Here is a 71,135-nt window from a genome sequence, read left to right on the forward strand (position 1 = left end):
GGATTGAAGGTATTTCTAGAATGAAAAAAATAGAAATAAGGTGGTGTTTGGTTGGAGTGAATGTTATTCGTGTGTTTGGTTTGGTTTTTATACTTTTGTAAGAACACTCACATTAGCACTCTCAATAGTTTATCTATTTTATCTTTTAAAATACAGTAATGTGCGATATAAATACCTAAATTTAACTCTTGATTGCAAATAAATACCTAAGTTTAATTTTTTTATGGTAATAATACCTAATTATATATCTAAAACTCTGTAAGTACCTGGCCATTAAATGTTAAGTCATTATTTACATGTCATTTTCTTATTGATATATTTAAACTAATTTTTTTAAAAGAAAATAAAAATTTAATGACTTTGACTAATCAAAATTTGTCACGTGGCAATTTACTTAACACTCAACATCTAGGTACTTATGAGAGTTTCAGAATTATAACTTAGGTATTATTACTACCAAAAATTAAACTTAGGTATTTATTTGCAACTGGGAGTTTAACTTATGTATTTATGCCACAAATTACTCTTTAAAATATATCATTCAAATTCTATTTTCTTTATTTTATGGGTAAATGGTGGCAAAACCCCCCAAAACTTTTATTTTGGTTTCACTTAACTCCCAAAACCCAAATTTGGGCAGTAAAACCCCCAATACTCGTGTTCTGTTAGCAATTTAACACTTCCGTCCATTTTAGGTGTTAAGTGACATATTGGACTGGACAGAGTGTACATGTGGCACAATTTTATTGGTCCAGGTAAAAAATTATTTTTCTTCTTTTTTTCTTTTTTTCCTTTCTTTCTTTTTTTTTTTCCTTTCTTTCTTTTTCTTTTTCTTTGTCACGATGAAGGTTCCCAGCCACCACCCACCATGAGAACCCTAAACCTAAATCATTCCCAGCCACCACCCACCACCATTCCCTTCCATCCCAGCCATCGCCACCATCTTCCTGTTGGAAGTTATTTTACCAGGAACTTAGATCTACTCACAAGTATGTTGATTTAACAACCTAAATATGAACTTCTAAAACGATATGAAATTAAACACATAAGAGTATCAGAAATCTTACAGTGATTGCAGCGGAATATATATGTCTCCTCCCACTCAGATCTCTAACCCTTGATTCCTTTACGTAGCAGAGTATAATCAAGATCTGAGCCCGAAAGTCCTTCTTTGTTGTTTCTGAATTCTACACAGCCTTCCTCACTATGATTGAGGTATTACTTGATGTGTGTGGGCACTACTCTAGCACTCATACATTTCGAAACAGTGAAGGAATAGAGAGAGAGAGGGTGGCGGCTCAGAGAGAATTTTTTGAGAGAAAATTCTTTCAGAATAATGCTGTGAAAAACTTTTTCAGTTGTCTTGTGTTTCTGAAGCCTTTGCCTTCTATTTATAGAAGACCACCAAGGGCTATGATTGACATTTTGAATTAAAAAAAAATCAAAGGGAAAAGGAAGCTAAGTGGCCGGCCTAGCCAATGTGGAAACAAGGCTTGCCACTTTTCCAACTTTCCTTTTCCTACACTTGATAGTTTCCTTTTTGTGAAAAATTGCCAATTCCATTGTTCAACCATATTAATGATAAATCTAATTATTTAATAATTAAAAATAATTATCAAAGAATATATTATCATTTATTTTATTAATAATGAAACTAATTAAAGTTTCCTAATTAATAAATATGCCCTTCAAAATCTCTATTTACTGTTTTGCCCTTAATAAGTGCTAAATTCTCAAACTGACAAGTCCATCTTGAGAATTTTTAATTGATTAATTAAAATCAATTAAATGAGTCTTACAAGTAATATCATCTCAACTAGTGAGGGGACCATGGGTCTATATATCCGAGCTTCCAATAAGCAGATCTAGAATTTACCACTTAAATTCACTGACTTATTAATTCTTCGTTGAATCCACACATAGAACTCAGAATTGCACTCTCAGTATATAGAATGCTCTATATGTTCCACCATATAGACACATTATTAGTTATCCATTGTTATAATCCTAATGTGATCAATGATCCTCTATATGGATGATCTACACTGTAAAGGGACTTAAATTACCGTAACACCCTACAATGTATTTTATCCTTAAAACACTTAACCATGTATAAATGATATTTCAACTAAGTGAAATGAGTACTCAATCATTTATCTCGTTTGGTTAAGCTCGAAGGAAATCACCCTTTGCTTACTATTCGCCAGATAGAAGCTATAGATTCCATATTTATGTTAGCGCTCCCACTCAATCGCACTACCGTGTTCCCAAAATGTATGTATTGCCCAGACTAAAGATTTAGGCTTAACTAACAAATCAAAGAACACGAATAATACTCTTGAAATTAAGCCTAACCATATCAGGATTTAGATCATGTGATCTAGGATCAACTTATGATATTGAATTGAATAGATATTTACGGTAAGTTTCAAAATCTAATTCAAAGTTCAATATCGGTCCATTCCAATGCATACTCCATGCATCCAACCTGAGCTTTACTTTAACCTATGTTCTGGAAAGAACATAACATTTCTCCAAATGTAAGTAAACTCTGTTGTAGATTGTCATATCAGTGAAACCCAGTGTTCTGATAAATCTAGGAATACTTTATTCACATAGTCATGTTTATTTTCCACTGTGTTGACAACACAATAAACATGTTCAAATATGTGAAAGGGGTTTGGATGAATTTATAAATCAAATAGACAAGCAATTGATTAAGTGAACCAAAACATACACAAGTGAATGAAAAATTACTTATGTTACTTTATTGATATAGAATAATTTGGATTACATTGAAACAGAGTTTTATTTAGGGCATAAAACCCAACACTTCCTTCCTTCGTAGCCATCGCCATCGCCACCATCTTCCTTCCTTCCTTCCCAGCCATCGCCATCGCCACCATCCCCAAACCAGAAATGTCCACGGCGAGAAGGAGAGAAGGAGGTGCGATTCCTTCGCCCAGCCTGATTCCCCGACCACCCCCATCATCGTCCTCGTCCAACTTGCACAAAAAAATACAGAGAGAGAGAGAGCGAGAAACAGAGAGAGGGAAAACAAAAGAGACGAGAGGGGGACGTAGATCTGAGTTTTGGGTTTGTGGATGTCTCCCTCTCTTCCCGTCTTTCTATGTCGAACTACCTCTCTAGCCATAGCCACTAGCAAACTGCCTCTCTAGCCATCTCCCAATCTCTCCCTGTCTTCCTCTCTTCCCGTCTTTCTCTATCCCACCAGCACGGCCAGCCACACCATCCATACTCCGGCCACCGAAAACCCCAACCCCGTCTTTGTTTGTTGCACCACCATGGCCAGGCCATTAATAGAAAGTTTGAAGCTTTTTTTTTGGAGTTGCAGAGGGGCGTGCGTAGCTGTGCTGAAGAAGAAAAAGAAAGAAAAGAAAAAAAAAAAAAAAAGAGAGAGAGAAAAAGAAAAAGAAAGGAAAAAAAAAAGAAAAAAAATTATTTTTTTATATGTATTTTTTTTTTAATTTTAAATTAATTTTATTTTTATTTTTCATTTTTTTTAAATAATTTTTTACGTGGACCAATAAAATTGTGCCACGTGTACACTATGTCCAGTCCAACATGGCACTTAACACCTAAAATGGACGGAAGTGTTAAATTGCTAACAGAACACGAGTATTGGGGGTTTTACCGCTCAAATTTGGGTTTTGAGGGTTAAGTGAAACCAAAATGAAAGTTTTAGAGAACAAAGTCGTATCCAGTGATACGTTGGCTGTCTCTCTGGTTTGGAGAGTTTTTTGTTGTTAATTTTTGTCTTGGTTAATCTTGTTCCCATGGCGTCGAGTAGCAGTATTGGCAGAGGCATGGAAGTTCAAGGTAATGTTGTTGTGTTAGAGGATGAGGAAGCAGAAGTGCTCAGGGTGACGGAACACAGGATTGAAGATGTGGCGATTGATACAAGGTGGTGTTTGGTAGGAAAACTACTGACAGGCCGAGTCTCTGATTTCAATGTATTTCAAAACATGATGGCCTTTCTTTGGCAGCCGGGGATGGGTATGTATGTCAAAGAACTTAATCCTAATTTGTTCCTTTTCCAATTTTATCATGAAATCGACATACAGAGGGTCATCGATGGAAGTCCATGGACGTACGATAGGAAGCCGTTCATCTTCACTAGGCTGAAGGAGGGAGAGAATCCTAGGTCGGTTGAGATCAAGCATGTTGATATGTGGGTTCAACTCCACGATCTACGATCTGGAAATATGACTCTCAGTGTTGTTAAGGCCTTAGGAAACTACATCGGCTCTTTCATTGAGTCGGATCCGAACAATTTTGTGGGCGTTTGGAGGGATTACTTGCGAGTTCGAGTTACGATAAATGTTGAGAAACCGATTAAAAGAAGAATGAAAATCAACAACGACGACTCCTCTTGGTACTGGGTTAATTTCAAGTATGAACGATTACCAACATTCTGTTTCATTTGCGAAATCATCGGGCATGCGGAAAGGTTCTGTCCCAGACTTTTCTTGAAACCTTTACACCTGCAAGAAAAGCCTTACGGTTTGGAACTGAAGGCGACAACACAACGACGGCAATCAACCTTTGGGGCACAATGGCTTCGGTCAGGGGCGGTGACAAGGGAGGAAGCTGATCAGAATCTCCATGCAATCAATTCGAACCATAATGCAATACGGATCCCTGGAAATCAGGAGTTAATGGGGGAATTAGTTGGCAGACTTCATGTTTCGGATACACCAAATAAAAAGGCACAGAATGAGGATATCAATATGGTCAATGAGAATAATTCCAAAAATGATCAGATTCTCAATGTTACTAAAAAAGGAAGTTTCTTTAATTCTACTTTGACTACTGTATTTGATTCCAAAAGAAGGAGACCTGGCATTGAAGTGGGCTTTACGGACTCACTAGAAAACGAGTACAGTGATATCATGGAGGTAATGGATCAAGACAATGTTGGGACCCCAAAAAATGGGTCTTTGGTGGGCTCTGGTACCCAGGCCCGCCAAGAGCCATGAGTTGCTTAAGTTGGAATTGCCGTGGGCTTGGGAACCCGCGGGCCAAACAATTCTTAGCGGACCTTGTGTTCCAAAAGAAGCCCAATTTGTTATTTCTTTGTGAAACTTTGTGTAATAAAAATAGTATGGAATTTATTAGAGTCCAATTGGGCTTTGATAATTGTTTTATGGTTGAGGCTCGTGGGCATAGTGGTGGCCTGGCTTTACTTTGGAGGGACACGTTTGATGTGGCTATACAGGGGTACTCTTTTAATCATATTGATGCAACTATTCAAGCTCAACATAGTGTTCAATGGCGTTTCACGGGGGTTTACGGTGAGCCAAACCGCGAGCTCCGTTTCAGAACTTGGGATCTCCTTCGTTCCATTAAAAACGACAGTACCTTGCCGTGGTGTCTTATGGGGGATTGGAATAACTTGGGCTCCCAAACTGAAAAACGAGGAGGAAGGAAATATCCGGATCGTCTTATTGAAGGCTTCCTTGAAGCTATGGCTGATTGCAACTTGATCGACTTACCTCTTGTGGGGTATCCTTTTACTTGGGAGAAAGGTCGGAATAGTGCTAATTGGATTGAAGAACGTCTTGATAAAGCCTTGGTGTCTCACGAATGGATATCAACGTTCCCTCAAGCGACTCTACACAACTTAGAGATCTCCACCTCCGACCATTGCCCTATTCTCTTAATTCTCAAAGGTGTGTCCCCTGCTTATTCTTTTGTTTCCTTTCGCTTTGAAAATGCATGGCTCCGTGAGCCTCTATGTAAACAACTGGTGGAAGGGTGCTGGGAGGGATCGGGTTTGGTCAGTATGCAAGAAAAAATTCTCAGGTGTGGGGAGGTGTTGGGAAAGTGGGGTAGAGAGATTACTGGTAACTTTCGGAAGAGAATTGATCAATGTAAGAGGCAGATTAGCAATTCAAAGTGGGGCAAAGATCCGATGTCACTAAAACAACACCAAGAAGGGAAAGACAATCTCACCGAAGCTTTAGCTCAAAGGGAAGCTTTTTTGGAAACAACGGTCTAAGCAATACTGGCTCAACTCGGGAGACAAAAATACTAAATATTTCCATTCTGTGGCAAGTTCAAGGAAGCGGAATAATAGTATTTCTCAACTCAAAGACAATGGAGGCCGTTGGGTTGCCTGGGATTCGGGGTTGGACACTGTCATCATAGATTATTTCCGAGATTTGTTCCAAACGTCTAATATAGACCTTGGTTCAATTCTGAATAGAGTTCGTCCCGTTGTCACTCAAGAACAAAATGAAGAATTGTTGGTGCCTATTTCTGAAGAGGAAGTTAGACATGCATTGTTTCAAATGCATCCCGACAAATCTCCAGGCCCAGATGGAATGACACCGGGTTTTTACCAGAAACATTGGGATATTGTGGGCCACGACGTGATTGAATTTGTTCGAGTTTTCTTTGATACTGGGGTGATATCGGATGGCCTTAATGATACTCATATAGTCTTGATTCCGAAGAAGAAGAATCCCACCCAGATGAGTGATATGCGGCCAATCTCCCTATGTAATGTGCTTTATAAGATAGCTTCCAAGGTTGTGGCTAACCGTATGAAGGGAATACTTGACATTGCAATCTCTGAAACTCAGAGCGCCTTTGTATCAGGTAGGTTGATTTCTGATAATTTTATGGTGGCTTTCGAAGTTATGCACTACTTAAAAAGGAAAACAAATGGAAGACAAGGTTATATGGCTTTAAAATTGGATATGAGTAAAGCCTATGATCGAGTTGAGTGGGGATTTTCGGAAGCGGTTCTTCGCGCTATGGGTTTTAGCGATCGTTGGATTGGTTTAACTCTTGGATGTGTCAAGTCTGTCCGTTATCATGTAATTAACAGTGGTCAGAAGCTGGGGCCTATCTTTCCCACGAGAGGTATTCGTCAAGGCTGTCCTTTGTCTCCCTACTTATTTATTGTGTGCGCTGAGGGACTTTCATCACTCATCAAACATGCTGAAGCTACAAAACTCATCACGGGATGCAAGGTTGCCCGTAGTGCACCTCCTATATCTCATCTGCTTTTTGCCGACGATAGCTATGTGTACTGCAAAGCTTCTGAGGAGGAAGCAAATCGTGTTCTTACTCTCTTGCGCACCTTTGAAGAAGCTTCGGGGCAGAAGGTTAATCTCCATAAATCGTCTGCTTTCTTTAGTTCAAATACAAGGGTGGACATAAGGAGACGAGTTTGTAGTTTGATGCAAGTTCAAGAAGCTGGGGCAGACAGTCTTTACTTGGGTCTCCCGAGTATTGTTGGTAGGAATAAAAATGATGTTTTGGGGTTCCTTAAAGAAAGGATGAGAAAGCGAATCACCAGTTGGGAAGGCAAATTTCTTTCTCGGGCGGGTAAGGAGGTCTTCATTAAATCTGTGGTTCAATATCTCCCTTCATATGCAATGAATGTTTTCCTTTTCCCGATCGGCACTTGTAAAGAACTTGAGAGACTAGTGGCTAGCTTCTGGTGGAAATCAAACAAATCCAACAGCAATGGAAGTGGGATTGTTTGGATGAACTGGGATAGAATGACAAGGAATAAAGCTGAGGGTGGCATGGGATTTAGAAATTTGAGAGATTTTAATCTTGCCATGCTAGGAAAGCAAGGTTGGAGACTCATGTTTAGACAAGACTCTTTGGTCAGCAAGGTGTTTAAAGCAAGATACTATTCTCAGAGTGACTTCTTATCTGCTGAATTGGGATCCAACCCAAGCTTTATTTGGAGTAGCATTTATGCTGCTAAAGACACAGTTAAGCTGGGGTTGAGGAAAGGTATCGGATCTGGTCTCTCTGTGGGAATCACCTCTGACCCGTGGCTACCAACACTTGATAGAGCCTCCCCTATACCGGTTGTCCCTGGCCTTGAAAACTTTACTGTTAACAGCTTGTTGCAAATGCATAGCCGCAACTGGGATGTCGAAGTGGTTAGAGATTTATTCTCTCCTGTTGATGCTGCGATCATTTTGGGGATTCAAATCAACCAATCGTCCGAGAATGATTATTGGTACTGGTTTGGTGAAAAAGATGGGACTTATTCTGTCAGTAGTGCTTATAAAATGATCCAAGACAATAAAGCTCCTTCTCTGAACTTAATCGAAAGCATCTTTTGGAAGAAATTGTGGTCTCTCAAGGTGCCTCCCAAGGCCAAAGATTTGATTTGGAGGGCAGTCTCTAATTGTCTAGCTACAAGGGTAAATTTATGCATTAAGAAGGTGTTGACAGATAGTGCTTGCCCTTTGTGTGGTATCTATGCTGAAACTGAAATACACCTATTTGTGACATGTCAATTTGCAAGCTCTTGCTGGGAAGAAGCTGCTGTTGCAGATGCCAGCCGAAACAATAATTCTCTTCTGTAATGGATGTCCTTCAATGCACACAGTAAGGACAATGACAAGCTTAGCCGAATAGTCATGCTTTGTTGGGCTCTATGGTCGGCTAGAAATGATCTAATTTGGAAGGACCGTGTTCGAAATGTTAGTGATGTAGTTGCTTTTGCTTTCTCAAGTCTTGATCAATATGTTAAAGCTTAAGGTAAAGGAAACATTCCTTTACAGTCACCCCTTAAAGATGGTGATGGTTCGGAGCTATGGAAAAAACCGTTAACAGGCATCAAGCTTAACGTAGATGCAGCTATATTCGATCGTGATTCAAAACATGGATTTGGTTGCGTGGTGAGGGACTCGGGTGGAGATCTGCTCTCGGCTTTTGCTGGTGTGAACTTCGGCAAAGTCTCCCCTGAGTTGGCTGAAATCATTGGTATAAGAGAGGTCCTTAGCTGGCTCAAGGACCACGGGTACACGGACGCTGCAGTAGAGACGGACAGTTTGGTTTGCGTTGAAGCCATTCGTCATACTGCAAGCTTCCATTCTGGTTTCGGTCTGGTTGTGGAGGATTGTAAAACTTTGCTAAAAAGTTTGTCAAATGTTTCTTTATTTTTCGTTAAGCGTTCTGCGAACCGTGCCGCGCACTTTGTTGCCCGCCACTCTATTACTTTCGCTGAATGTATGTTCTCAATTAATAGTGTTCCCCTAGAGTTGTTATCCATTCTCATGAGCGATAGCTCCTCTTAATAAAGAACACTTCTTCTTCAAAAAAAAAAATGAAAGTTTTAGGGATTTTACCGCCATTTACCCTTATTTTATAGCACATCAAATCAATATTTTTACGCTATTAAAATAATAATTTTTGAACATATATACAATGTACATAAATAATGAATTTATTAGCTCTCGGCCCTCTTTAGTGATTTGCTCTTGGGTAGTATTTCCTGAAGCTATTTTCTCAAAAAAAAAATATATTATTATTTATATATTATTAAAATAAATTTAGAGAATACACGATTCATTCTCTACATGTAGAGCAAGTTGCATTAGTTTTAGTACATCTCTATTAATGAGTCTTTTTTTTTATTACATTTAGTTAAAAAAAATTTAAAGAATCTCTATCATAAAAAAAAAAAAAAAAATTGTGAGTGCTTTTAGGATATTAGGTGATCTATAATGCTCTTTTCTTCAAAATAAAGAAGAGATTTGTGAAAAAAATGTCAAAAAATGACTCCATTCAATGAGTTATTTTAGTTCAAATTTTAAAAAATATTATAATGCTCTATGTATGTAAAATCACTATTTATTCTTCAAATAATATTTATTCATACTTAATTATTGTGTATTTTATATGTATTAAAAAAGTAATATTTAAATGACGGTAGAGAAAAAATAAAAAAGTTGATGTATGATGTAATGTAAAAGTTTGAGGTAAAATAAAATTTTAGTGAAATATTTTAAAATATATAGTAGAGAAACTCATGTGAATGCTCTAGTGTAATATTCATTAAATGATCTATTAATTTCATCACTAAAAACACTTTTTGTCTCAATTGTGCTGCATATTCTCTAATGTATCCTATTCTTGTTTCAATTTTTGGTTAGTTAGATGGAAGATGAATGAACCTAACCTTCACAAAACAGTAATCATGATATCTACTTAGGATTTACAAGATTTATTTGATGTTGAACACTCTGATATGCCCTCAAGTATTGGCTCTTTTCGAGCACTTATGATAAAATAGACCTCTAACGGTTCCTATTGTTTGAGCTACTGAAAACTAATTAACAATCAATGGTGTAATCCATGGTCTTACAACAACAAGTGTTTTTCAGTAAAACATTGAGTCAGAAAACTCAAAAATGTGATTTAGAAACAAGTAATCAAGTACTCATTATTGAAATCACAATGCTAACATAAAATTAAAGCAAAAATATTTTATGGGAAGAAGAAGAAAACATGTTAGCAAACAATGGGAATTCAAAGTATTTCTACCATTTATAAATCTATGCATAAATTATCATATAACCTTTTCGTACATTGCCACTAAACCATCCCAAAGGGCCATCTCCTGCAAAGGAGCATAATTTGCATTTGACCAGTGGAGCTGCCCTATTCCAATTTTCTCAACTTGAATACGTTCTAGTGAGCCCCTGAAAAACCATGCTATATCAAAATTATATCATACACAGGGAAGATTTTCAAAGCTGTCTCTAGACGAATTCGACAACAGATAAGCCTGAAAAAGGGGTTATTACCTGCAAGCATTTACAAACTGCCCTGGTGTCAGTCGCCATGGATATGCAGCAAACTTGTTGGCTATCACAATGTCATCCGGAAGCCCTTTTCCCCCGGCATATGAAGTTGCCCAAGAACTTGGATTAAATGAAAGTTGACCACATTATATAACAAATGTATGTTTTTCTCCAATCTCTTATTGCATAAACATCAACTTTCATTTTCTGCCACAACAGAAAGACCCCATGTTTCATTACATTGAAACCATTTTCTGCAAGCGGTTTAGAGATAATAGTATGATGAATATTCGAAACCTCAATCAACTAGATTGTAATTCAGTCAATAAAATGTTCTATAAGAGTAGGCAATAGGTTTCTGTAGTGAAAAGTGACAAAATTAACTAAATAAGACATTTTCCAAGCATTACACTTAAAATCTCAATGTCATATCAATGTTCTGCACGAACAATTACTGACTAAAATAATTTTAACATGTAAGTACTGAGTACACATAAGGTCTTTCATTTTTGTTTTGGGGAAAGAAAAAAAAAAACTCTGAAGAACAAACTTATCAGAATTGGGAACAAACATTTTTACCTCATAATCATTCACTAGAACACATAGTGAGCAAAACAACAAATACAATACAGTCCAAGCAAACTAAGAAGATACCTTGAAATTCCCTGATGAACTTTCCAAGTAATTTTTCACTTTGACCATTCAATCTTCCAGTCCCATAAGAATCAGCAATATCAAAGAGGTTCATTCCATTGTCCACAGCAAGATTAAAAGTCCTCTGAAGTTCATCATCCATGGCTTCCTGATAACCCCAAAGAAGCTGGTTTCCCCAAGCCCATGTACCAAATCCTATTGGAGACACACTTAGTGGCCCCACTTTCACCTGGTTTCACATTCATTATTCACACACCATTATCAATTTCAAAACACCTCAAATTAAAAGAAAGAAAGAAAAGAAAAGATACCTTCTGCCATGGCCAGAAGAGAGGGAGCTTAAGAGGGTTGTAGGATGAAGAAGGAAGAGAAAGCCCAGATGAAGGAGTGAATGAATTGATGAAGTATGGTGTGGTGGGAGTTAATGAGCTTGAAAAGAAAGCCCTAACCGGAAAAGAAGAAAGCTTTCTGGCAATGGCAAGTGAAGTTGGCTCATCAAGGAGAAGCATATGGGGTTGCCTAAAAGCCAACCAAGCAAAGATAACACGGATCCGTTGGCCATCTGACAGATTCTTCATAGCCATAACCTTACCTGTTAGGCCAAACTTTCCAATTGAACCCCTCATCTTTTCCTCCTCATTTCCAGGATACTCTTTGATCATATAATGCAAGGCCGGCATCTGCATGTCAAGCTTCTCAGTCAAGTGCTGATGGAACTGAGCAATTCTAAGGTGATTGTGTCGTCAGACCATGCCATCTAGAGGAAATAATTCCCCCGTCATCAGCTTCAGAAGTGTACTCTTCCCAGCTCCATTGGTTGATTAATAGGCAATTCGTGAGTCCAGATCAACTCCAAAATCAATGCATGCATGCATTCTAATCAAAAAACATATTTGAATTGAATCTACACTTGTATAAAGAAAAATATTCCCATTTCACCACAGATGCCCAAAAACACATAATTCAAAAAATTTGGTATTAACTAACTGAAAAGAAAGCTGCCAAACTTTATTACATTCCCTCACCTCACCTCATCTCACCTCAAGGTTCCATCTCAATGCATTTGCAAAATATAAAACATTTTAAGGTTAACTAACAATGAAAGAAAGCATATCAGTTCAATGACAAACAAAAGCCAGAGACTGATTGATAATCATGCCAATTGTAAAATAACAATAATAAAAATATTAACTAAACATGTATGTAATCTAGTAGAGTGCATAGTTCTCTGAACCAGGCCCGGGGCAGATGAGCTTGTAGATACTCCTGACAACTGGAAGAATGGCAAATAGTGCAAGTTGGAGCTGTTCCGAACTGCTTGTTCGAATTGATATCTGACCGCTAAGCTTGTTGTTCAACCCTGCACGAACGGCTACCTTGTAGTTCCTTCCAAGAGAAAACTGAGACTGCAAATTAGCCCCCAATGCCAGGTCCCCTCTCCACTTCACCAAAGACAGTCCAAGAGAGGATTGATCTTGGCCAATGGGAAAATCTGCCTCCCTCAGACGCACTTCTAAATTCGCTCCATATGCTGAGTCACTTTGTGATTTGACAACTCCAGTGCTGCCCACCAACACAACCCGCTTCCCAAGCGCAGTCTGGTTCTCAATTTTGAATCCAGTGGAAACATTTTCACCTAAGAATGTCACAGATGTTCCAGCAGTTGTCTTGTTCTTTTTGAAACTTTTGAACTTTGTCTCCCCACGGACGATGTATGCAAGTTGTTTTCCAATGTTTTGAATGTCAAAGCCAGCCATACTTGATCCATTGTCCCCATGCTTAGCAGCAACTGAGGAATCCAGATGGATATTGAATTCTTTTTTATCCTTGGTTACTTGAACAGCAACAACCCCTGGAAAACGGTTGACAATGGCAAGGGTTTGCTCAAGGTTAACACCGTCATAACCGCAATCATGATCCCAGCCATGGGTGTCCAATACCGGCCTTGCCAGCAATTGAGAAGTGGGCTCCAAGAATCGGTACCTGTAAGCCGGATTATCACCATCAAAAGAAGGAGGCAAAGCCATATCAGGTAACGCAACTGGAACAGCAGCAGGAGTTCCATTTTCAGGGTCATCTTCACCAGCAAAAGCCAACTCTTCAGCACTAACCTTACCACCCCTCTTCTTCATTTCTTTCATCCGTTTCAACTCCTCTCTCCATTGCTTCTTTTGAAGGAGTTTCACCCTGTAATCATACTCCTCCATATATGCCTTCTTTTGCTCTTTGCTCAGCTTAGCAATCTGGAAATTCCTAAGAGGTTTGAATGGTGGAAGCTGATCATACTCATCTTCTTCTTCACCATCAGAATCAGACAAGTCATCCAAATCAATATCAGAATCACCAATCTCTCCACCTTGATCACCTGAAAGTTTTGGATGAGCACGAGACTGCAAAAGCCACGACAACAAGTATGGAAGGGGAGGCGAACGAGAACGAAAGCCAAAGAGCTTCTTGTGATCCACTGACTCCTGTGGTTTTGAGAGGTTGCTTGCCTCAGATAATATCTTCATAGAATAACTCAAGAGCAACAGCTGAGATCGCCAAGCTTGACCATTCGGGAGCACTTTCTCACCATCCCTATTCTTTCTACAAGAGGAATGGTTCTCAGCCAGTGATATAGGATTCATCAAACTTGGACTCATAGTTCTAAGATCACCAACAGCTTGTCCAATGGTCTGCTGAACAATTTGAGACCGCTGAGCAACAAACAATTCATAGTTCAGGGGCGTACCCGATGGTCCATCGGGTGGAGAGGATGCAGCATGAGTCAAAGTAACAATGACACTTCTCCAGATCGAAGGGCCAAGAGCAGAAGTGATTGATCTTAACATAGGCATGTCATTAAGATCTCTGCTATGAGTTTCCAGCCTATCGACATAGAGAACAATATCAGGTGGGCATTTCTTTGTGACATTCTTCACTGAAGACAAAATATTTCGATTAGCACTCTGTTCCATTGCAGCTGATTTGAGACCCGGAGTATCAAAAACCCTGATCTTGACTCCATCCACTGTTCCAACAATTTCCTTCACACTGGTTGTGGAGGGTCCAAATGCATGAATTGGGATCTTCTCTTCTCCGAAAATAGAGTTTATGGTGGCACTCTTGCCAACACCTGTTTTCCCAATAACAAGTATGTTCAAGGAAAAGTCCAAATCATCATTCCCCTCTGATTCAAGCTGGAGAGCCTTGGCCTTTGCACTTTCCAGGCTGAATGCTTGGCTAGCTTGCCTTCCCGAAACAAGTGCCAACCGGTATAGAACCTGTCTTGCTATTGAATCCTCAATTGAGCCACCTACTCTCTTAACAAGTCTTAAGTACTTCACCCTTAGCTGTTGAAACTTCTCCAATCTCTGTTTCTCTTCCTCACTCAAGCTTTTCTCTGAGTCTCCACCAGCAGCCAAATTCGATGGCGAGAAAAGGCTCGAATGAGTAGGAGTAGGACGGGAGGTCGGCCTCACTGATGGAAGTGAGGACCCTAAACCAGCAGGACGCTCAACAGAGAAAAGTCTGGATCCATCTGAACTAGTTATAGTGATATTGCCACCATCCGAGGAAGCACCTGTAGCTGCTTTCAAAAGAGCTGCCAATGCTGCAGAATCAAACATCTCTTTCCCACCTCCCTCATCATCATCAGTGTCTACTTCTTCATCCGAGTCTGTCACAATTTGACCGTCAATTCTCTGCGAATGATCATGAGAACTATCAGCCCCGGAATGAGAACCTGCTCCTGATGCTCGTTCTAACTCTTCCAAGAACTGCTTGGCTGAGCTTCCAAAGACAATATCTTCATTTTCATCATCTGTACCAGAACTATCAATCTCACCATACTCCTCAGGAGGATGTTTGTCCTCATTTTCACCTTCTACCATCATCTCACGGTTTATAATTGAGGTTGGCTCTTCAATACTACTTCCAGTATTATTAGTTAACTTTTCATCCAGTTGCAAAGGTTCATCTTTTGGTAAATCAGAGACAACACCGTTTTCAATCACGAGGTTGTTCTGCTGAACTTCAGAATCAGCTTCTTCTCTTCCTGATACGTTCTTGGTGTCAACTTCATCAACAACAACAGGTTCCCCTGAAACATTTCGATTGAATTCAGAATCTGTAAGCATCGACTTGGGGCCAACTGTGTCAGTTGACTGAACTTCTTCATCATTATCACCTTTCTCAACCACAAGGCTTTTGTTCTGAACATCAGAATCAGCTTCTAACGGTTCTTTTTTCCCTGATGTGTTCTTGGTATCTTCATCAACACCACCAACAACAGGTTCCATCAATTCAGAATCTTTAGGCATCGACTTCGGAGCAACAGTGTCAGCTGACTGGACTTCTTCATCATCATCACCACCACCTTTCTCAACCACAAGGCTGTTTTTCTGAACACCAGCTTCTGACGCCCCTTCTTCTTCTATTCCTGATATGTTCTTGGTATCAACTTCCTCAACACTACCAACAATATCAGGCTCCACCACAACATTTACATTGGAATCAGAATCTAAAGGCATACCAGAGAAAACTTCTTCATCATTTGCACCTTTATCTACCTCAAAATCAGCTTCTATCCCTCCATCTTTTCCTCCTTTGGTATCAACTTCATCATCAACACCACCAATAACAGACCCCACAACAATATTCTCATCAGATTGAGAATCTGGGACAACTTGTTCTACCAACTTCTCTTCTAAACTCACATAGCTATCTTTAACATCATTTTCACTATCCCCAATTTTACCTTGTTCAACTTCTACATCTCCACCGACCCTAAACCCGGACTCCCCACCATATTCTTTAACCAACTTCTCAGCTTCTAATTGTACCTCCTCACCATCAAAATGGTCACTTTTCTCCACCACCAAAACCTTATCCCCTTCTTTATCATCATTACTAACACCATTGTCAGCCACCAAATCCTCCTCCTCCTCCTGTTTCTGAGGAGTAACACCTCCACCCTCTAATAAACTCTCAACCCCAAGTACTACAGCCGACTCTTCCTTAACCTCCAAAACCCCAACTTTCGAACCATACAAAACTCCATCGTCATCACTTTCATCATCAACAACAACATCATCGTCATCAATGGAAACCTTGGCAATTGGTCTCACACCACCACTAAGCATATTAACAACTCCAGCACCCTTCTCACCATTATCATCAAAATTGGAAGGAGAAGAAGTATCAACAAGGTCGGAATATTGAAAAGGAGAAAACGAACCTGTTGAGAATGAAGAAGGCGGCGTCATGGTGGTTGTTGTTGGTGTTGTGGCATCAGGCGAAGAGGGAGACTTTAAGGGCTCCATAGGAGAAAGTGAAAAGGGGTATGGAGGAAAGAGATAAGGGATTTGAGGAGTGTGGGAGAGAGTGAGTAGCTTCGATAGCTCTGTTTGGTTTAGTTTGGTTGGGAGGGAGAAGAAGAAGAGAGATAAGGCTTACTTTGGTTTGGCCGAGACCTTTCTCTCTCTGCCTTTTGTCTCTACTTACCACCACCCTATATACATTACATACGGCTTTTAAAACTTTTTTCGACTTTTATTTTTTATTTTCATTTATATATATATATATATATATAGTTTCTCTTTTTTATTTTTTTGCTTTAAATTTAATTTGTCTTGCCATTTTTTCACCAAACTTCTCCCTATTCATCTTAGTCTTTCGTCTTCTAATTGTTATAGCAAACAATTTTTAAAATGGAATTATAAAAGATTGCAGATGAATTAGAATATCAATAATTTGATTACCCATATTATGTGTGCCATTGTTTGCTATTATTATAGACCACCAGGTGTTTGGTGTTGTCTTAGTGTGTTTGAGTTTTTATCATTATCCCTATGTTTAATTATTTTTTTTTAAATGTGCTTTACAGGTAGTATAATATGTGATGGTAGCTTGGAGAGAAGACTAAAACTTGCAGAGTGGCATATTGAAGTGGTGAGGCTTCTATCATTCTATCAGCTCTGTATTCCTTTTGTACAAAATGCTTTTAGTTTGTTATTTATGCCGTCATAGATGAGGGATCTTTAGAAAGAAATAAAGATTTTTATTTGAATATTTTGGCTGATACTTTCCTTAGCTTGTGATCTGGTATCAATCCATGAAAAAGAATAAGATTGTGATTGCATATATTGCTTTTAGTTTGTAGAGGACTGCTTAAAGCCAGCAAGTTTTCTCTTGCTGGAAACTATTTAAGGGGTACAAACAAGTTCTGTTGCCTTGGCATGAGAGTCTTGTCATTCAAGCTGCAAGGTAATATTTTTTCTCTGCTTCGACTCTTGCTTGCCCTGAAGTAAGTATCAAATTGGAGTAAATAGTTTCTCTCTGCTTCAAGTTTAACTTGTTTTTCTTTTCCTTTTTATGATGATGTGTCAATATCCTTAAAGTTAATTGCATCTGCATGTTATTTAATAAGCATGTTTCATAGTCAACTTGGCTTTTCTATTTCATTGTTATTCCTTTAGACTATCTTGGTAATAGCCTCGTATTAACGTGGTTTGCTACATTAGGCAATAAATATGTTGTTTGTATGTATGTTTCCTCATTTGTTTAGTCAAGTTCATGTTCTTTCTTTCTCAAAGAAGTAGGATTGCATACATATGTGCTGTGCAGGAAGCTATTGCTAGAGAAGCTGCATGCAGTTGCTGGTGATCTGCAACTGGCACTTGATCTCTGCCTTATTTTGGCCAAGAAAGGACATGGTCAAGCTTGGGACTTATGTGCTGCAATAGCAACTTGAAAATATGGATGTTAATTCTCCAAAACAATTACTTGGTTTTGCTTTGAGCCACTGTGATGAAGAATCTATAAGCAAGCGAGTTGCTTTCTGCATGGAAAGATCTAGTAATGCAAGGCCAGTGTGAGTGAGACTTTAATGACGTTGACTCAGGGCCGGCCCAAGCATTGGGCAGCTTGGGCCATTGCACAAGGCCCCCAATTTTTTAAGGCCCAATTTTTTTATTTTAATTTTTTTTTTTTTTTAAAAAAAAAGGCCTATTTTTTTCTTTTTATTTTTTTTTTTCATATTATGTATACATAAATAAAAAAATCTATAATTAAAAATTTATGAACCAATCTTAAAAAAAAAAACTACTAATAAAATTGTAGTTATAATGTACATGTTTTTTTTTTTTTTATTTTTTAAATGGCCCAATTTTAAAATTTTGCACAAGGCCCCTAAAATGCTTGGGCCGGCCCTGCGTTGACTGGGTCAAACTCTCCAAGTTTCTCAGTTCAAGGTTCTTCAAATATGTTAGATTCAGACGGCATAGTTCACCTAAAAGGTGGTTTTTAAGCAGTTGAGGATCGAAATGTACATATCAGTAACATAAAAGATATTCTTTCTTCTATTTCTAAAAACTTACCTGGTTAGCAATATGTGAGTGTGAGAACACAGGCTGTGATTACTGTTATTTCTTGGTTAGCAAGAAACGATTTTGCTCCTAAAGATGATTTGATTGCCTATCTATTACTGAAGAGAAAGACATTATTTGCTGTTCCTTTCTGTTAATTCTTGTGGATGCTTTTAGTGGTGTAGAAGTAATAGAAGAGCAGCTGAGAAGACGAAAAGATTACCAAGAAATTAGTAGCATCATGAATGTGGGAATGATATATTGCTTGTTAGTACACAACTACGGGGTCGAGTGTGAAGGTCCTCTCTCTAATTGAGTCTGTACAGTTGAGCCGGACAAAGGTATTATGAATATGTGCAAGTTTTAAATGGGGAAGGTACATACATAAACCATTTTGATCCATTGAAGTCATCAATTTTCTCAATTTCCTTTGCTTGTTTTTGAGTTTTGGACCAATGACGATATTATGCGTGAAATTTCAGAGTGTAAAGTTGTGACAGTCAGTAGTCCCGTGATCCGTAAGGGGAAACATCAGGTAAGCTGTGCAATCTCACACCGCCTGGGCAAGGTCAAGTGGGATGATTTTGAGACTGTGTAGGTATGGGACTACACAGTTGAAGAGAGCTTAAATGGATTGATTGGTACTACCTATGTCAACAAGGTGCATCTTGTTTTTCGATAGCCAATCTCGAAAGAACTCCATAGTTAAGCGTGCTTGGCCTGGAGTAATTTCAAGGATGGGTGACCTCCTGGGAAGTTTTCCCAGGATGTGTGTGAGTGAGGACAAAGCACACTGAAAATACTCGTGTTGGTCTGTAGGGTCAGTCATTAGTCCATGAAGCAGCCAGAGTGATGAACTCGTGTATAAGAGCCATTAGTCCGTGGGTGTAAGGGCCCAATGCAGGCTTGAAGCGGGGACGTTACAAATGGTATCAGAGCCTTGACCCAGCCGGAAGTGTGGTCGACGAGGACGTCGGACCCCGTAAGGGGGGTGATTGTGACAGTCAGTAGTCCCGTGATCCGTAAGGGGAAACACCGGGTAAGCTGTGCAATCTCACACCGCCTGGGCAAGGTCAAGTGGGATGATTCTGAGACTGTGTAGGTATGGGACTACACAGTTGAAGAGAGCTTAAATGGATTGATTGGTGCTACCTATGTCAACAAGGTGCATCTTGTTTTTTGGTAGCCCATCTCGAAAGAACTCCATAGTTAAGCGTGCTTGGCCTGGAGTAATTTCAAGGATGGGTGACCTCCTAAGAAGTTTTCCGTGAGTGAGGACAAAGCACACTGAAAACACTCGTGGTTGTCTGTAGGGTCAGTCATTAGTCCATGAACCAGCCAGAGTGATGAACTTGTGTATAAGAGCCATTAGTCCGTGGGTGTAAGGGCCTAATGGAGGCTTGAAGCGGGGACGTTACAAAAGAAGAAACAATTGGCAATGCTATCGAGACCATCCAAACAATTTCCTCTGTTGTATACCCTGCAATTGATGGATGTGACAAGTTGCCACTTGCTTACATATTTCACTATTTGCAGCTGGAAGAAACCAAAAATTCGTTACCAATGATACACCCAGACCAAGCTAATTTATCTGGTTTTGGATTTGCTCCTTATTACTCGATGCTTGAGCAAGATTGCAGTAGAGTTTCATTTATTTCAAACATCAACTTCAAAAATATCGCTGGACTGGGAGGTTTTAACTTTGAGTGCTTCAACCTTGAAATCTATGAACACATTGATGAGAGCTATGCTTTTTTCGGGCTGTGGATTCAGAGCTGTTGCAGAAGTTTATTCTGATGCAATAAATGCTCCAAATGGTGATGCTGAACTTCAGGATCTTCCCCATTTCTACTTAAATGTTTTGGAGCCCATTCTGCAAGAATTGGCTGTTGGTGAATCTCAGGAACGCCAGCACTTCTATCATATTTTGTCTTCTGTGATTAAATTGAAAGGTGATCTGGATGATTTGAAGCAAGTCAGACATGTAATTTGGAAGAGACTTGTAAAGTTCTCTGATGATCTACAGATACCGGGATCTGTTAGAGTTTACATGCTAGAGATTATGCAATTTCTCATCCGAGTTACAATCCAATATTGTACCATGGGAAGTGTGGGATGAGTCACTCAATACAATCGAGTTTCTTATTCTCATATCCTCGTCTGGAGTCATGTCTAATATCATCTCCAATTCTACTCTTTAGGAGGATCATCATGCCATATTTTGTTTTGGAGCTCGTTAAGGCGCATCAGCAACTTTTGACAAGAATTATTGTGACAAAATATATGCACACAAATGCAGCTCTAAGTCTTGTTAATATTGCAGAGTCCAGCCTTAATAGGTTTTTGAAGAAGCAGTAAAGCTCAAATGAGTTGTTACAGGAAGAAACGTATAACAATAATAACAATAATGTAAAGATACAGTATTTCTTGTAGGTAGTTAATGAATTAATTATGATGATATATCACAGATAATTTTAATATCTAGCTCAATCTTACTCGTTCCCAGAACTAAGACGGTCATCATAAGAAAAAAAAAATTATTGTTTTACAGCTTGAGAAAAAGATTAGTCAAGTGAATTAGTACTTATAATCAAATTAATTATAAGTGTCAAGGCTAACATCTCAGCGTTTGTAGTCCAACGGTTAGGATAATTGCCTTCCAAGCAATAGACCCGGGTTCGACTCCCGGCAGACGCAAATTTCTTTCTTTTAGTTTTTTGTTTTGTAAAAGTGAATTGGGGGCAATTGTCGTAGTGGTCTGTTGTATTTTTTAATAAAGCTTGAATGAAAATATTTAAATTTCATTGATAAACAAAAGGGTCTTACACAACAGAAGGAAATTTACAGAGGAGAGCTCATATAGCTAAATTATGCATAGTAACAAAAATTACAACTAATAAAAAAGAAGAAGCTTGATGGTAGAGTTCGGACATGGAGGGAAACAGATTGTTTGGGTGTTGTTCAAGTTTACGTAGTTCCATTGTTATTGATGGTTTGAGAATAAATTTGTATTGATTTAGATTTGAATAGGTGACTATGAGGAATAAGTGTTTAATGATTGGTATGGTAATTGAAGTAGTGATGTTGATGAGTAGTTGTTGATTTAGTATATGAGAATGGTTCAGACTTAAAAGAGAGGGTTGTATGAGAAGGTAGTAAGCTTTATTGGTAGTTTGGATGTTGATCGTTGAGTGTTGGTTACAATTTGTAACCCTTGAAGGAGTATTTATAGTTACTCACCCCTTACACTTTATCGTTAGAATTATTTCTTATAGATCCTTCTTTTACTAGTTTTTAGGGTTCAACATAACTAGTATATTCTAGACTTAATCTAATCTAAAAATCTTTATAGTTCTTAGATAATTTTTCTACAAGTGTATAGAAATTTATAGACTAAATTGTGTAGCAAATTCTAATAGTTATGATTTCTTCATTTAGTCATGTAATTCAAGACTGTAAAGTTTTGATTTCTATTTTGAAAAGTGTTTTTAATGTCTTTGTCAAACGATCAGTAAATAGGGTAGTTCATAATTTTGCTAAAATTTTTATTTTATATTTTGGTCGTCGTTTTAGTATGGAGTCTGTTCCAACTAAGTTTTTTACCTATATTGGTAACCGAAGTTAATAGTTAATAAAATGTGATTTTTCATTTTTTAAAAAAAAATGTCATGTATAACTTTTTGTGTCATTATTCATTTTTTAGTGAAGTGGTATTTTTAAAATTCACTGGTTGAATGATAAATTACAACAAATCGAAAGCCAAAATATATGCTTATTTAAAACCTTACAATTTCATTTCATTATTATATTATAAGATACAATATTATTTTCTTGACACAGATTCACGTATAAATTATAATATTTGACAATATAATGTTATCTCTCTTAGCACACATGTACATTGCTTAACAAAGTAGCTAGTGCAGAATATGAATAAAGTAATATAAAAATTGTAAATGATGTAATGCATGATAATAAGGACCAGCCTTTTTTATTTAACTTTGAATTTAATTTGTAAATAAAAAATATAAAATGCTAATGCATTACCTCAATTGTTTCCCTTTCCCAATAGTCTTTAATATTATCAAAATTATTGGTAAATAAGTTAATAAACAATATATACATATATACATGCTTAATATTCAACAAGGGATCCGTGGCGCAATGGTAGCGCGTCTGACTCCAGATCAGAAGGTTGCGTGTTCGATTCACGTCGGGTTCAATACCCCAAAGCTTTAATCCCAATTTTTTTTGTCCCTTTTTTAAACAAATCTTATATTATTCAATTAATCGTGTATATTAATATTCCACTTCATTAGAAGATTGTCCTTTACGGATTTTACCAAACTATCATCTCACTAACTAACAATCTTTTTCAACGTATTCAACATGTAATCTTATCTGATCTTTTTAGACTAAACTATAATAAAAAAGAAGACAAAAATCTAAGAGCAAAAGTGAGTTTATAACATAAGAAACCCCATAATAATATCGGTTTTGAAGACTCTATAGCTTTTACACATGTTTGATGCATAGTAAGTAGCAATAATAATCATTTATATAACTGTACAATCTCACAAGTCACAACCAACCCTCTCTTCCTCCTGACTCCCAAATTCAAGTTTTTATGGGTAAATCAAACTCAAAATTACATACACAAAAAAAAAAAACTATAAAGTTCATGATGATGATCATCATCATATTGTTTGACCTCCCTTTAAACAGATTCAAGGTAATCACCACTGACATCAATTTCGGACTCATCATCAGGGTCTGATGTCGATGCTGTGGCGCCTAGACCAGTTGTAGCTTTGGACCCTTCTCCTGGCGTCTTTGCCTCTTGTATGATTCGCATTATCTCTTCAACGCTCTGTGTGTTTTGGTCTGTTTCCGATTTCGCCTGATTGGTCTTTTCCACTTCAACTAGTTCCTTTGGCAAGTTTTTCAGGAACCAAGGGTGTTGTTTGATTTCCGGGATTGTAATCCTCTACACAATATATAAACACAGCATTGTAATTTGTAAGAGACCATATTTCTATTGCACTAAATATGAGATGTTGTTGTTACCTTGGCGGGATTCGCAACGAATATACGAGAAAGAAGGTGTTTGCATTCTGCAGATACTCTAACATAATCTGGTATTGAGTATTGGACACTCATGATTCTCTGTTTTTAAGAATTTGAACATGTCAGTTACAACAGCCGAAAAAATATAAAGCTTTAGTTTTCAATTCATAAGCTCAACTAACCCCGATTGTCTTTCGAAAATTTCTTGGATCTTCGGGATCTTCAAAGGGATAAGCTCCAACCAACATCACATATAACGTCACACCGCAGGACCAAACATCTGCAATCTATAATATGCGGTATTGTATGATAAGTACTACGAGGTTTCTCGTCTTAAAACTAATTGGTTATGAGTAGTGTACTCTTAACAAAGGAATTAAGTTTGACACAGCAATGTTGGGAATTGGAATTGTGGGATTTGTATATTGAAAATAATGTTGCATCAAAAAACACATGTACCTTTCCATCATATTCTTTTCGAGACAAAACTTCAGGCGCGATGTAAGCAGGTGTTCCGACAGTGGATTTAGGTTGAGAGTGCAACAAGGCAGACTGCAGAGAATACAATTTTGTTGTAAGTTCGATGAAATCCATAATCGTATCATTTTCAATTGCGAATTTCTAACCTTGGAGTAACCAAAATCGCATATTTTAAGACGAGGTGTTGGACTTCCATCCAGCAGCGTGTTTTCGAGCTTCAGATCCCTATGGCAAATTTGCTGCAATGAAGATTTTGATCAGTTTTTCATTTGGAAAAGAGAGTCTAAAATACTATGCCAAACAATGCAACAAACATAGTACCATTGAATGACAGTAACTGACTCCAGAAAGTAGCTGCTGGAAGAAAAACCTTGCCTGCCCAAAATATCAAATTTTTTCAATCATCAAACATATTTTGTGATACCAAGAGCCAAGAATCTATCAATTACTAACCTCATCTTCACTAAATCTTCCAGCACTGCATATCCTTTCGAAAAGTTCGCCACCAGCTGCATATTCCATCACAATGGCTAGGTGTGTTGGAGTCAAGCAAACCTGCAGGGTGGGAAACAGTTTCTTCAACATTATCCTGATAACCAACATAGCTTGATGTTCTGTTTTTTTACTTGTTTTTATCTTCTTTTAAGTTTGATCAGACGGGTTTTCGATGAACAGAACAAAGACTTGTTCTTTCAATCTATTTCAATTGAATTATTTAGTCCTTACCTCCTTGAATCTGACAATGTTAGGATGCCTCAAGGACCTATGGTTTATGATTTCTCTTTGTACATTCTCATCAATCTGAAACCGAAATGGGAATCATAAACTTGGCGAAATTTCGAATACAAAACAATCAGTATGACATAACTATCAATATTAAGAATATAACATCTTTGGAGCAAAATTGTTTGGCTAAAATACTTGAGCTAGAACAAAGTTAGGTACACAATGACAAAATCATAGGACACATTTTAATAAAGTGCAGACATTTATGATTTAAGAAACATTTCAAACCAAAGTAAGGAACACCAACAACTCTTCTAAGGATCAAGTAACATCTTTACAGTTAATCACAGCTGAAAAAAGTATAGAACATGTAGAAATCAAAGGAAAAAAAAAGAACTTTTTTTCCCAAAACCAAAATGAGAGTAAACGGTTCACAACAATAAGAAAAATAAGAAGACCTCAAAAAAGAAAAAGGGAATATCACTGAGAAAGTCAACATCAAATAATTTAAGATGATCCAAAAAAGAAAAATCAATTTTGTGGTAAACAATTAATCATAATTCTCTTGATCATTAAGAGAAAAAAAAATATACCTTTTTTCCCCTTTCTATGTATTTAACTGCAACAAGCTCCTTACTCTTCTTATCTCTGACCAGTCTGGCCACACCAAAATTCCCAGAACCAAGCTCCTTCAATGGCTCATACCTCTCCTCCATTGCAAAATTCAATTTCAAAAATCTACCAAACCAAACCAAACCAGACCAAAAAGAACCAAAAATCACAGCAGAAATGAAACTTTAAGATACCCAATCCCAAATAGAAAACGACAATATAACAAATCAATAGTCCAACAAAAGCAAAAAGCAAAAGGCAAAGCAAATAAAGAATGAATAAAAGAAAAAGTGAATGACTTTTTTCTCTTTTCAAAGAAAAACAAAATCCAAATCAAGAAAGGTAAAAAGCCCAACTAAAACCCAGAGAGAAAAAAGACACTTTGTTTCAAAAACATAACACAACCATCTGAATGACTCAAAAATGAAACAAAAACTTATTATGTTTCCATATTCAAACAGATATTCTTACAAAAGAAACCCAAAGTGATAATAAATAAATCATCAATTTTCAATTTTTTTGATAAATAGTACAAAATCTATTTGGAAGAATGAGAATTAAATAAACGACACGTATAAGCATAGAAAGAGTCGCTTTTAAGTGTCGCTCGTTAAAGTCAGTGATTCTGACAGGTGTCTTGCGTATATTGACACGCAGTCCGTAGGTTTAAGTTCAGGTGGGTCCCACATCTTACGTGGTGACGTCACTTTCAAATGTCTTATTTTAGATAAAACGAGATAAATTCATTCTGGGCCCCACACTACACCCCCTTGTGGGTCCCATCACACTTCGGTGTACGTATGGTTTGAGCATGAGCCAATCAGAATTTGACAGCTCGGATAACTCTCTCACGCGCGCTCTGCCGACATTTCTTACTGTTGGTGCTGAGCCGAAAGGCCCCGTTGGTAGTGGAATTGTAGTGGCTAGCTAGCTACTTTGATGGGTCCCTTCTTCTATAACGGTTGGTGGTGACTTTTTAAATGACTAATTTGCCCCTGGTTTGTTTTAATGTGTTCGTTACCGTTGGATGGTTTTTTTATTGTGAATTGACGGTCAGATTTGGAGAGATGATGCCATATTTGATCCACCGGTGAGGTCACTGCAATTTTAATTGATTTATTTTAGTTGGGTGATTTATGACGGTCCAGTTGAACGGCTCGGATTAGAGATGCGTCCCAATGTAGTGTCAATGCAGTTTTTATGTTGACTAAATGAGTGATTTTTTTAGTTTTTTTTTTTTTTTTTGAGAAATGCTAAAAAGTGTTGTTGGTGCTTATTAATTTATTAAGTGGCGTTTGGTTAGAGGTAATGAAATGGAATGAAATAGAAAGGAAACAATTTTCATTTCATTCCTTTGTTTGGTTGCATTTTAAAGTATTGAAATAGCATTCTAATGGAATGCTCTTTCCACCATTTTGATTGAATGGTTATTCTATTTTAAAAAGAAATGAATGATCATTCTAATGTAACAAGAAAAAAAAATTTAATTATTTTTTTATCAATTTTTTTTATGTATTTTAAATTTTATTGCATTCCATTCCTATTCCTATTCTCATTCTCATTCCTATTCCTATCGCTATTGGTGTACTTAAGTATCGGGTCTCGTATAGTTTAACATAATAATTTTTATGTTAGACAACACTAATACCTTTTAGCATTAAGAAATTTTGAGATATTTTAATGTTTAATTAATGCTTGATATTTTTTTAGCAAAATTAATGCTTAGTGAATAAAAAGGGTAAAGTAACACCTTCGATTACGGGTTGATAGTAATTATATGCTCACACATCAATTATACATTGGAATGCATGGACCCTGCAGGGAGATGTCCTATGGGAGGAGGATTTCCTGTATAAATGGACAATGGAGCAGAGACGGATATTATTTTTTGTTTTTGAATGTTAAATGGGGCTGTAAAAGGGATCACACTCCCCGTCCTGAGACTCGTTTAGTATTTTATTTTATATTTTTAATTATATTTTACAATTTATAATTTATATTTACATTTTTGTACTATATTAATATCATTTTTATAACTTTTAAGTTGTGTTTTTATTGAATAATAATTATTTTGTAATATTTAAATTTTTATATAGTTTGATGTTTTTAAATATTTAAAATTTTATTATAAACTTTATTTTTTATTAAGGGATTTCCCGTCCCGTCTCGCCCCTATTAGGGGATTTCCCGCCTCATCCCCAATGGGGAATAAGCGGAAATGGAAATTAAAATCCTTAATGGAAATGGGGACGGGAGGAGCACTTCCTACCAATTTTCTACCCTGTGTGCATCCCTAATTATACACAAACTTAACACACATTTCGTGGTAACAGGGTCAGCCTGAAATTCAGTGGGTCATACGAAAAAAAAAAATTATTTTTAGGTCCTTCTTTAGAAAAAATATAGTATTTTTTAAAATTAATAAACAAAATATGTATAATTTTAAAAGGAAAAAAAAATATTTTTCTGAGCCCCTAGATTAGGTGGGCCCTAGTCACAGGCCTAGGCCACCTATGCCCAAAGCTGGGCCTGGGTAGTAAATTATTTTTAACAAGTAGGACCCATCATAAATGGAGATGATTGGATAAAATTATTTGTCACATAAGTATATGTTAAATTTGTGTTTAGTATTTGTGTGCAATTATAGGTGATGCTAGTCAATTCTAATACTGGTTAGGGGTGAGAAAAAAATCTAAAAAATCGACTAAACCGAATATACCGACCATCCGAACACCGAAAAAATCGACAACTAAAAAACCGCATTCGGTTAAAACTGCCTTAACATGGTCAGTTTTAGTATCAATGGCAAACCGACCGATTAAACTGAAAACCGACCGATCGTATATATAATATATAATATATATTATTTTTGTACATATTTAATATACAATTTTATTAAACTAGTTTTACTTATATCTTTTTTATTTAAAGTCTCAATTATTTATTGCTTTATTTTATTATAGTTTGATGCATTTACATATTATATATACACATTCACAAAATAATATAAGTTTTTTAATATAATTTATTACTATATTAGTAGCACAAATAATTTGATCAAATTTAAAAAAGTTTATTTTACATTATTTATTTAACTAAAAAAGTTTTATTCTTAAATTATATGATATTTGATACAATACTCTAATTTTTTTTAGTTTTTAAATAATTATAAAAATTTTAAAAACTTATTTTTAAAAAAAAAAAAATGAAGTTCGTTTTGGTCGGTTTAAACCGACTTAACTGTAGATTAAAACGGTCGGTTTTTTTTACATTTGTATAATGGTCGGTCAGTTTTCGGATTATAACCATGAAAACCGAAAACTGAATTTCAAATTTTTTTGTGTATAAAAAACCGACCAAACCGACCGTTGTTCACCCCTATTACTCGTGTCTTTTAGTATTTTAGAATTTAAGATAAAGTATATGAGGTTTAATCTCATAACTAATGGACAATAAGAAGAGTAGCTCATCCATCTTATATAACATTTTGTGCTCGTGTGGTAGGGCATAGGCGGACCCACATTGTAGCGAGGGGGGGCAGTCGCCCCCCCTGAAAAAAAAATTGAGAAAAAAATGTATATGTATTTTAATTAGTTACAACATATATTTGTATCAAAAGATGATATTTATAGTCATAATAGTAACCTTGGTGTAACGGTTAAGGTAGTTGGTAAATAGGTTAGAGTGTAAAGGTTCAAACCCCACTAACTACACTTTATATTTTCTTTTTAAATTTATTTACGCCCCCCCTCACTTTAAATTCTGGGTCCGCCACTGTGGTAGGGTATATAGGTATCGTATTGTATTAAATAATAAATAACATCATGTTTTGATAAAATATTGTATTGTATTAATTATTAATACCATAAATTTTAATACAATATGAGTCGTATTATTTAATACATCACAAACAACCTGTATTAGCTTGTATTATAAACTTTTACAAAGAGTCTAGGGTCAACCTCAGCCCCGACCCCAGCCCCAAACTAAGGACTCGGACCCAAACCCAGACCCCGGACTTTGACACAAACCCAAACGGGCCAAACCTTAGATCCCAGACCCAAAACCTGGACCCATACCCCAAACCAGGACCCAGACCAAACCTTGGACCCTAGACTCGAACCCAAAACCCAAACCCCAAACTCGAACCTAAACCCCAAACCAAGACCCTAACCGAACCCCAGACCCCAGACCTGGACCCTAGACCCCGAACCTGACCGAGACCTAGACCCCGGACCCAGACGCGAACCCTAATCCCAGACCTAGACTCAAACTCGAGATTTGACCTCGAACCCCGGACCAGGACTCGAACTCAAATTGGACCCTAAACTTGCACCCGAACCCGAACCTGCACCCCGACCCTAACCCAGACCTAGCCTTGAACCCAAACCTGCACCCCGACCCTAACCTGAACCTAGCCCTGAATCCCAAACACGAGTTCAGGCCCGAGTCTATGTCCCAATTCAAGTCCAGTGTTCAAGTTCGTGTTCGGGTTCGAGTTTTGGTTTGGGTTTAAGTCCAAGGTCTGGGTCCAGATTCGGGTCCCGGTCTCTGTCCGGGTCCAACTCCAGGGTCCGAATCCAAGCGTTGGTTAAGGTTGGGGTAGAGTTTATTGTAAAGAATTTATAATTAATTCTACATAACCTATTAGTACAAATCAATATTAAATATAGTATTGTATTAAATAATACTAATATATACAATATATCACGATGCACCAAACATTTATTTTTATATATTATCAATGTGAGACTATCTTTAATATTTAAGTAAAAGTTACAATTTTATTATATAAATTATTGGTAAGATAAATAACAAATAAATAAGGTTAATTTTATACTAATTAATAGTAATACAATAAATAATAAAAATGTAAAATTTATTGTGTGTCAAGTTTTACTCTTCTATTTTCTGGTGCAATTTTGCACCATTTTTAACTTGTGACAAATCTTGTAAATTTTTTTTTTTTTTGAAAGAAATCTTGTAAATTTTTTAAAATAGCATTGGACTTGGAGCAGTTTTTTTAGAAAGCAATATCGATACGTTTTTATTAGTATTCTATTAGAAATGTTCTAGAAAGAGTCAAAACTTATTCTTTAAAATATTTTTTGGTAGCTTATAATTTATATTTTTATATAATAGTTTACATTGCAATATGAATCTGCAAAACATTTTCAAAAAACAAAAAACAAAACAAATCTAAATAATTTATAAACACATTCACAAAATTTATTTGACTATTTTGTTTTGAGTAGCGATCAAACTAAATATGAAAAAAAAATTTAAAAAAAAAATAAATAAATAAATATGAGAAGGGAAATTTCATTTTTAATGCTTAAAAAAATACCGTGTAGTAAAATTTAGACTCCTAATTAATTTATACAATTAAATGCTATTGTTTTCAATTTCTACCAAAAATATCCTCCCTTCCATTTTCCTTCTCTCTCTGTCTCTTTCTCTTTCTCGCACCACCGAGACCAACCAGACCCAGGCACCGAGACCACCCAACCACCACCACCGAACCTCCTTTCCTCCACCACCGAACCTCCTCATCTACTCAAAAACCCAGACGAAACCCAGAGGCCCAAGACAGGTCGGACCTCCATAGCACTCAAGCATCAAAAAACCCAGAGGCCACGAACCTCTGTCTCCGTCTTCATCTTCATCTTCGTGTTTATTTTTTTTATTGTATTTATCGATAGGTTATCGATAAGTTATCGATAGTTTATCGATGGCATTTATCGATAGTATATCGATGACATATATCAATAGGTTATCGATAGGTTATCGATGATTTCTGTTTGCACACAAAAAAAAGCAGTGCGCAGACAAAACCATCGATAAAGTATCGATAACCCATCGATAATCCCATTTTGGCTAGAAAATCATACCTTCCACCACCATCTAATGTGTCAAACAAATACGAATTCAATGAGCTTCTGGTTGGGGGAGGGTTCGGTGGGCGATGGCGAATGGCGATGGTGGTTGAGAGAAGCCGAGGAGGAAGAAGAGAGAAAGATTTGGGTAGGTGAGATTTGGGGATTGTTGGATTAAGTTTTGGGTAGATGAGGAGGTTCGGTGGTGGAGGTGAAGAGGTTCATTGGTGTGACAGTCAGTAGTCTCGTGATCCGTAAGGGGAAATATCGGGTAAGCTGTGCAATCCCACATCGCCTGGGGAAGGTCAAGTAGGATGATTCGTAGACTGTGTAGGTATAGGACTACACAGTTGAAGAGAGGTTAAATGGATTGATTGGTACTACCTATATCAACAAGGTGCATCTTGTTTTTCGGTAGCCCATCTCGAAAGAACTCCACAGTTAAGCGTGCTTAGCCTGGAGCAATTTCAAGGATGGGTGACCTCCTGGGAAGTTTTCCCAAGATGCGTGTGAGTGAGGACAAAACACGCTAAAAACACTCGTGTTGTTCTGTAGGGTCAGTCATCAATCCAGGAAGTAGCTAAAGTGGCGTACTCGTGTAAAAGAGCCATTAGTCCGTGGGTGTAAGGGCCCAATGGAGGCTTGAAGCGGGGACGTTACAATTGGTGGTGGTTAGTGGTGTCGGTGCCTGAGTTTGAGCGTCTCAGTGGTTCGAGAAAGAGGAAGAGAGAGTGAGGAAGAGAAAGAGAGAGAGACAAAGAGAGAAGGAAAATAAAAGGGAGGGTATTTTGGGTAGAAATTGAAAACAATAGTATTAAATTGTATAAATTAATTAGGAGTCTAAATTTTGTTAGTGGGTATTTTTTTAAGCATTAAAAATGAAATTTTCCTATGAGAATTGTGAGCTTCTATGCCAAAATTGTCGCCATTTTGGCAATATTACTAAGTTTCATCACCAAACAAAAACTAACAAGGCCCATTACCTTTTCAAAGAAGTGACGTTTTGTTGGAAATTATTTTACCAGGATCTTAGATCTACTCACAAGTATGTTTATTAACATCCTAAATAAGAACTTTCTAAAACGATAAATTAAACACATATAAAGTTTAAGAAACCTTACATTGGGTGCAGCGGAATTAAATGACTCCTTCCGTTCAGATCTCTAACCCTTGTATCCTTTCTGTAGCAGAGTATTATCAAGATCTGAACCTAGATCTCTTTCTCTGAATCCTTGATGCTGAATCTCCTTTGCTGATGATCTTTCTTCACGATCTTCCTCACTATGATTGAGGTATTGCTTGCTGTGTGTGGGCACTACTCTAATCACTAGGGTAAGTTCGAAAATCAAAGGAAGAAGAGAGAGAGTGAGTGGCGGCTAGGGAAGAGAGAGAGGAGGCTCAGGTTTTTCTGATTCAGAAAGTGTAATTTTCCTGAAGCCTTCACTATCTATTTATAGCATTCCACTAGGGTTAGGTTTCAATTATTTGGCATTAAAATAATGAAAATATCAACTTAAAAAGCCTACAAAGGTGGCTGGCCATGGCTTAGTGGATTGGGCCTTGCTTTTTGCAATTTTGCAATTTTAACACCTTTTGTATCTGATTTTCTCAAAAATGCCAATTTCCTAATCCAACCATTTAAATGCAAATTCTAACTATTTAATAACTATAAATAATTATTAAATAATATTGTCATTTATCATATTTATTAATTGAACCATACAAAGTATCATAATTAACAAATATGCCCCTACTAACTCTTTCTTTACAATTTCGCCCTTACTTAGTGAAAATTTCACAAATAGACATAGTCTAATTTGTGAATTATAATTGATTAATCAAAACCAATTACATGAGTCTTACAAACAATATTATCTCAACTAGTGTGGGGACCATGGGTCTATATAACCGAGCTTCCAATAAGTAGATCAATAATTTAGCACTAAAATTCACTAACTTATTAATTCTTCGTTGAATCCACGCATAGAACTTAGAATTGCACTCTGAGTATATAGAATGCTCTATATGTTCCACCATATAGATACATCATTAGTTATCCATTGTTATAATCCTAATTTGATCAATGATCCTCTATATGAATGATCTACACTGTAAAGGGATTAGATTACCGTAACACCCTACTATGTATTTTATCCGTAAAACACTTGACCCCGTATAAATGATATTTCAGCTTATGTGAAATGAGATCTCCACCATTTATTTTCGTTTGGTCAAGCTCGAAGGAGATCATCCTTTGCATACTATTCGCCAGATAGAAGCTATAGATTCCATGTTTATGCTAGCGCTCCCACTCAATTGCACTACCGTGTTCCCAAAATGTACGTATCACCCTGGCCTAAAAGTAGGCTTAAATAACAAATCAAAGAACACGAATAGCCTTTCAAGATTGAGCCTAATCACAACAGGATTAAGATCATTTGATCTAGGATCAACTTGGCGATATTGACTTGAATAGATTTTACGGTAAGTTTAATTAAATCTAAGTCAAAGTTCAATATCGGTCCCTTCCGATGCATACTCCATGCATCCAACCTGAGCTTTACTTTAACCAATGTTCTAGAAAGAACATAGTATTTCTCCAAATACAAGTAAACTCTTGTTGTAGATTATCATATCAGTAAAACCCTGTGTCTGATAAATCTAGGAAACTTTATTCACATAGTCATGTTTACTTTCCAATGTGATGACAACACAATAAACATGATCAAGTATGTGAAAAGGGTTTAAGATGAATTTATAAATCAAATAGACAAGCAATTGATAAAGTGAACCAAAACGTACACAAATGAATGAAAAATACTTCTGTTTCTTTATTGATGTTGAATAAAATAGATTACATTGAAATGGAGTTTTATTTAGGGCATAAAACCTAACACGTTTTTCCTTTCGAATTAATTTAGAAATATCCAAAAATTACAAAAAATTTACCTTTTTACAAAATATTATTTTTTTTTAACATTTTTTCAAAAAAAAAATTCTTACAATCAATTGTTTTTAGGTTCTAAAAAAGAGTGTTATTTGCACATTAGTTTCACGTTGCGAAAATATATTATAATATTGCTGCAACATGAAAACGTTATTTTTCTTATAAAAAAATCAGATATCTGTAAAAGCATAACAAAAAAAGAAAAGAAAAGTTGAAGAATACCCCTTTTTCTTATACATTAACTAAATTTATCTTCAAATAAAATTTAATTCAAATATACATCTTTTTATGAGTATTGTACCTAAACTATCACACTCACATAACTAAGACATAATTTCAAACATAATAGATTTGTCTTCTTTGTAGATGGATGAGTAGATTTGTGGGAAAGTTGGGACAAAATTTTAATTAGAGAAAAATGAAAACTGTCGTAAAGTGATAGAGGTAAAATTGGTAGAATGATTAAAAAAAAGAGATAAACATAATAGATTTTAAAAGAGATATAAAAATTAAAGACATCAAGTTAAAATAAGTATGTAGCATAATTTATTTTTTTTAAAAAAAAAAAAAAAAAAAAAAGAGCAATTTTATATACTTTGTGTAAATTTCACTTTTTTCCTTTGTATATTTTCGTGGGACTCCGTTTAGGTTGGCCTAAACCCTTCTTTACCACCGAGTATTGAAGCTAGTTCTGAAGCCAGCATTGCCTCTTTCACTCTTGGAAGTGTCCTTTTATTCCTTTTTCTCTCATTAATACCTAGAAAAGACAGGTAATACTACTTAAATATACCCCCTTAGGCTCAGAGTGAAGTGTTCTTTGGACACAAATCTTCTTTTGGGATCACTTAGTTAATTATACATCTACACTCATTTTTATGAGATTAGCTCTATTTGAAGAGAGATGAATTTTGCATATGTTTTTGGAAAAGTTAGAAAGGTCTTTGTTTGTTAGGGAAGGCTAGAGTGGATTTAAGATATCATCACCTTCCCGAACTCCACCATTTGCATTCGATATTTCCGCCATTAAAGGAACAGGCTACTCTAACATGAGAGCCTCCGATACCCTTCGAATTAACAACTTTGTTCAATGGAACTCGTGAGTGAAGGTTTTGTATTACTTGACTTGTACATCATGAAAGAAATTCATATCAAGCATTGATATCAAATAGCAAACACTAAAACATTGCTCCTAAAGATTCATATAGCTCTATACAATGACCTTATTTATCATCACTTGTATCATTTTTTTCTTTTTTAAAATTGTAATCTCTATTGGCAATTTAAAATTAGAACAAATACGTTAAAAGTATTAAATGTCATTTTATAAAATGGGAAAGATAATCAAAATAACTAGCATCAACAACCAATCCAAGTTTGAAAATCCATGTAATGTAACACAAGAACAAGAAAAAGCATAAGACCAAGCAAAATTGAATTGTCGGAGAGAATAGATAGTCGTTTGCTTTTAATTACTACTAAACTCAGCTTAAACCCTAAATCCTCTGCTGTTCCTCTTTCCTCTAGCCTTCTCGAACTTCCTTCCCTTTGAGCGAACGTAGGGCTTAGTGTGACTGTGAGGCACACCAGGAGCTGGACCAAAGTGCTTCACTGCTTCACGTGAATTCTTTGGACCTCTTAGAAGAACCTACAGAGATAACACAAAAAAAGATTCTCATCATATAATGGTGAGTGATTTGGTAAGTTGGGGATTCGAAAATTGATCTGATATAAGAGAGAAGTAAAAATGATGTGAAGTCAAATACCGTGTTCTGCCCAAGAGGTGCTCTCAAAGCAAGCTGATCAAAGGTGAGGCACTCCCCTCCTGCTTTCTCGATTCTGGCACGTGCAGTCTCGGTAAACCTCAATGCAGTGACCTTCATTGCTGGAACATCATGAACCCGAATGTCATCGGTGACAGTTCCAACGAGCACAGCAACCTTACCTTCCTATAAATAATGTAGAGGAACACATGATTAATATACATTAACTAAATTTCTCACTAAAAAAATCACAGATAATGTAGTACAAGGCTGCTGAGATTAGAGTTATCACCTTTCCTTGCATGTAACGGATCAGTCTAGAAAGAGAAAGTGGTGCCTTGTTGACCTTGCTCATAAAAAGACGCTTGAGAATAACTGCATTGAACTTGCTTCCAGTTCTTCGCACAAGAAAGCGATATAACTGTAATAGAAAAAACCAACATCTAGTCAGACCATGTTCATATATACAAACTAATTGCCACAAAATCATAGAAAGGAGATGTTACATAATGAAAAGACACTACAGTTGAAAAGGCAAACATTCTTTTGCATTTGCCCAGAAACAACAAAATCCATTCGCATACATAATAAAATTACACAAAATTATGGACTGTAGTTCTCTCAGAGTATTACAGATAAGAATCTTCGTGAGGTAATCAGTATATATCACCATAAAAAAGAACAATAATATACAACATGGCCTAGTCTTGTAAAATTAAGAAACATACATTTCTAGACCTTAAGATCCCATAATGAGCTGAGATACACATTTGCCATCATTGTTATTTCACAAATGACCAAACAGACTTTCAGAATATTCACAACAACACTTGAGCTGAATCAGTGATACAACTCACCAACTAAGATTTACAAACCAGATTCATAATAAACCTAACAAATCTAGGGTTAGTACTACAAAATCATTCAGCATCACATTTAGCTTCTTAAGTTCTTGCAAGAGATTATCATATTCAAGTAGATACAAGCAAACCCATATAACACAAAAACAAACATTTGCAATTAACCCTATAATTCCACAAAAAAAAAAACAAAAAAAAAATGGGAAAAGGTATAGCTAAAGGACCTTGACAAGAAGCTTGAGATAAACATCATCGGATTTTGGTGCGGTCCTCTTGGTCTTCTTGGACTTACCTCCTGCAACTAGATCGATACCCTGTTCGCCAACATAGCCAAATCGAAATGATTCAGTTCAAAGACAGAATCTTTTACATGAAATAAGCTCAAAGAGAGTGGGAGATAAGAGATTTGGTACCATGGTGGTGTAGGTTTATCGCTGCTCTCCCTCGCTCGCCGCCTGGTGTAACCCAAAATGAAAGAAGCTAGGGTTTAACTCTCAAGCCTTTTATGATTATTGTAAGGGTGCGGGGACAGACCACTTCTTTTGTTTTCATAAGAATCCCCAAAATATCTTATAATTACAAAATCTGTCAAACCAAATGCCAAATTTAACATATTATGCGTTTTAATACCCTCTATTTGCAAAATATGCCACAATTTCAATACTAAATGGAAAATTTCATAACCCATGCTTTATTTTAGACCCCAAACTAAAAGGGAAATTTACATGGTATACTAACTTTTGTTATTTTTTTACAAAAATACTGCCAGGTGGTATTTTTTACTTTTTTACTGTGTTTTTTTATAAGTTTCATACTGCAGTATATTGTGTTAAGTTTTCACTGGTGTTCTACTGTTGTTTTGTAGTTGTTCCACTGTTGTTTTTAGTTGTTCTGTTTTGTGTTCTACTGGTGTTTTATAAAAACACAGTATTTTTGAAAATATTTTTGTGTGACAGTATTTTTGTAAAACTTATCTCAAATTCCAGTATTTTTGTAAGTTTCCCAACTAAAATGATACTTTATTTCACCTCATTTCCCTCTTTTACCCCCTCATAACAATAAAGCTAAAAAAAACAACAACTCTCTCCCTCTATCTCAATCTCTCCTTTCACGAGGATGACGGTCGGCGACGCCAGAGAGATCACTAAGGCCACGCATCACGCACATATTAGAAAAACTAGATAACTCAAGATATAAAAAATTATATATAATATAGAACACAATAATAATAGATAATAATTAGATATCTGTATCTAATTGATTCGTAGAAATTATCGCAATTCGATAGTGTAATTCTATTAACTAAGTCTTCCTCTCTAGGTCTAGATCTCAAAATCATAAGCAATTTTATTTATTTGATTATCAAAAGTATACGATTGTGATGAGATATTAGAGACTTAGCTACATAATTACATAAGGCACCATTTTTTGTAACAAAATTACATTTTTACGTTTAAAGAATTTTTTTTACATTTTTACGGGTTTTCATAGAAATAACACGAAAACAACAAGAAAATTACATAAAAGTAACATGAAAATAACATTTAAATAATATCAAAACAACAACAAAAAATAACATATAGATAATAAAAAATCAACAACAAATTAACAAGAGTATAACATAAAAAAAATCGTATTTTCTGTAAATAAAATCAAAAAAATTGTAAAATTATTTAAAATTTCGTAAAACTGTATTTTTGTATTTTTTTGTTGTTTTTGTGTATTTGTGAAATAATCTCAAAAATTTATCTGTTGGTTTCAAGAGGAATAATAAATAGTATTGATGGAAATTAAAAATGAGTTTATTATGGGAATTGGTTTATTTGGATGGAGTCAATCTCTCTCTATTCACTATTTTAGTTATCAAAGAATGTAAAAAAATAAAAAATAAATAAAAGGGCATTAAATAAGGAAAAGAAATCATAAAAAGAAAAAAAAAATATATATTGCTTTTTTTTTTTTTAATTTGGGCATGTCGCATTAGTGGAACGCTGAGTTCAAAAAAAATATATAAAAAGTAACACCTTTTTAATTTTTGGGCCCTGTGCATCAGCACTTTTTGCACGTGTACATGGCCGACCTTGCTTGTAAGGTATAGGATTTTATGAGGATCTTCTCTAAAAATTATGATTCAAGTTGAGAAAGACATTGAGATTGAGTTTTTTAATTTTTCTTAGGATTAGAAGTTCTCTGAATATTCGTAACAAGAGTGTGTGATATTTATCTTTTATTGTATAATTAAATCTAATAAAAATTAAAAGAAAATAATAAAATAATTATAATCTGATGTTAAGTTAACTTTAAATAAAATAATTAAATAATAATTTTATTCATTAGATATAAGTTTTAAATTTAAATTTCAAAACTTAGGATTTCTATGTTAAATTTTTTTTTTGAGGAAAGGCGTTTATAATATAAATTAAACTGAGTTTAGACCTCACGGTCATTACATAAAATAGCATCCGGTATAGAAGGGACCGGGATAGAACCATACAACTGATGGGAGAAAGCCCATCTAGCCACATTATGAGCGGCAAAGTTACAAGATCTGCTAACATAAGAAAAACAACAGGTATTAAATAAAGGAGATGACTTAGTACAAAATGAGACGTAGTTCTCTAAGGCCCAACGAGATCCATTCCCATTGATAGCGTCGATGACTACTCTCGAATCATTCTCCACAATAACATACTTATAGCCGAAATTTGAAGCAACTGATACAGCCAAGCAGCAAGCCGCAGCTTCACCACACAGGGCATCCGAGAACTCCTCCCGAGCCGTGTGAACATTAATCACTCTGCCAAGATGATCTCTAGCAACCACAGCAATACACGAACTCTCCAGACCTACTTTCACATCACAGTTCAGCTTTATCCAGTCCTCAGGGGGAGGGGACCAAGCTTCCTTTAGCACCAGAGTTGGACTAGAGAGTAGAGAATCATACATATCTGCATAGGAGGTACAAATAATATCAAAGCATTTGTTAAAGTCAACAGGACAGTTATTATGGACCTTATCATTACGCACCCTCCATATAGTATCCACAACAATAGAAGCATACAAGAATATATCATCGGCACTGGCCCCTTTGTGTTTAAGATCCCAGATGAACTTAATCCAATCCCAGACACGAATGCCCGTATCACAGACTAGATAGATACCCCACGGAGATGAACGCCATAAGTGAAGAGCTACATCACAAGAAAGGAAAAGATGTTCAACAGATTCTTCCCCCACGCCACAAAGGGGGCAACTCGAGTCCTCTATATGGAAACGTTTTCCTATAACATCTCTTACAGGAAGAGCATTGGATAAGATGCTCCACCACATGACTTTGTGTCGCTCCAAGATTTTGCTATTCCACAATTTATTCCAAAGCTTTGGCGCAACATCACAGTGAGGAGCTCTTTCCAGGGCTTGGGATAGATAAGCAGACTTACACGAGAACTGCCCGTTACTTTCCAGCGTCCAAACCCATCTATCTTGACCAACACCAGAGGGGTGACCCCCTTTCAAAATGGCCGCAACCGTGTCCTTCTCAAACAGAGAATTCAGCTTTTGAAGGTCCCAGTGACCATCATTACAGAGTAACTCCCCTACACAATTAAAGATGGTAGGGGCACCCCTCCTACGCTTCGGGCAAAAGCCTTTAGAATGAGGAATCCATGGGTCCGACCAGATTTTCGTTGATTCTCCGTTAGCAATCAACTTACAAGCCCCTTTTTTCAAGATAGAATTAGCCTTGACAACACTTTTCCAAAACCAAGAATCAGAATTTTTATACCTGCAAGAGAGAAAGTCATTTCCCCGGAGGTACTTCGCGTTCAATACTTGAGTACATAGAGATTGGCTGCCGGTTAGAATATTCCACCCCCATTTAGCCAAGAAGGCCTGGTTCATTTCTTTTGTCTTGCGGAAACCCAATCCACCTAACGATTTGGGGAGGCAAAGCTTGTCCCAAGCCTTTAGGTGGATCCCATGGTTTCCCTTCTCAAAACCCCACCAAAAATCTCTAACCAGACTATCGATCCTATTAACCATACGAGATGATAGTTTTGTAGTTTGCATAGCATACATTGGCAAGGACAAGCCCACGGACTTTATTAGAGTAGCCCGCCCCGCCTTTGAAAGAGTCTTTGCCTTCCAACCTTGAAGTTTAGCCGTGAGGTTGTCTAAAATAAAGTTGAAATCAGCGTCCTTTTGCCTAGATCGGAAAAGGGGAAGACCCAAGTATTTTAAGCACCCCTCAGGATAATCAATACCCAGACCTTCCTTGATATCCCTCCGCATGTTCACCGGCGTATTCTTACTGAAGAAAATTGTCGTCTTGAGCTTATTCACCTGTTGGCCAGACCATGAGCAGAATTTTTCTAAGCAGCTCCAGACTCCATTAGCTTCAACTAAATTGGCTCTGCCCACCAAAATTAAGTCATCCGCAAAGAAAATGTGGGATAGCACAGGACCACCTCTACTGAGTTTAATACCTTTGATAGAACCCTGGTCAAGGGCATCATGAATTAATCTTGACAGAACATCAGCCGCCCAGATGAAAAGATAAGGGGAAAGCGGGTCTCCCTGACGGAGCCCACAGGAAGGGTTGATTTTGCCAACAGGACCCCCATTAAGACAAATATTTAGGGTTGTAGTAGAAATACATTGCGATATCCAATGGCGGAATTTTGGCGGAATACCATAACACTCCAAGACATGATCAATAAATTTCCAGCTCAACCTATCGTATGCTTTAACAAGGTCAATTTTTATAGCAAAGAATCCCTCCTTTCCCTTCTTTCTATTAAAGGAGTGGATAATTTCTTGGACAATGACATTGTTATCATGGATGTTTCTACCTGGGACAAAAGCAGCTTGCGTTGGACAGATAATGGAAGGAAGAATGGGTCTAATTCTGTTAGCCAAAATTTTAGCTATGACTTTGTACACCACATTACACAGAGAGATCGGTCTAAAATGATTGGTTCGGGTAGGGTTTTGGACCTTCGGGATGAGCACAATGTTCGTGGCATTAATCCCTCTATGCATATTACCATTCTTAAAGAAGTCTAGGATCGCATCACAGAAATCCGATCCAACGGAATCCCAGTAATGTTTGTAGAAAAGGACTGACATCCCATCAGGACCCGGGGCTTTATGGGTGTTCATGGTAAACAAAGTCCTCTTTATCTCATCAGCACTAGGGGTACCCACAAGGTCATTCAACTCCTCCTGAGAGAGTCGCTCATGAATCAACTGACAGCAGTTAAAATCCAGAGAGGATGAAGCTTCCGTAAATATATCTTTGAAGAAATCAATAAACTCCCTCCCAATAACCTCACGGCCGGAAATCCAAACATTTTCCTTGTTCATAATACTCTCGATGGCATTTCGCCGGCCTTTAATAGCAGCCGAAAGAAAGAAAAACTTAGAGCACTTATCCCCATCTTTGAGCCAAGAAATCCTGGCCCTTTGTTTCCAATAGATCGCTTTCCTTTCTCTTGACTCATTAAGATCCCGGCGGACCACCCGCTCCTGATTCCAGTCCCGAGACCCAGCCGGGAGTCTCTGCAGAAAGTCAAGCTTTCGTTCAAGTTCTTTAATAGTCACATCAAGCTTACCAAATTGAGATCTATCCCAATTCAGGAGAGCCACCCTGGTGGCGCCCACCTTTTTGAAAATTCTTGCCGGAGCCCAGGCATGGTTAACCGAGTTCCAAGCATTGGCCACCACCAGATTGCTTCTAGCATCACGAGTCCATCCTTCCTCAAACTTAAAGGACCTTTTAAACTTGGTCGTCGGGCCATCCGACATAAGACATAAAGGCCTATGGTCAGAGTTACAAGTCTGGGACGAGCAAAGGATAGCTCTTGGGAATAAGTTGAGCCAAGCACCATTCACTAAACCTTTATCCAAAGCAGATTTCACATGTTGCCTCCCAGACCGATGGTTATCCCAGGTCAAGTTATCCCCTTGGATTGGCATATTAATAAGACCCCTAGTGTCCAAAAGGTTAGAGATGATCGGGATAAAAGGGTCCCGGCCAGAAGAGCCTTCCCTTTCAGAGGCATTAAGAACGAAATTTGTATCCCCCAAAATAAGCCAAGGCCCCCCGAATCTATCTCCCAGTTGCAAAAACTCAGACCAGAATTTTTTCTTAGCATGAAGGTAAGGGGGACCATAAACACACGAAAGGAGCCAAGGGTGGGAAGCGGGGTCCGAATACACTAACCCCGATATATGATTACAAGAGCACGAAATACATTCAAAATTAAACCCAGCCTTCCAAGCCAAAATAATACCACCCGCAGTGCCTCTAGCAGGAACACAAACATTAAAATAAAAATGGAGGGTTTTAAGAGTACGTACCAGAGGATTAGCATCCACCTTAAGCTCGGTAAGAAATAGAAAATCAGGAGCTCGAGACCGGATGAGGGACTTCAATTCCCGAACTGTAGAGGTCTGCCCTAACCCTCTACAGTTCCAAGCAATGCCTCTCATGGCTCCTGTGGAGGAGATTCCACATTCTCCTCCACAGGGGTATGAGAGTAAGCAGACCCACTCGAAACATCATCGTCAATCACAAAGGAACCAATCAAGGGGTTCTTCAGAATACCAGATCGGCTTGGAGAGTTAGAACTATCCTCAGAAGGCTCTTCAAGTACCATATCGGAATCATTCTCTTTATGCTTTGAGTCCCAGGGAAAGTCTCGGACTACACCTGGGTGCTTGCGGTGGATTTTATGAGGCCTAGAGCAAAGAGATGCCGAAGATTCAAACTTCCTTTTCTTGAAAGGAGTAGTCCTCTCATTAACCTCAGAAGAAGCCGGGACTCCAATATCACCACCTATCTTGCGAATCTCATACAAATCTAGTTTGCCAAAGTGTTTGAGATCATTCATCAATTCCTCTTGAGCTTTAAAGAAATGAGACAAAGCTTGCTCTTCATTTATTTGGACTTGATCTACACACTCACCAAAGGGCTTTGAAGATGTGAGCCCAACTTGGCCACCAATAGCATGGTCCAAATGAACCGGCCCTATAATAGTTTGAGTAGGCATAGAAGAAATCGGGTCCACATGCCCAACAATAGAACAATTGTTATTGAAGTTTGATTCCTCCAAAACAGGCCCACCACTCTTTAAATTCGGCCCAAGCCGATGGACTGGCCCTATGGGATGGGAGTTAACTTGATTTAACATAATAGGCCCACCTTCCAAACTCTCATCAGCTGGCCCACTAACTTTCACAATCGGCCCACACGGAGACAGCCCACCCTCCAGTGAAAACAACTCAACAGCCCCAACAATTGAATTTAAACTTAAATCCGTACCTTCCACGCGTGGTCTTCTCAAAGGAGAAACTCCAACATGGACTTTTCCCTGCATTCGAACCCCAAGGTCACCACTATTACCCGAAGAAGCAAAACGGTCCTTGCCTCCTGCAGCCGGTTGCTTAGGATGCCACTCCAGTCGTTTGGTCTCCCCAGGCTTAGCTGTAGCACGATGGGTCACCATCAAGGAGCGTCTCGGACGACGAACCGACCCAGAATCATCCAACGGTACACCAGCAGCCGGGGCCGGAGTCGCCATTAAAGGACAGAACGCACCACCTTTCTTCACCACTGCCATGGAGGAGACCGAACTCGAACCACCGAATGATGGACCAGAGAAAACATCGAGGTACGCGGAGGACGTGGATAGCCACGGACCATACATTGGGAAAGGAATTCCATCACATTTAGCCACCGTCACCGGCGACGACAACGAACAGCCCCGTCGTTGATGACCCAGACGACCGCAGTGGTAACAAAAAATCCCAATCTTTTCAAACTTAACTTGCAACCATTGTTTCACACCAGAATTTGTATCAAAAAAGCACCCTGAACATAATGGCTTATGAATGTCGATATCCACCAGGATCTTGAAAAATGTTGTCCACGAGGCTGGTTTGTCTTCCTCCATATCAAGCTTTATAACAGACCCGACCAAGCCCCCAAGAAGTAATCCATTAGCTCTTGAGTAAAACTCGTGGGGAAGGTTGTGAACTTGCACCCAAACTCTTAGAGAATTAAACACAATCGGCCCGTCGACACTCGGAGACCAATCTTGCAAAGCCAACGTATAACCACGAACACACCAAGGACCGTTTGCAAGAGCCCAGTTCCTGTCATTACCATTATCAAACCCAAACTTGAAAACATTGGAGTTTTTCACATCATCCACCATAGCCACAACACTAATCGGTTTTTTCCAAGTTTTGGCTACAAAATCCAAAACAGTAGGGATATCAACAATCATTGGAGCAATAACTTTCCCGTACAAACACGATGACGCTAGCGCCTTAACCGAAGAAGGGCACGGAGACAGCTTGATAGAGGTTTCCATGCACGTAAAGTTCCTTCCTTTTAGGGAAGAGTTGGAGGTAATGATTGGCTCCATAATAAATACACACAAACAGAGAAGTAAATGGACCCCAAAAACACACTACCTACCCAAATCTCACCAACTCCAAATACAGAAAAAAGGAGAACTTTACAAAGAAAACACTCAGCCCTACCCAAGTCAACTCAGACAAACAAACCAAGACAAAGAAACAGAGAAAACAAAGAAATAGTCCACGCACTAACAGTGAGAGAACAAAGGAGACACTAAACAAGAAACGAGAGACTTAAAGACTTAAAGGTGATACTTAATGGTGAGACAAAGGGAACAAAGCAAAGACCAGCTTACAACACAGACACAAACAAACGAGGGACTTAAGGATGACACGAAAGAAAGACGACTCCAGACGAGAGAGAGAAAGTAGATGACCATCTCTCATCTAATCTAATCTCTATGTTAAATTTAACAAGTCGTAAATTTGTAGCTCAATTTTGAACCCAATAAAGTTCAAATTACGATAAATTTATTTCTACATGATTTATTTTATATGTCGTATAAAACCTAAAAACTATATACATATAAATTTGAGGAAATCTAAAAAAGGTTAATTAGATTAAACTTTTTTCTATCATCATCAGAGTTCTTGCTCATGTGTTGCGACAAAAACAAGAACCTAATATACAGTTTATACTATTAGCCCATACTAATCTTTGTGTGTGGTGGAAGGTTCAGAAGATCACAGTGTGAGTTCTTCATCACCATCTCGAGGATACAACTTACGAAAAGAAGAAAAGAACCCTAATTTGCTTTGAGAGATAAATTATTCTTTTTGTCTATTTATTTCAGATTTCACATATATATACATGTGGTGATGCCAAGGATATGGTACGGTGATAATCATAATTATTATTTCGTTACATACCTAATTTAGTACCACAAAACTAAAAAAAGGTATTAGAGTGATTCGAATAATCTTTATTATATACACCTTCACTTAGATATCATACTGCATCAGTAATTCGAATCGAGATTGCTTGCACCGAATAACATGCATCAGTAAATCATACTAGCAACCGTTGATTAAAAACTCCATATCTTTAATATGTTACTGACTGTTTTATTTATGGCTAAATGATTTTAATTATACAATACAAGTCACAACCTCATGTATGAGTAAGAAATTTTATGATATTTATACAAATTATTCAATATTAAATATCAATAATTTTGCGTAGTACATATCAAAATATTCAATTTTTATTTATAAACATAAATAAATACAAATCCCACAACTTTTATTTATAAACAGAATGTCTTTACAGAAATATAAACTATTTAGAATTTTTTGAAACTTTACAGGTGGTCCTAAATAACTATAAAGTATACGATCATGAAAAAAATAGACTAAATTTTTTTTCTGTATGTCTAAACAGATAAGAGATCTATCAAAACAATCATTTAAGTTTAATTACCAATTACTGGTAATTAAAATAGGAAAATTTACATGATATACTAACTTTTGTAATTTTTTTACAAAAATATTACCAGGCGGTATTTTTTACTTTTTTACTGTGTTTTTTTATAAGTTTCATACTGCAGTATACTGTATTAAGTTTTAACTGGTGTTCTACTAGTGTTTTACTGGTGTTCTACTGGTGTTTTGAGTTGTTCTGCTTTGTGTTTTACTGGTGTTTTATAAAAACACAGTATTTTTAAAAAATTTCCGTGTGACAGTATTTTTGTAAAAGTTAATCCAAATTACAGTATTTTTGTAAATTTCCCTTAAAATATCAAAATAAAATGGTAGTTAAGGCTTTTGAAAGTTTGGTTGAGTAGGAGTAGTGTGATGAAAAATAGTTGCAAGTTCAAGAACACTACTTGGTTCCTCTTCTCTACTGAATGGGAATTGATTTTGGGTTGGGCTTGACCAAGGCGTGCTAGGCACCTATTGGCCCAAAACTAAATAAAAAATATATTTTAAAAATACACATATTTTTTGGTAATTTTAAAAATTACCATTTTTTTTTTTTGAAAATAACCTAATAATTTTATTGCTACTTAGAACTTAATTATTCTCAGGATCGGCCTTGAACAAATACAACCTAAGTAATGTGTTCCTTTAGAGCCACATTCCATAAAAATAAATGAAAAAAGTTATGCAAATTCAACCATATTATTGTAGATCTCATATTAAGCTTTCTAAATAATCATATAATGTTAAGTCAAATAAGGATATCTTCATATTTTTCAGTATTGATATCATATAAAGTCAAATATGAAGGTGAAAACAAGTTATTTGAAATAAATCATAAGAAAAGAGTGAATTTCGAAGTTTGTGGCAGAATTTACATACCTATCTTTTCTTCATTTTTTAATTTCATCTTGTTCTTTTAACTTAATTTGTCATCTTGTTTTATTTTGATTTAACTAATATTATTATGTTTTTCATATATAAAAAAGTTGATTTAAAAATCATGTCACGTCTCAACTAATATTCTAAATTTCTATGTATAATTTATACCTTATTGTAGTATCGAATCATACAAAAGTTCCTAAGAATTTCTAATAATTTGCTCTAATGGATCTGTGATTTAGGTTTAGGAAATCACGAAAGTGTAAAGTGTTTTGTCCAATTCTACAACATACTAGAATAATTTTCTAGTAAGATCAACTAGAGCCACTCACAATTCATTTATTAATAGTAAATATATATAAGCAAAAGAAAAAATAAAGTGTTAAATGGATCTATATAGCCAGACAAGAAGTGCCACCAGCTAATAATATAAATATAAAATAAAAAATAGAATAAGAAATTTCTAACTTTTTTTACTTTTATACTGTGAGGTAGAATTTTTTTCAAAAATACTGTGTAAGTTTTCACTGTTGTTTTACAGTTATTTTTTAGTTGTTCCACTGTTATTTTTAGTTGTTTTATTTTGTGTTCTACTATTATTTTATAAAAATACAGTATTTTTGAAAACATTTCAGTGTAACAATATTTTTATAAAAATTAACTTAAATTCTAATATTTTTGTAAATTTCTCTAAAATATTGTATGACAATCCCAATCTATCTCTTGTTGTTAAGTTGCAGAAGTTAGTTTATGTAGTTAGATTAAGTTTTAATTAAGTTTGATTTGGTGCATGTTTATTAATAACCATCTAATTAATTTAATTATTATGAATCTAATGGTTATAATAGTGAACCTAATATTTAATATTAGAGACAAAATGTACTTTTATTTAAGTCTTTTTTTTTTTTTTAGAAAAAGCGATTAAATTATATAATCAAACTGAGTTTAGACCTCACGGTCATTACATAATAGAGCTTCCGGTATAGAAGGGACCGGGATAGACCCATAAAACTGATGGGAGAAGGCCCATCTAGCCACATTATGAGCGGCAAAGTTGCAAGATCTACTAACATAAGAAAAAGAACAAACACTAAATAAAGGAGAAGACTTAGTACAAAATGAGATGTAGTTCTCTAAAGCCCAACGAGATCCCTTCCCATTGATAGCGTCGATGACCACTCTCGAATCATTCTCCACAATAACATACTTATAGCCGAAATCTAAAGCAACTGACACAGCCAAGCAGCAAGCCGCGGCTTCACCACAAAGAGCATCCGAGAACTCTTCCCGAGCCGTGTGAACGCTAATCACTCTACCAAGATGATCTCTAGCAACAATCACAACACACAAACTCTCCAAACCCACTTTCACATCACAATTCAGCTTAATCCAGTCCTGAGGAGGAGGGGACCAAGCTTCCTTAGGCATCGGTGTCGGACTAGAGAGCAAAGTATCAGACATATCTGCATAAGAGGTACAAATAATATCAAAGCATTTGTTAAAATCAACAGGACAGTTATTATGGACCTTATCATTACGCACCCTCCATATAGTATCCACAACAATAGAAGCATACAAAAAAATATCATCAACACAGGCCCCTTTGTGATTAAGATCCCAGATAAACTTGATCCAATCCCAGACACGAATGCCCTATCACAAACCGGATAGATACCCCACGGAGAAGAACGCCAAAGATGAAGAGCCACTTCACAAGACAGAAATAGATGTTCAACAGATTCTTGACCCACACCACATAGGGGGCAGCTCGTGTCCTCTATATGGAAACGTTTTCCTATAACATCTCTTACCGGGAGAGCATTAGATAAGATGCTCCACCACATTACCTGGTGTCGCTCCAAGATTTTGCTATTCCACAGTTTGTTCCAAAGCTTAGGAGCGACATCACAATGAGGAGCTCTTTCCAGGGCTTGGGATAGATAAACAGACTTACACGAGAACTGCCCGTTGCTTTCCAGCGTCCAAACCCATCTATCTCGACCTACACCAGAGGGGTGACCCCCTTTCAAGATGGCCGCAATTGTGTTCTGCTCAAACAGGAGCTTCAACTTTTGTAAGTCCCAACGTCCATTGTTAAAAACCAGCTCCGCTACACGGTTAAGATTGGTAGGGGCACCCCTTCTACGCTTCGGGCAAAAGCCTTTAGCATGAGGAATCCAGGGGTCCGACCAGATATCCGTTGATTCTCCATTAGCAATTAACTTACAAGCCCCTCTTTTCAGGATAGAGTTAGCCTTGACAACACTTTTCCAAAACCAAGAATCAGAGTTTTTGTACCTGCAAGAGAGGAAATCTTTTCCCCGGAGGTACTTTGCGATCAGAACTTGAGAGCATAAAGATTGGCTACCAGTCAGAATATTCCACCCCCATTTAGCCAAGAAGGCATGGTTCATTTCTTTAGTCTTTCGGAAACCCAATCCACCTAACGATTTAGGGAGGCAAATCTTGTCCCAAGCCTTTAGATGGATCCCATGGTTTCCTTTCTCGAAACCCCACCAAAAGTCTCTGACTAAACTATCAATCCGGTTGACCATACGAGATGAGAGTTTAGTAGTTTGCATAACATACATAGACAAAGACAAGCTCACAGATTTGATAAGAGTTGCACGCCCCGCCTTTGATAAAGTCTTAGCCTTCCAACCCTGAAGTTTTGCCGTAACTTTAAAATTAACTTTAAATTTTTTTATTCAATTACTAAAATTCTATTAAATCTATCCGATATATATTATTAGATATATATTATGTTAATTTTAAAGTTACAAAAATGGGTTAAAAAAAGTTACAAAAATGAGTTTATGTCAATGAGTTAAATTTCAGTTATTTTATGTATTTTTATCTAAATACAAAAATAATTATTTATTGAGCTATTATATTATTTTAAAAAAAAAATATTTCAAGGTATAATATTTAAATAATGTGCAAAAAAAAAATGAAAAATCAAAGTAAAATATAAAAAAAAAAAAGAATTTTAATTAGTAATGAGTTTTGAGAAATATTAAATAGAGAAAGTGGTGGAAAATAATAAGCAAAAAAGAAAAAGTGCCAAAATAAATTAATTAGAAAACAAGGAAAGAAGAGACAAGAAGGCCAAGCAATAAGCAAAATAGTTTCTTCTTTTTGAAACATAAATATAAATTTTTATAATTAGTTAATTAATAAAGTAATTAAGATGAGTTTTGTCATATATAATTATGAGTTATGGTCATGAAAAGTGTTAATTAATCACATGGATTTGTCTTAAGATGGGTCCAATTTGTCTATTGTCGACCTTTAATTGCGGCCATGCTTAATTTTGGCTATGACACGTTTCAATTATAATAAGGCACTTTCGGTAGTAACCATATATTTAATTTAGTGTTACATTGAACAAGGTCAATATCACTATTACATTTCAAAAAAGAAAAATATATGAGAAGGAAAATAAGTTTGTTTAAAAATATTATGAAGATGAGCATAATTTTTGATGTGACAATATAATTATAAATAATGAATGAATGGAAATAATTGAGTTTTCTATTCATATATTTATTTAATTAAACTAAAGTCTTAAATATTCATAAAATATTGTTGACATTTTATACATGTATGACAAGTGTGCTTGACCTAGTATATGAGTATGGTTTATGGATTGCATTATGACCACGTGTAATTATGTATATTACTTTGGAATCGGATAATGTTTTTTAATTAATTATTGAAAATTTGAGATAATGTTTGTAAGCTAATTATAATACTTAGTGTGATTTTTTTCGAAAAGTAATATTAGTGTTTTGAAAGGGGAACAAAAATTGATTTTTTTTAAAAAAAATAATAATAAATAAAAGAAAAAAAAATATGGTATTTACAACCTCACGAATGAAACCTTTCACCCAATTTATTCATTTGTACTAACTATGTACAAAAATTGATCTCACCTAATTATAACTGAGTAATTTAAGTAACTACTTGTTGAATTAGTGTGATTAGTTTTAGTTTTATATGGCTAATTTTAATTTTATAAAACCAGTATAATTAATTTTGATTTGATAAGATTAGTATAGTTAATTTTTGTTTGTTACACTTGTATAACTAATTTTAGTTTTATAAAGTCACTAAGGTTAGTTTTAATTTTATAAGTACAGTATGATTAGTTTTAGTTTTGTAAATTAATTAAAATTTGATATTGATCAATTTTTTTTATCATTTATTTTGTATGTATTTTATTGGTAGAGTGGAAGTAAGTTTGAGATTTTTTTTTATATTAAAATTTTATTGTCTAGTTCTCCTAAAGTATCTTTGTATGCACTTAGCATAAACAATAAATTTTTTAAATGGAAGAAAATCTTTCACTTTTTGCGTAACATAATAACTTTTGTTATTTTAACATTCTTCAATTTTCTCTTACAAAATAATAATAATAATTAGCAGCTAAATATTAAATATTTAATTATAATCGGATTAAATACGATGTTATTTTTTAATATTTAATTGAACTAGATTGGATCAAATCGAATATTGGATGATGTCTTCAAATATTTAATACAATCCAGTATCTAATTATATTAATTAGTATTTTTATTTGGGTTGAAAAGTAATTATATTTTATCTTATTTTATACGTATATTAAATTAGGATTAAATTTTACTTATTTTTATTATTATTATTATTTTATTTTTGGATCTCATGGATCCAATCCAATCTAATAAATATTAGACTTAAAATATTATATAGATTTAATTCGATCCAAAAATATTGAGTCTAAAATATTGAATAAATATGAACTAGATGTAATCATTTGACAAAATTCAATGGATATACATGAAATAGAACCGATTCAATGTATGTTAGATAAGTTTGGATGATTAAAATTAATTAGATCTAATCGGTTGATAAAATTTAACACTCAGTCAATATATAATTGGATAATAAGTTTAAAAATATTAAATGTAGTTTAATAAACACTTTAATTTGTACTTTCTATATTTATTAATTTTTAACTTATTTTTGACAAAATTGATTCATTAAATTTAAAAAATAAATGTAAAGAATGGGAGACATTTAAACAAATTCATTATATTAATTTTTTTTTTTTTTTGGTTTGACAATTTCTTGTTCCCTTAATAACAAACATTTGCACTAAAAAAATGGCTTAAATTGTATTTTATATAAATATATTATCACTTCACTTCTTATCTTCTTATCTTGTTTTGCTAGTGAATACTAACATGATAAATATAGATATATATGATTGATAATTTTTAATTTAATTAATTAGTTCGTATTTAGTTAGGAGAAATGAAAATTTAAAAATATGAATGAGGATAAGAAACAAGAATTAAAATAAAATTTAAAATGTATAAAAATATATATTTTTTTAATTTTTTTCTAATATTGAATTATATATATTTTTTATATTTTAAAATAGAATAATCATTTTACTAAAATGATAAAAAAACTAATTTGTTAAAATAATATTTTAATATTTTAATATGCAACCAAACATCGCATGATTAATCAATTATTTTTGGGAATGATTTTTTTGATCAGATTTTATGAACAAGAGATTTGATTCCTTTATATAATATAGAGTAACTCAAAGATTTTGACATTCTATATTTATATACACTCTAATTACATACTATAATGAGTGTTTAATACCAACAATTACACACACTATATATATGTATTATCTATAAACTAGCTATAATGTGCTTTCAATATCAACTATTACTATTTTTAAGGAGCACTGTTTATTTATACATAATTAAAATTAAATATATAAAGTGTGTAAATTAAGAGTATGTGTATTACTCATAAATTTGAGTTTTTATTATTTGTATCTTTAATAAAGAAATGATTAAGTATATAGTTAAAATATAATTTATTTAACCAAAAAAAAATATAATAATAAAAATTAGGCTTTATACTTTTTTCAGTTGGTGTCTTTAAACTTTATCTTCTTTTTATATATATATATTTTTTTTCAATCACTCTACTAATTTTGTTTTTATCATTACACAATATTTTGCATCAGTGATGATGGAAGAGGTAGAGATTGCATGCATTGGATTGCTATGACAAAATTGGGGTTCTTTGCATTTGAGATTCAATTAATTAAGGTTGCATATGTAAGGGTATATTAGGTAATAAAAGTGAGTAGATTTGAATTGATTTTAATATGTAATTATTTTTAATTAAAAGAAAAAGATATTTCTTAACTTATCCCGTTAAAATACAACTCATTTAACAAAAAAAAATATGATGAACTAAAAACGACATAAATTTAGCACATAACAAATATTGTGTCAAAATTTGTATCATTATAGATACACACTACTTTTTAATTTATATTTATGCTATTTCAATTATTTTATTATCATATTTAGCTATAACATTAAATTATAAACAATTTACATTTTTTTTAATTATTTTACTTAATAAAATTAAAGGATTAATTTAGAAATATACAAAAATAACAAAAAATTATAAAAATATGGTTGTAAAAATTTTTAATATTTTTTACATTTATTAATATTTTATTTACAGAAAATACAATCTTTTAATTTTTTTTTATGTTATTTTTATATTATTTTCTTATTATTTTGTTCTTATTTGTATATTATTTTTATGCTGTTTAGATATTGTTTAAATGTTATTTTTCTGCTACTTTCATGTGATATTTTTTGGCATTTTCATGTTGTTTTTATATAACACCGTAAAAAATAAAAAATAAAAATATATTTGAATGTAAAACCAACACGAATAGTTTCCTGTTACAATTGTACATTGAAACGCAAAATTAAAAATTGATACAAATATATCATAAAACTGGGAAATAAACTGTCCTTCGCCTACAGTTGTATTTCTTTTTTGATAATTAACTCATAAACTATATAAAATTTCAAATGTTAATATTTTTTATGTAGTTTGTTTTAAGAGTATGTGTAGTGACTCTACTCAACTTTTTTCTTTTTCACTCTTGATAAAAAATAAATTTTGTAGTCTCAATTTTTTAATTATTATGATATTTTTTTTGAGATAATTATTATGATATTAATAAATGATATTTTAATTAATTAATTTATTAAAGATATATATATTATCATATAGTTAATTTTAAATATTACTTTTAAAAATATTAAATCATTAAATTTTAATACAATAACGAATAATATATAAAAAATTAACGTAAATATATCATAAAATTATATTTTATAAGCTAAATATAACACAATTTTTATAGATGGTCTTATTGTATCTTTTTTTTCTTTTTTTGAAAATAAGCGTCAAGTTGCATTAGATAAAGGAAATATAATTAGACCTCACGGTCATTACAAAGCGTGTTCTTTGGCAAAGAAGAGACCGTAATACAGCCAAACCTACGGTGGGTAAAAGCCCACTTAGCCACATTATGGACAACATAGTTACAACGTCTACTAACATTCATAAAATTACAACTAGTAAAAGAAGGAGTAGATCTCAAACAAAAGGAGACATAGTTCTCAAGAGCCCAATGAGACTCATTCCCATTGAGCGTATTGATAGTTAGTCTCGAGTTACTCTCAATAATAATAAACTTTAAACCTAAATCCAAAGCCACAGAAATGGCTAAACAAATAGCCACCGCCTCTCCACATAAAGCATCCGAAAAGTCCAGCTGAGACGTGTGGATTCGAACCACTTTGCCCAGGTGGTTCCTAACAACAACAGCTGTGCACAAGCTTGCCAAACCCACTCTAACATCACAATTCAGCTTGATCCAATCCTCAAGGGGTGGATTCCAGCTTTTTGTCAAGTTAGGAGATGGACGTGGTACCAGAGTAGTATGTAATTCTGCAAAAGAAGTATGAAGAAGGTCAATACATTTTAAAACATCCGGGTGATTGTTGTTGTGAATTTTTTTATTTCACGCTCTCCAGATGGTATCAACCACGATCGAAGTATAAAGGAAATCCTCCTCCACTCGGATACCCCTGTTGTTAAGTGTCCAAAGAAATTTCACCCAGTCCCAAACACGAATCCCATTATCACAGACCGGATAGATGCCCCAAGGAGATGAGCGCCACAGATGTAGCGCCACATCGCACGAGAGAAAAAGGTGTTCAACAGATTCCTCCCCCATTCCACACATAGGGCAGCTAGTATCCTCTATTTGGAATTTTCTCCCGATCACTTTCCTGACAGGGAGCGCCTCTGAGAGAATGCACCACCAAAGGATCTTATGCCGCTCGAGCACTTTGCTATTCCATAACTTGTTCCACAGCGTTGGGGCTACCACACAATGGCTAGCTCTATCTTGCGCTTGAGTTAGATAAGCGGATTTACAAGTGAATCTACCATTAGACTCCAGTGTCCATCCCCATTTATCCTCTTCCTGCCCCGAAGGATTGCCTCCTTTCAAAATAGCAGAGACAATTTCTTTGTCAAACATATTATTTAGTTTAGAAATGTCCCAAGTTCCATGAGTTGTGAGAAGATCAGCCACACAGTTCAATCCAGGCGGAATTTCTCTTATTGGTTTTGGAATGAAACCTTTTAGGTGAAGAATCCAAGGATCCCTCCAAATGCAAGTGTTTCTACCATGACCCACTAACTTACAAGCCCCTTTTTTCAAGATTGCCTTGGCTTTGATCACATTCTTCCAGAACCACGAGTCAGAATCTTTATAATTGCAGTTTAAAAAATCTTTACCTCGAAGGTATTTGGCCTCTAGGACTCTGCAGCATAAAGATTGACAACCATTTAGCATCATCCAACCCCATTTAGTCAGGAAAGACAGGTTCATTTCTTTTGTTTTCCTAAAACCAAGGCCTCCAAGAGACTTTGGGAGACAAAGTTTATCCCAAGCTCTTAGATGCATGCCATGGTTTCCTTTCTCAAAATCCCACCAAAAATCTCTGACAAGACCATCTATTCTTTTAACCATACAATCAGAAAGTTTGGTGGTTTGCATTGCATACATTGGTAGCGATAGACCAACAGATTTAATCAGGGTCGCACGCCCTGCCTTGGAAAGCGTTTTTGCTTTCCATCCCTATAATTTGGATGTTAGTCTATCAAGGATGAAGTTGAAATCCACATCCTTTTGTCTAGATCTAAAAAGAGGCAGACCCAGATATTTAATGACATCTTCCTGAGAGCCAATACCCAGCACATCCTTAATGCCTCTTATTGTATCATTACTTATAAATATATAACATTATTTTTTGAATACCCCATTCATCAGTCTTTCTATTTTTCTCTATATTCAATTTTTGAACTCTAATCTTACCCGACTCGACCCAACCCGACCCAACGTCGCCACCCGCACCCTCCACCTTGTTTTCCTCTTTGTATTTCTCATCTTTTTCTAACTTCCACTAAAACAACAAATAAAATACCTTGATATAATTTTGATGATTTAAACTTAACACCCGCGACCCACTTTGTTGCTAGGCATGCACGATCACTAACTGGTCGTAGCATTCTGGAGCCTTCTATCCCCCTTGATCTTCAGATTATTTTATATTCAGAATGTTAATTTAATGAAGTTACAATTTCATGTCAAAAAAATTATATATTTCCAACATATATGGGCATGCTCTTATTTTATTTTTGCTATTGTTTTTTTTCAGTCTGAAATTTAAATCTGTATAAATTTGATTTTACTTGATAGTGCATAATCCATCTCGATCATGAGGCATACAATTATTTTTTTTATGAAACTAAAATAATTTTTCTAGATAAAACTTGATGCAAATATGTATCGATCAATAGTGCTTGATGACCATTTTGAATTTAATAACCAAAACAAAAAAAAATTGTTCGATAGTGATCTATATACTACTCGAATATTGGAATTCCTTGCTAAGTACTCAAATATAAATTTTGTTCTAATGAGGTATTAAAAAATTTAAAAAATATTAGCATGTGTATACTTATTTTAATTTTAATTTTTAAATAATTAAAATTGTTTTTTTAATTGAGAGTACTAAAATACTTAATTTTTTTTTATAAAATTATAAATGTGTTTTTGTATTTTTTTTTTCTTTTTTAAGGAAGCAAATGGAAAGTGATTTATTTATTTAAAAATTAACGTTCGAAACACATAGAGAGAAAACAAAAGAAAAAGGAGGTTTTTTGTTTTTTTTTTTGGTTGAACAAAAGTTATAAAAAAAATAATAATAAAGGAGGTGCTTAGAAGCACCCTTTAAATAATATTAATATATTTTTTTTTTTGACACAATTGATCAAACAATATAGAAAAAACTATATAATATTCCATAAAATTCAAATCTTGACCAAAGGTCGACATGCCTTTTTTGACAGAAATAATAATAATAATAAAAAAAAAACACATAGGTTTTGATCGTAATATTTCTTGTCAAATGTCAACCATGTGATTTGATTTTTTAATTTTTAATTTTCTTTAGGTTATATAAGAGATTATTTATTGACCCATGTGAACTGATATTTCTAGGCCTATCAAAGTTTCCTTTTGTTATTTTGCTTTTTTCTTTCTTTATACATTTTTAGCTAAAAAAAAATGGTGTTTTATTTTGATATGCATACAAATATGACATTGTCAAAACATATTAGCCTTTTATCAAGTGAGTAATTTTACTTGTTATAGGACACAATGAAAGGTCAATTTGTTTGGAGCTGTCGAACTATATTTTGATAGGAATCATCTACCACTTTTCTTTTTGTTGTAACTAATAATGGAGTTATATATATATATTCCCATATTATTAATATTATTATTTGGTTTTTTCTTTCAAATTTTTGCTACCACACAAATCTTAGTAGTGTTAGTCACTTTTGTTTTCTCCTTTTATAAAAGAGGATTGAGAAAGAACTTCTAATAATAATAATAATAATAATAATAGCCCAATATGATGATGATATAAAATAGATATGATGATTTTTATAGCCTTGTCAAGCAAGCCAATAATCCATATTATTATTATGTGATCTTGTTATTATTTCCTTGTCCATGAACAACACTACAAAAGCCAATTTTCTTTGTAAGTATGTTTGAAAAAAAGTAACTTCCCTTTGCCAAAAAATAAATATATAATAGCAATAACTACCTCAATGTGCAATATTCCAATTCTTTTTAAGCTCAACCATTTCGCTTTAAAGGACCTAACCACCAACCAACCACTGTGAAGACATATTTAAATATGGTTTTTTATATATATATTTTTACGAAAATCAACATAGTATAATATCCACATAGCAACCAGCGGAACTATCTAATTAAATTACAATCGAAACAAGATTAAAAATAGTAATTCCCCTATAAATATTGAAAATAATTGTGAGATACTTAAATTACACATGTGATTATGTGAATTCTTTTATATATTTATATTCTAATTTTCTAGTAACACTTATTACATGTGCCTATCCAATTATTTAATCATATTTTCCTTAAATTTTTATTCTAAATATATTTCTTTTTATCATCTAATTTATTATTGAATTATTTAGGTTGGGTTGCAATTTTTTTTGAGAATTACCCCATATACTATTTTTTTAATTTTTCTTTTTAAATTTACAGTTTGAATATCTAAAATAGTTGCAGCGCTAGTTGCAATAGGGGTTTCTGTACGATTTTTTGTTGCAATTTATGTTGCAGCGCCAGTTGCAATAGGACTTTCTATGTAAAATTCTGTAAATGCAAAAAAAAACTATTTTTAAGTGTAAAAATGAAAAAACTTTTTTTTTATTAGAGAAGCAAGGAATATAAAAAAGAAATGAAAATAAATCTAATTTTTTTTTTGAAGGCCTAATCTAATTAAATTAAATAATAATTTTTAATTGTTCTATTTTTTACCCAAAGAAATTTTTAATTGTTCATTTGCCGATTAGAAATTATATTTAAATAAATAAATAAATAGATGATTTGTAGTACTATATTAAAAGCTAATATTAATTTAGTAAAGAGCTACTATTATGATTCGTTGTCCTATCCCTTTTCTGATTTTGTTGATCACGTGGGCCTAATATATCGATTTTTTTTATAGGAAATATTTAGTAGGGCAATATATAAAATAAGAAAATATTTAGGTGGAGTCACGAAATATCTTTACATACAGATATTTTTTTGGAAATTATTTCATATGCTATTTTTTTAATTTTTTTTTTTAAATTTACGGTTTGGGTTTGTAGAGTGGTTGTAACGCTAGTATATATGATTTTTTATTGTAATTTAATTGCAGCTCTACTTGAAATAGGAATTTCTATGTAAAATTGTGTAAAAAAAAAAACTCGTTCGAAGTGTAAAAATAAAAAAACCCCTATTTTTTTATTATGTGTAACTATATTATTTAATACTAATAATTAATTAATTCTTTTTATATTATTTTTATTTCTTTTTTTAAATAATTTAATGACCCCTAATAAGGAAAGTTAGCTAATATTCAATATTGTAGATCCTTAAGCCTCATTTACTAAAAAATCTTCAAATAAAGTGTCTTACATGCAATTTTTTTTATTGAAACACTTCTGCAATATTTTTGTTTTAATACATAGTAAAACTTAGAGATTAAATATTATGAACACATTGGACATATAAAACTAAGGTTTTAAATATATTTGATTGTACAATTAATTAATCAAATAATACTAATTTTTTTTACCACAGTTCGTATGACTCTATTAGTACGGCTTTCGATAAATATTAGCAACTTTCCTTATTAGGGGTTACTAAATTATTAAAAAAATATATAAAAATAATATAAAATGAATTAATTAATTATTAGTATAAAATAATAGTTTGACATATAATGAAAAAAAAAAATGTGTGTATGTACAAATATTTTTTGTGACTCTACTTAAGCATTATCCTATAACACATAAAAATAGTAAATATTTTTCAATTTTTTTTTCTGAATAATTTTTCAATAAAAATTTATAATTTAAATATTTTTTGCTTTATCCCTATGCTTGATGAAGATGCTAAGGTTTCAGTTCTTAGATCAGGTGATGGTTGTTGGAATGAGACTCTGGTTCTTAGCTTATTTGATCCGGTTGAGTCTCGCTACCAAAAATAACTATTTTTAGTGATAATTTTTAGTCTTAATATTATATTTTTGTAACTAAATGTGATTTTTAGTCACAATAAAAAGTTATTTGTGACATAGTATGTAGATACAAGTTGTTACTAATTTAGTGTTAGTCACAACAAGTATTGTGACTAAAAATACATTTAGTCACAACAAATTATAATTTTTGTGACTAATACCTTTAGCCGCAGATCTTTTAATCACAATATTAGAATGATAATTTATAATTAGTCACAAATATTTTACTTTCAGTAGAAATTTTGTTGTGACTAATTGTAAAATTTTTAATTGTATTTAGTGCCATTTTATCAATTCCCAACTTGGATAAGTTTATTTTGGAGCATGAAAATTATAAATTTAATCCACTTAAGAGTGGCTATTAGTTGTTGTAAAACAAAATGGCTATTGATTGGCTAATGTAATTTATCCACATGAGTTTAGCTGATGTAGTCTCTGAACTTACATGGATTCAATCACTACTTTCTGTCTGAACTTCAATTCAGGTCTAAGTCCAACACCAACTATTTGGTGTGACATAATTAGTTCAATCATGCTAGCTGCTAATCCAAATTTGCATGTCCAAACAAAGTATATCGAAATAGACCTCTATTTTGTTCGAGATAAAGTTCTAAATAAGGAAATCAATGTCAACCATATTTTTACTAAGCATCAACTTGCTGACTGTCTAACTAAACCAATCTCCAGTAATTAATATGCTCATTTTAGGACCAAACTCAAGCACCCTGAATTTTAAGGGATTTGATAAGGAGGCTTAGTTAGTTATGATAGTTAGTATTAGTTAAACAATTTTTTGTTAATGAGTTCTGTAACTACTTTCTGTTATAATTGTTTGCTGCTCTTTTCTCTCGTGTATATAATAAACACATATATAATAGTTTCATAACATGGCTGAATAACAGAATTCGTTCTCTTTGAATATTTTTCTTTCTCTCTCTATCTCTATCTTTCTACTTGTCAAAAATTTTGTTACTAATGGAGTTGTTTCATCTACCTGAGCATACTTTAGTTAATGGAATGATCCTCAAATCAATTTTATTGATGCTTGGGAAGTTTTTGTTTTCCCTAGTATTAGTATGGAGCATTGGAAGTTACCAAATATTGATATGATTAAAATCAATGTAGATGCTCCTATTATTAGCACAAATGATTACTTTGTAGTTGGAAGGATTGCTCGAGACCATAGGGGAGCAATTATCCTCGCCTTTTTGACGTTGCTACCAAGTCATGTTCAACTGAATCTCGTTGAATCTGCATGGGTGAAGGAAGCACTCAGTTGGATCAAGCAACAACGACTTTCAAAGGTTACCATATAGTCTGATTGTCAGGTGGTTGTCAATGTGATTTTTAGTTCTTTTGATATGCAATCTCCATCAGAATACTTATTTCTATTGTCGTTCTCTTTGTATTTTTTCAAATAATATTATTATTGTCTTTATTAAATAATATGCGAACAAGACCACCAATTATTTGGCAAGAGTTGCTTGTTCTTACTCAGATCGTTGCTACAATAAGGAACTTGTCTTTACTAACGTGCAAGCTATTTTAATGGCTGATTTGTTAGTTTAATATAACACCAAATTTTTATTGAAAAAAACATATTGAGATAAGTAAACCACATAAGCTAATTTTATCTTTAATTCAATTAATGTAAATTCTCAAGTTTAAGATTTATATTTCTTCCTTAAAGACAAAACTATTGAGAAAATTAAAAATTTTAAACTCCTATATTTTTTTTTGTCTGAAATTTCAAACTCTTGTATTGGTAAAATAAAAGTCCCATATAAGTTAGTTTAGGTCATTGATGGACTCAAAATTTTTCTTAATTATTATAAAAAATATTTATTCTACTTTAATAAATTTATGGAGACCTTTTTACTATTTTACACGACAATTATTAAATTTATTAGAAAATATTTTATTTTTTAAATATAATTTTTTTAGAGATTTTTTTAAAAAAGTAAACTTAAGGGTTTTGCTACAAAAAAAAAGATAAGAAGGTTAAGTATATAAAAATTAAAATATAAAAAGATTTTGGCACTAAAACAAGATAAAAAGATTAAATATATAAAAATTAAAATATAAAAAATTTCCCCGTAAATTACTAAAAAAAAAATCTACAATTTAATAAATTAATAAAAAAATAAAAAGCTTTGTTAAAAAAATAATAAATAATAAAACAAATAAAAAGCTCATCAAGGGAGCGTGACCCTATGAGTGAGGGACTTTGGGTTTAAGGGTTATTAGGAGGAATATTCCAAAATTCCAATCTTTTAATTTAAACTTAAGAACAAGCAATCTTCCCGATTTTTTTCACGCGGTATAATAACGCGTGCGATGCACTCGCGAAATCTAAGCCTGGTATTTAGCAACTCACTTTCTCCTACTTTGGGCTCTCGTTTCCAAGTTCGTTAGTGTATCATTGTTGAATCCATCACCGTTAAATTGTGGTTAGGTTTGTTTGATCAAATTCAAAACTCAATCTCACCCGTTCATATACTGTCTTCTCTCTTTCGGTTTCGCTAAATTTCACTATTTTCTCCGTTGAAGCCTCTCTGTTCCACCTTGTATTCTCTTTCTCCACCTAAACCCTTTTTCCCTCATTCAATTTCTCTGTTTTCTGATTTAATTTTTTCCGGCCATTTATTAATTTGGGTAAGTTTCTTCTGCGTTATTTTAGCTGTTATGGTTTTTGCTTCGCTGAATTTTGTTTTTTGTTAATCTGATTTGTATTCCGTTGTGTTTTTCTTTTAAAAATTGGTTCTTTATTATACCCTTAAAACTGGTTCATCTTGATTGTATTTTAATGTTTAGCTTTCTGTTTGGTTACTGGGAAATTAAAATATAAAAACAATAATGAAATTTTAACACTTTTTCAACATTCGATCTGCATAACTTCGACCCTGTATTATTTTTCGTTATTTTATTGCTTATAATGTTGCAAATTCTTAATTTTTTTTATTATCTTTTGCTAATCCCATGAAAAATTAATAATGTTTTTCTTTTTAATTATTATTGTATTAAAGCTTTTGTTCTAGTTAAGCACGTATGAAAACTAGTCAACGTTTGTAAAATATTAGGACTAATAAGTACTTTATTTTACTAATTAATTTTGCATGGATTTCTTTCCTTTTTTTTTTTTTTGGAATTGGGATTTTGAATTTGCAAGGTTAAGATGGTTTTGATAATAAATTGTAGTGAAGGAGCTTAGCTAAGCGGCACAACCTTCTTCTTCCTCCTCTTTAAATGGGCTGTTTTCATTCTAAGGGAAGAAGGCAATTTCCTGGTTATGAGGACCCAGTCGTCCTTGCTTCACAAACAGCTTGTAAGTTCTTATTCTTTGATCTTTGAATGAGTTATACAGATCATCTTGTATATCTATATATGTATGTGCATGAACTTTTTGACTTCTGATGACTAAACTGAATTTGGGTCCTCAAGTTTTGATGATTATGAATCATGTATTTGTTTTTTTTTTTTTTTATCAAAAATGAAAAAGCAGTGTTTGAGAAGCTCTTCAATCAAAATAAACTGCTTATTAAGTTTTCTACTCCTTTCTCATGTTGATTTTAAGCATTATCTTGTGTTAATTTTCATTCTCCAGTTAGTGTTAGCGAAGTTGAAGCATTGTTTGAGCTTTACAAGAGCATTAGCAGCTCCGTTATTGATGATGGGTTGATAAACAAGGTATTGTTGGAGCCAAGGTCTCTTACCTTTGGCATTTTGATCTGTCATATGGCTTTAGTTAAATTTGAGTTTAGCTGAGTTTTTTTGTTAAAAATTTGATGCATTTTTTACCAAAGATTCCTGTTCTTTTTCATGTTAAGTTTAGATTTTTCATTGAAAGATTAGACACATGGCTAAGTACTGAACAACAATCGCATATGTTATTTCCAATTTTAATAGGATCCTTTTGTTTCATATGCAGGAAGAGTTCCAGTTGGCACTTTTCAAAAACAGGAAGAAAGAAAATCTCTTTGCAAATCGGGTAAGTACTGCATTTTTCGAATCTGTTGCTTGCTGCCTATTTACAAAATGATATTTGTGTGTAGATTTTATATTGGTGTTCAAGCAATGAATTTGTTTGAAGGAGATACAGTTTATTGCTTGCAATTGTTTGAATAACATACGTTTATCGAGTAGAACGTTTGTGGACTAATTTTTCTTCAAACTCTAGGTATACATTCTGATTTCTGAGTGAATTTTGCTTGCAGATCTTTGATATGTTTGATGTCAATCGAAAGGGATACATTGATTTCGGTGACTTTGTAAGATCGCTAAATTTTTTCCATCCCAATGCTCCACAGGACGACAAGATTGACTGTAAGTTGAAATGACATGATATAATAGCAATAGCTTCAGCCTACACGGTTTTGTAGATTTGTGCTGGTATTATTTAGTTGATGTGTTGACAGTTAATATTGTTTTGCAGTTTCATTCAAGCTTTACGATTTGGATAATACAGGCTTTATTGAGCGCCAAGAGGTATTTTGATGCTCTTTAAATTTGCTATACCTATTTTTTTTTGTTACGTTCTGGTTTGTATGTGCATGGAGTCATGGTATGGCCTGGCATAGATATTGCTCCAACATGTCTCTAGTATTTTGATGAAGTTTATAAACTTGGTTTTATAGAACATGAATGATCCTCTGTTGTTTCTGTGATGATCTCACAACCTTTTCCTCTTGTTTACTTCATATGATCAAAGTTGGAATTTTCTCTAAATTCGCTCATTTTCGAGTTGTTTCTATGGATTTCAATTTGTTGGGATTTTGGATTTTGTTGTTTGGACCTATACATACATGTAGCTTCTTAATACTTGTTCTTGTCTTCGGAATCTTTTTGGAGTAATCAGTGATATATCATTAAGGTATTTTGCGAAACTGTTGAATCGCAGATCCACCTTTAAGCAGTTACTATTTGTCCTCTGCTCCCCTGTTACTTCTAAGACACATTGTATTAAATGTTCTTATGTGAATAATACGCGCCACACATGATCCTTTCCTCTTATTCTGTTTTCCAAAAGTTAGTAAGGTGTTTTTCCATGGCATATTATTCTTTTACTTTGTGGTTTTTATACACTTTTCAAACAACTTTGTCAACAAGGCTGCCTATCTGTTTTCGCCTATTCACTTTTATTGCATGGTTTTTATTCTTATTTTAGAGGGAAAAGAAAAATTATGTGGCGATTTCGTTCTTTCTGAATTAAACTGTTGTGTGCAATGTGCAGGTCAAGCAAATGTTGATTGCACTTCTTTGTGAATCCGAAATGAAGCTGGCAGATGATACCATCGAAACAATACTCGATAAAGTAAGTATCTTTATCAAAAATCAAGTTCATTCATCCAAGGTTTGCCTATATTTTTTAAAATGTTTATAACCGAGTTATTCTTTTTCTGGGAACAGACTTTCATGGAGGCTGATGTCAACCAAGATGGGAAAATAGACAAATCAGAATGGCAAAATTTCGTTTCGAAGAATCCATCATTGTTAAAAATCATGACTCTCCCATATTTAAGGTATGCCACTTGTGTGTGCGTGCGTGCTTGATTTTTCCAAACAGTGGAATTTTTCGGGAACTTAAAAGGATGAAATAATCTGATTCTTGTTTGTGTTTTGAACTAAAATGCAGGGACATTACAACGACATTCCCAAGTTTTGTGTTTAATTCTGAGGTTGATGAGATTGCTACATAAGAGACTACTATACAAGATTTAGCTTAGGAAGATTTATGCAGTTACAGTTAGGGTGGTGTTTCTTTTTTTGTGTGTTTAGTTCATCTATTGAGGGAAAAAAAAAAGGAAAAAGGGAATATATTTTGGTGTAATGAATGAAAAATGTGTTCATTGGTTTATTAATATTATTGGAGGGTAGTGACTGAGTTTAATATTAGTTTGCTCGGTCAATTGTAAAGAACCTTCTAATTCAAATTTCTAGTCAAATTTTAATGTTTCCACTCAGTCTATTTACATGAATTAAACGTGTTTATAGAAACTATATATATATATATTTATAGAAACTATATATTAGAATGGGTAAATATAAAATACTCATTTAATATCTTTTGTTTTATTGACTTATTTGGTACTTTTTAGTAATTGCTTATCAACATATAAATTTAGTATTCTGGATTTAAGTTTGGTCATAAAATTTTATAAATGTACTCAATGGATTTTACATTTAAATTTTGTAACTTAATTACATATAATTGAATACAAATTGGTTATATTAGTGGAATTTGTTTACTAAATTTTGGAGTTAGTATAACAAATATGTACAATTTCAAATGTAAAAATTTCTTGTTATAATTTCTCAAAAAAACAAAATTACTATAAAAAGGAAAAAAAAAATATGAATAATTAATACATTTGCATTATTGCATCTGTACATCATTGTTATAATTTCTTAAAAAAGAAAAAATCATTACTATAAAAAGGAAAAAAAAAAGAATAATTAATACATTTGCATTATTGCATATGTACAGTTTATATTTACAGAAGGATTAGTCAGTTTTTACCAAATCTAACAGGAAGACTTTTTTTTTTAAAATAAAACGTGCATTGAAACTAGAAAGTTAGACCTCGCGGTCATTATAAAGGATAGAGTGGGGTATAGAGGATGGATCTACTATACCCGAAACATTCTGAGCGAAAGCTCATCTAGCGACATTGTGAGCCGCAAAATTACAACATCTAAGGATAAAAGAAAAATTACAAGATAAAAAGTTCATAGAGAGTTGATTACAAACAGAAATATAATTATCAATGTTCCATAAGGAGTGGACTCCTTTAATCGCCTTGATTACATTTTCTGAATCACTCTCAATAATGATATAATTATGCTTCCAAGAAATAGCAGTTTCCAAAGCAAGTTGACACGCTGCTGCCTCGCCAATCAACGAATTTGCGAAATTAAGACTGTTGGCCGCACCCCACAACACTGTCCCTGAGTGATCTCTAGCCAAAGTCGCTACGCACATGGAGTCACAACCAACCTTAACATTTGATTTTGATCCAATCTTCTGGAAGGGGAGACCAAACAGGAGACACCAAAGCGAAGTTACAATAAAGAAACAGGTGCTCCATAAATTCTTCACACCCCCCACAAAGGGGGCAATGTACCTCGTCAATGTTGATTCTTCTTGCCATGATGCCTAGGATAGGGAGGACATTAGACAAGATGCACCACCAGAGAAGACTTCAATATCATAGCTTATTATTCTATTTACTAGTATTCAATAAAAAAATAGGTCTTAACACAAATAGGTCCCAGCACTAGGCATAAGACTCGTACCCGACCCCAGAACCCCAGATGCTAAATCACCAAACCTGGATCTGGCCCCGACCCCAAACCCATACTTAAGAATTGGGTATGTGAGAGAAAATATATATATAAGAAAAAGGTAATCTTTAATTATATACAAGTAAATTAATTATGTTACAAAAATTATCCAACAAAAAAAACATAATTACACAATTCTATACAATTTTATAAATATTTACAAATAATTATTAAATTCATATTATATAATAATAAAAAACATAAAAGTTTACGATTTTCACATATTGATTATTTTTAATTAATTTCTTTTAAAAAAATGCATAAAATTAAATACAAAAATACATATGTCAATATTTGTATTTTGATATATTACAAAAATAATATGTTTACTGAAATTTAATACAAAATTAAATATATATAAACATATTTAAAATATTTGTTTATGCTTTATAAACAACGTATATACATGTATGTTAAATATTTGATTATTATTTGTATTTATAATGCTATTATAAATCTAATATATTTATTATAATAATATTTCAATAGAATTTATATAATTTATTTATTAAAAGTTCATAAATAAGTCTAAAAATAAAATATTTATGTTTATTTTGTTTTAAGAAACATTTATGTTGTTCTAAAAAAATACTTATGTTTATAAGTTATTCAGAAATTTGTTTTTAAAAAAATGAAACTGTAACCAAATGTGACATTATGTATAAAGACTATGTTTATATTTTATATTGATAATATTTATAAATTATTAATCTAATATATTTAATATATAGTTCTATAAGAAAATATGTATTTTTATTGTTTATTTATATAAGACTTAAGAAAAATTTATTATCTTATAAAAATTGTATAGAAAATTAAAATTATGTTTATGTATTTAATATAGAATGTATAATTAAATGTAAATAAATTATTTTATATTACATAAAAAAATAAAATTATATAATGTATACAAAATTATAAATTTTCTTAAAAAAATATACACTAAAAATAAAATTTGTTTTTAAAAATAGAAAATAACATATTGATGTTTTATGATTTTTCAGATTTTTTTTTTTATTTTTTAACTTAGTTTTCATAAAATTGATTTTAAAAAATTTGGCCAAACTCTCTAATTTCTAATTATGGCTTGCTGAATAGCTTTGTTTTTAGAAGAAAAAAAAAACACTAATCACACTTGTTTCTCTAAGCAATAAATGTTTTTTTGGCCAAATACCAAATAAATAAATAAAACTTATTTCAGATTTCTTTATTTTAACCACTTTATAGTAATCTCTTCTTCTCCAATTCATCTATTGATAATTGTAAGACCAAGTTAATCTCTGTACTAGTTGTTGATTGCTGTTTAACTATTTTCTAAGCCTTCTCATTGGCTGTTTTAATTCATTCTTTGTTTTATTTTTTTAGAAAACTATAAATATAAGGCTTTGTCTCTGGCTTAGATTACAATTTACTGAGACCAAGTTTCCCTCCCACCAAACTATGTTCTCAACTTTCTAATTATAATGGTTAATTAGAATTTTTGCATGAACACATGTACCAAATGATGCCCCTGAATTTTTAAAGTCGTTAAAAATGCCTCATGAACTATTGAGATTGTTAGATTTAAAGATTTTTTTTTTTTTAATTTTAATAAAAAATCTAACATATACTAAAATTCCGGAACTATAATTTAGTACATTTTAAAATTCAATGGACATAATTTGGTAAATATCAAAATTTGAAGAGTATAGTTTAATACATAAACAATCGAAATAATAAAATTGAATGACAATAGACAGAAGTCCTCAAATCCAACAATCTCAATAATTCATGGAACATTTTTAACGACCTTAAAAGTTCAGGGGGCATAATTTAATACATGTCAAAGTTCAGAGGACAAAAATCTTAATTAGCCAATTATAATCTCACACTTTCATTCCCATATACACAAAACTTTATAATACTAAAAAACAAAAGCCTCTGTATTTACATATAATAATCAGTGACTCAAGGACTAAATGATAGAAAATAATCCAATATTTGATTTATGCAACACCAGCATAGTACTTACTAATTACAATCAATGACAAGATGGTGAACAGACTTCGTATTATTCTGAAAAGCAAATTTAAGAATTATAATGCAAATAACAGACTCCTATAACTCTATGAACAATTTTAATTTATGAACTCTCTTACTTGATCAAAAATCACTGTACAAACTTGCAAATGATCATTGAAAGAGAAAGAATAACATTTCTTACTTTATTGAAATCTTGTTTTCTTTAATCTAACCATTAATGATTCTATAGACTTTTGTATTCTACTGCTATCTGTTTGCCTCACCTGCTGAGATATCTCTTGCAATCTCTCAACTCCACGACCCAAACTTGCGATTGATGGGGCAGCAGGTGCAGATTCGGCAGCACACTCAATCCCATCTCCATAAGCAAGCAATCCTGTGCACGTTGCGACACTACACCCAAAAGTTGCCCATGGTAGAAAACCGATTGGCCGAACCTGGCGCTTTCTCATTATTTCATAAAAAGCTGTTCTCATGGCTGAGAGGCTAGTTTTCTCAGCTGAGGCTATAACACCGTGGGCAACTGCCCTGATCTTCTCAGCAGAAGCTGTGGCTTTGAAAAGTGATGTTGTTTTGAATCCAGAACCGGCAAAACTTGGAGCAACAACTTTTGTTGGACCAAGAGTTTTGCCAAGGACAAGCGCCAATGCCTTCTGTGTTTGAGTCAAAATGATTTTAAGTGATGCAGGGACATTCATGGTTATAACCTTCATGAAGGTTGATGCAGGGACAACTTTAGAAAGCGATGAAACTCCCAGAGCTGCTGTAGCCCCTGCTCCTACAGCTACCACAGGTTTATTAGTTATCAAAAGTTTCTTGTCTGTCTGATTTGGCATTTCCTCATCACCTTCATCACCTATACAAAGCTGTCCAATCATATCCTTGACTTCTGGAGGAACTGGATGGTTCCAGTGCTTTCTTAGACCCGCTAAGCTACTGGCATCCACCACTGCAACTATGGTCTTGAACTTCTTAGTCTGGGATTGGAGGGCGTGTGCAAGAAGTACTTGAGATTTTTCCTGAAGAGAAAGATCAGAGAACTCGGCCTTAACTGAGC

The 71,135-nt window shown here is 34.1% G+C and overlaps 7 protein-coding genes and 2 non-coding genes across 18 annotated transcripts in view; 4 read left to right on the forward strand and 5 right to left on the reverse strand.

The window, feature by feature from the left end:
* The first annotated feature begins 5,125 nt into the window (after positions 1-5,125).
* On the forward strand, positions 5,126-8,363 carry LOC133038482 (uncharacterized). Its single transcript, XM_061116648.1, has 2 exons — positions 5,126-5,937; positions 6,086-8,363. The coding sequence occupies exons 1-2, from the start codon at positions 5,126-5,128 to the stop codon at positions 8,361-8,363; spliced, it is 3,090 nt and encodes a 1,029-aa protein (XP_060972631.1).
* A 1,763-nt stretch (positions 8,364-10,126) lies between these two features.
* LOC115716335 (uncharacterized) lies at positions 10,127-12,053 on the reverse strand. 7 transcript variants are annotated; one of them, XM_061115920.1, is made up of 4 exons: positions 11,552-12,053; positions 11,241-11,469; positions 10,590-10,706; positions 10,127-10,484 (listed from the first exon to the last, which is right to left on the reverse strand). In XM_061115920.1, the coding sequence occupies exons 1-3, from the start codon at positions 11,924-11,926 to the stop codon at positions 10,654-10,656; spliced, it is 657 nt and encodes a 218-aa protein (XP_060971903.1). In that variant the 5' UTR covers positions 11,927-12,053; the 3' UTR covers positions 10,127-10,484; positions 10,590-10,653. The 7 variants fall into 7 exon arrangements, with proteins under 7 accessions (XP_060971903.1, XP_060971905.1, XP_060971906.1 ...); XM_061115922.1 differs by having other exon boundaries at positions 10,127-10,497; XM_061115923.1 differs by having other exon boundaries at positions 10,590-10,793.
* Positions 12,054-12,202: 149 nt separating this feature from the next.
* LOC115716334 (translocase of chloroplast 159, chloroplastic) lies at positions 12,203-16,739 on the reverse strand. The gene has a single exon (XM_030645102.2). It carries the CDS (start codon positions 16,544-16,546, stop codon positions 12,449-12,451), a length of 4,098 nt encoding a protein of 1,365 aa, XP_030500962.2. The 5' UTR covers positions 16,547-16,739; the 3' UTR covers positions 12,203-12,448.
* Positions 16,740-21,214: 4,475 nt separating this feature from the next.
* Positions 21,215-21,286, forward strand: TRNAG-UCC (transfer RNA glycine (anticodon UCC)). Its single transcript has one exon. It is a non-coding gene; the product is annotated as a tRNA-Gly (tRNA).
* A 1,453-nt stretch (positions 21,287-22,739) lies between these two features.
* On the forward strand, positions 22,740-22,811 carry TRNAW-CCA (transfer RNA tryptophan (anticodon CCA)). Its single transcript has one exon. It is a non-coding gene; the product is annotated as a tRNA-Trp (tRNA).
* Positions 22,812-23,035: 224 nt separating this feature from the next.
* On the reverse strand, positions 23,036-26,077 carry LOC115716582 (serine/threonine-protein kinase SAPK3). The gene is made up of 9 exons (XM_030645411.2): positions 25,456-26,077; positions 24,863-24,937; positions 24,590-24,691; positions 24,458-24,511; positions 24,283-24,375; positions 24,116-24,208; positions 23,839-23,943; positions 23,657-23,755; positions 23,036-23,576 (listed from the first exon to the last, which is right to left on the reverse strand). Exons 1-9 carry the CDS (start codon positions 25,576-25,578, stop codon positions 23,307-23,309), a joined length of 1,014 nt encoding a protein of 337 aa, XP_030501271.1. The 5' UTR covers positions 25,579-26,077; the 3' UTR covers positions 23,036-23,306.
* A 9,520-nt stretch (positions 26,078-35,597) lies between these two features.
* On the reverse strand, positions 35,598-37,516 carry LOC115716685 (large ribosomal subunit protein eL18y). Its single transcript, XM_030645537.2, has 5 exons — positions 37,331-37,516; positions 37,142-37,231; positions 36,350-36,478; positions 36,061-36,243; positions 35,598-35,942 (listed from the first exon to the last, which is right to left on the reverse strand). The coding sequence occupies exons 1-5, from the start codon at positions 37,331-37,333 to the stop codon at positions 35,784-35,786; spliced, it is 564 nt and encodes a 187-aa protein (XP_030501397.1). The 5' UTR covers positions 37,334-37,516; the 3' UTR covers positions 35,598-35,783.
* Positions 37,517-63,086: 25,570 nt separating this feature from the next.
* Positions 63,087-66,675, forward strand: LOC115717095 (calcineurin B-like protein 1). Of its 4 annotated transcripts, none has more exons than XM_030646035.2 (9): positions 63,087-63,370; positions 63,885-64,040; positions 64,320-64,402; positions 64,644-64,703; positions 64,930-65,038; positions 65,148-65,200; positions 65,946-66,026; positions 66,122-66,234; positions 66,348-66,675. In XM_030646035.2, the coding sequence occupies exons 2-9, from the start codon at positions 63,962-63,964 to the stop codon at positions 66,409-66,411; spliced, it is 642 nt and encodes a 213-aa protein (XP_030501895.1). In that variant the 5' UTR covers positions 63,087-63,370; positions 63,885-63,961; the 3' UTR covers positions 66,412-66,675. The 4 variants fall into 4 exon arrangements, with proteins under 4 accessions (XP_030501895.1, XP_030501897.1, XP_030501898.1 ...); XM_030646036.2 differs by having other exon boundaries at positions 63,089-63,370; positions 63,914-64,040; XM_030646037.2 differs by lacking the exon at positions 64,320-64,402.
* A 3,340-nt stretch (positions 66,676-70,015) lies between these two features.
* Positions 70,016-71,135, reverse strand: part of LOC115716801 (uncharacterized) — a 2,972-nt gene continuing 1,852 nt past the window's right edge. The window contains exon 2 of the mRNA XM_030645705.2: positions 70,016-71,135. This exon is cut by the window's right edge and continues 1,139 nt beyond it. Coding sequence (XP_030501565.2) covers positions 70,261-71,135 — 875 coding nt within the window. The 3' untranslated portion in view covers positions 70,016-70,260.

Source organism: Cannabis sativa, chromosome 5, assembly GCF_029168945.1.
Source record: "Cannabis sativa cultivar Pink pepper isolate KNU-18-1 chromosome 5, ASM2916894v1, whole genome shotgun sequence".
Taxonomy (NCBI): Eukaryota; Viridiplantae; Streptophyta; class Magnoliopsida; order Rosales; family Cannabaceae; genus Cannabis; species Cannabis sativa.

Bases quoted from the DNA above. Each gene is read 5' to 3' on its own strand.
- LOC133038482 (XM_061116648.1), top strand. From the start codon at position 5,126: ATGGAATTTATTAGAGTCCAATTGGGCTTTGATAATTGTTTTATGGTT. The intron at 5,938-6,085 runs GTCACTAAAACA...GGCAAGTTCAAG, and splicing joins AAGTGGGGCAAAGATCCGAT to GAAGCGGAATAATAGTATTT.
- LOC115716335 (XM_030645103.2), bottom strand. From the start codon at position 11,926: ATGCAGATGCCGGCCTTGCATTATATGATCAAAGAGTATCCTGGAAAT. The intron at 11,470-11,551 runs GTATCTTTTCTT...ATGTGAAACCAG, and splicing joins TCTTCTGGCCATGGCAGAAG to GTGAAAGTGGGGCCACTAAG. The intron at 10,841-11,240 runs GTATCTTCTTAG...AACCGCTTGCAG, and splicing joins GTTCATCAGGGAATTTCAAG to AAAATGGTTTCAATGTAATG.
- LOC115716334 (XM_030645102.2), bottom strand. From the start codon at position 16,546: ATGGAGCCCTTAAAGTCTCCCTCTTCGCCTGATGCCACAACACCAACA.
- LOC115716582 (XM_030645411.2), bottom strand. From the start codon at position 25,578: ATGGAGGAGAGGTATGAGCCATTGAAGGAGCTTGGTTCTGGGAATTTT. The intron at 24,376-24,457 runs GTACTATGTTTG...TCTTCATTGCAG, and splicing joins TCAGTTACTGTCATTCAATG to CAAATTTGCCATAGGGATCT. The intron at 23,756-23,838 runs GTTAGTTGAGCT...TCTTAAAAACAG, and splicing joins ATTTTCGAAAGACAATCGGG to AGAATCATGAGTGTCCAATA.
- LOC115716685 (XM_030645537.2), bottom strand. The intron at 36,479-37,141 runs GTCCTTTAGCTA...TTTCTATTACAG, and splicing joins ATCTCAAGCTTCTTGTCAAG to TTATATCGCTTTCTTGTGCG. The intron at 36,244-36,349 runs GTGATAACTCTA...CATTATTTATAG, and splicing joins TCCGTTACATGCAAGGAAAG to GAAGGTAAGGTTGCTGTGCT.
- LOC115717095 (XM_030646035.2), top strand. From the start codon at position 63,962: ATGGGCTGTTTTCATTCTAAGGGAAGAAGGCAATTTCCTGGTTATGAG. The intron at 64,041-64,319 runs GTAAGTTCTTAT...TTCATTCTCCAG, and splicing joins CCTTGCTTCACAAACAGCTT to TTAGTGTTAGCGAAGTTGAA. The intron at 65,039-65,147 runs GTAAGTTGAAAT...ATTGTTTTGCAG, and splicing joins ACAGGACGACAAGATTGACT to TTTCATTCAAGCTTTACGAT.